General features: G+C 37.8%; 3 protein-coding genes across 3 annotated transcripts in view; 1 reads left to right on the top strand and 2 right to left on the bottom strand.

Moving 5' to 3' along the window:
- The window catches only part of LOC106092407 (FERM, ARHGEF and pleckstrin domain-containing protein 1), a 265,925-nt gene extending 264,670 nt beyond the window's left edge, over positions 1-1,255 (bottom strand). The window contains exon 1 of the mRNA XM_059363710.1: positions 918-1,255. The gene's annotated coding sequence lies outside the window, so the exon portion shown is untranslated. The remainder of the gene's footprint in view (positions 1-917) is intronic.
- Positions 1,256-17,268: 16,013 nt separating this feature from the next.
- LOC106081788 (serine/threonine-protein kinase PAK 2) lies at positions 17,269-55,461 on the bottom strand. Its single transcript, XM_013243993.2, has 2 exons — positions 52,513-55,461; positions 17,269-18,278 (listed from the first exon to the last, which is right to left on the bottom strand). Exon 1 carries the CDS (start codon positions 54,766-54,768, stop codon positions 53,053-53,055), a length of 1,716 nt encoding a protein of 571 aa, XP_013099447.1. The 5' UTR covers positions 54,769-55,461; the 3' UTR covers positions 17,269-18,278; positions 52,513-53,052.
- Positions 55,462-58,858: 3,397 nt separating this feature from the next.
- Positions 58,859-71,367, top strand: LOC106081770 (fibroleukin). Its single transcript, XM_013243964.2, has 4 exons — positions 58,859-59,243; positions 64,872-65,738; positions 70,346-70,934; positions 71,000-71,367. Exons 1-4 carry the CDS (start codon positions 58,967-58,969, stop codon positions 71,193-71,195), a joined length of 1,929 nt encoding a protein of 642 aa, XP_013099418.2. The 5' UTR covers positions 58,859-58,966; the 3' UTR covers positions 71,196-71,367.
- Positions 71,368-72,089: the final 722 nt, after the last annotated feature.

The following is a 72,089-nucleotide window of genomic DNA, read 5'->3' as shown; positions in this document are numbered from 1 at the left end:
AGAACCTGTAGGGAATTCAGGCTTGGAAAGAGGTGTTCACCCATTATCTTGTGTCTTCTCCCACGCAATTGCGGGGCAGTGACACAACAGGTGCTTGACCGTCTCCAAATCCTCCTTGTCATCGCATATCCTGCAGGGGTCTGCCGCTACATGTACCCAACGTCAAAGACCTGGTATTGGAATGCCAGTCTGGTCTTCTATTAGCAGTTCTAAGTCATGCTTTCTCAGCCCCAAGATAAGCGACGTCCTGCTTCGCGAAATACTCGACCACAGGGCCTTTGACAACCTACAGCACTAGCTTACTCCTTATTCGCGCAATCATCGTACAAGGAAGCTTGCACAGTGGAGGTCTCACTGACTCTTTAGCAAGATCTGCGGCAATCTGCCATTCTAGCCTGTCTGCCGCTTTGATCCCCGCCATACCTTGATGGCCTAGGGCCCAGCTGAGCCTGACAGTCTTTCCCAATGGTTCGTTATGGTTGTTGTTGTAACAGTGTGTTGTACATGGGTTTTATAACCTATTTTATTAAAATTTTCCGCAATTACTCCGAAATCTGAACAGAATATCCTGCTTAAAGTGGGGTGCGCCCATAGGTATCTGAATCTGAGTTGAGTGTGTCAGGCTGGACAGTTAAACTCGTGACGTGTGGTCCCAGGTCACAATCGAGACACACATCCTCTACGTTGGCATCAATCCTTGCTCTGTAGGAGTTAAGGCGGCTACATCTGCCGGATCGTAATTGAACCAGAACTATTCTGGTTTGGCGAGTGAAGTCATTTTCTTCAGGTACATTGGGTGGCAGTCTTTCTCCAAGGACAATATTCAACCGGTAGCTAATCACTGATTATGGTATTAGACGGTTGAGGCTCAACGCTTCTAAAATCTGTTGGTATTAGAGGGGGATTAAGGAGCTTACCTTGTTTATCCTTGGACTTTCTTTTTGTCTTCCCTTACTATCGTCAGGGGATGGTTGTGGGTCAGCAGAGGGTTCGGATGGTCCGGATTAGACATCATTGCATTCAGATCTTGCGATGAGCAACGAGGCCCCACAGGGAAAATTATTTGTAGCCACACTTAGTCACAATAAGCACACTATACTCAACGCGGGCGGTTGTCATCGAGCAGCAATTCAAACAAAACTCCAATTAAAAGGATAAATTTCCTTATTCTGCCCGATCAGGCCAAAAATATCTTTACTTTATTCATAAATACTCAGTCGAACGACGCACACACACACACACACATATTAGTTTAACTCTATGACGCAGAAAACATTCACAGTGCTCCGAAACGACACGAGATGCTTCAAGCACGGGAGTTAAAAGCCGAATGAAATTTACGATTCTACACAAATAAAAAAACACTCTGTTAACAAAAACGCTGCACCCACTTTACGTTTTGACCCTAGATGGTTATTTTAACACTTATTAATTTTTGCCTTAGTTGCTTTTTTACACTTGTTTCTTGTTAGCAAAGAGGAGAGATATAAAGCCTAGTACTGACTTCTTTCGCGGCGAATATGCCTATAAAATTATTGCGAAATCCGACGGACTGTACAGAACACAAACAAAAGTCAAACAACGATACACAACAAAGACAACATCAATGAAGCAGAGTTGATTGGTGCCCATTTCATGAGCACTTTATTACATTAATAAACTGTGTTCGGGAACTCGTTGACTGAAAGTCGTTCGCGTACTTTATTTGCCAGCAGAAGAGAGCGAGAGCAAATTTTGACGGTTTGAAAATAAATATCCTGCAAATTTCTACTGGGACTTTTTTGCCAGCAGAAATTTGCAAATTTGAACAGATGTTTTGTAAAGGTCAGCTGTTTTATAAAAAGCAGCCGTTACATGAAAATACAAAAGCTAACAAAAAATAACAAAACGCTGTAATTTTACCTTACAGTTGTTCTATATTAGAAGGTAACTGCAACAACGTTCCTATAAATTTGTAAGGAGGGAAAAATGCTGCCATGGGTTTGCGTGGTTTTGGCTGCGAAGTTAAACAAGTGACGCACAGTGAGATTCAATGATAACAGTGTCTGTTGCCGCCACATGACCAAAAAGAAAGCTTTTTTAGCCTCACACCAGTGGTCGCAGCAATTTGTCTAGCCACAATATCCAGAAGCATTAGATGTTTAGTCTAAGGTTCCTTTGTCAGCGCAACAAGTACTGCCGACAAGGGACGTTGAGAACGTTGTTTCTACTTTTATGTACGGTGATGGCAAGCAAAGCAATTGTAGTCCTAAGCAGCCTTCGAAATGCATGCTGATTCTTGGCGAACGGAAATTGTCCAACGAGAGGAGTAGTCCCTTATGCGTCTTGGCTACTGATAAGAAAAGGAAGATCGGTCTGTACGACTCCCCCTTACTCGTGTCCTTTTTGTTGTTTTAGTAGCGGGATCAGGCTGCCCATCTTCCAAACATCGGAACATCAGACAAATCCAGATTCTTCAGCATCTATGTAGAAATTCCGTCTGCGACCAGCGCCTTGGGCGACTTCGTGCTGCAGATGACATTCGTAGCTTCGTGCACTAGAAATTGTAATGGCTGTCTGCCGTCAAGGAGATCACGGATACTGTGAATGGCTCCCCCTTCTACCCTTGTCACTGACGTTTATCTAAGGAAACACCCTCACAAGTATCGCCAGCATTTTTTTTATAAAAACATTTGTTTTCCTAAGCTAGCAAATAAAAAACCAACAAAAACATATACATATGAGCTGTTTTTGTGCAAATTTTCACTGGAAGTCGTTCGCCTACTTTTGCTTAAAAATGTTTGAAAGGGAGAAAAATGATTCTTACTCTCCTGCAAGTCTTTACTGGCAAATTCTTACCGGAAAATTACGCGAACAGACCTTATAATACTCACACACAACCAAAACTTGTTGACAGCTAGTGCACTCGCGCACTAGTGCACTAACGAGCAACGCTTGCAAATCATTGAATTTTATTACCAAAATCAGTGTTCGGTTCGAAATGTTTTCATTCACCGTAACGTTGCGTCCAACAGCATCTTTGAAAAAATACGGTCCGATGATTCCACCAGCGTACAAACCACACCAAACAGTGCATTTTTCGGGATGCATGGGCAGTTCTTGAACGGCTTCTGGTTGCTCTTCACTCCAAATGCGGCAATTTTGCTTATTTACGTAGCCATTCAACCAGAAATGAGCCTCATCGCTGAACAAAATTTGTCAAAATTTGAACACATTTCGAACCGAACACTGATTTTGGTAATAAAATTCAATGATTTGCAAGCGTTGCTCGTTAGTAAGTCTATTCATGATGAAATGTCAAAGCATACTGAGCATCTTTCTCTTTGACACCATGTCTGAAATCCCACGTGATCTGTCAAATACTAATGCATGAAAATCCTAACCTCAAAAAAATCAGCCTTTACGTGCAACATACGCTCTTTTATATGAGCCAATTCTATGAACTTGTCTTCAAGAAGAGGGTTGAGATCTTCAAAGATGTTTATTCTGCCTTACAATATATTTAGACATTCTTATAGCAAACAAACCTTTTGTCTCAAAAACAACAAGCCTGTAGTATAAATATTACCTTTTCTATATATAAAATTAAAAAAAAAAAACTGAAAACAATTAATTAAAAATAACGAATATATTTAACAAAAAAGTAATGTGTGCTTACATTTTACAAACACATATATTATGTATGCAATATTTTTTTTAGAAATGTTTTGTTTTTTTTTTTGTAGATTATGTGTAAAATAAAAATGTATATAAAATAAAATCCTTAAAAATATAACTAGATAAAAAATTGTGTGTATACAAAAGTAATCAAATATCCATTGAAACATAGTAGGCGGCATGTATATCTATTTTCGATTACGATTTATTTTGAAAATTCCTATCGATTTTTTTGGGTTTTATTGTTTTTTTTTTGCTATATATAATTTAATATATAAATCGGAATATTGTTATTAATACAAAAGACATTTTCCATTTTAACAGGCGGCTTAAGTATTCCCCTCATTTCATCTATGACAGCCGAACTACTGAATTTAACAAAAAAAAAATAGACTCCTTAACTGGTGTGGAACACTTTAAGGTTACAAAATTTTTTGGGGGGGGGGGGGGGTTTCCATCATAATCGTTTGGATTGAAATGTCTGTAGGTTGCATATCATCAATCTATATATATTTGTGAATATCTTTATGGATGTTTGGTATGTAATTCTTATGGTTCTTTTTTTTTTGTTTTGTTGTTTGTCTATGATTTATTTTAAAAAAAGTCAGTAACAATACTGTAGTGTTTTTTTTTGTTTTATCTCTTTTTTAGAACTTCATTTCGTTGCTAATACATTTTAATGGGATTTCCTTTTAAGTAAGAATGTTTCACTTGTTTACTTTCTGGGGAAAAAATTTCGTTAAAAGTCTTCATTTTTATTTATTAATCCTTCTTCTTCTTCTTCTTACTTAGGCTCAATAGAAAAATTAACTATAATTATACGTATATATTTAGATATATGTATGTATATATATATATTACACAAATATATTTATATAATTAAAATTATATTATTGATGAATAACTACGTATTTCAATAAAGCCAAATATTTTTTTTATTAATTTATATGTATGTATAGATTTTTTTTAAATTATTTATACAGGGCACTTTAAAATTGTTTTCTTTTTCTTTTTTGTTTTAACTACTAATCTTGATTTAAATACATGAATTAAAAATGACTTTAAAAGCTACATCCATTTAGCAGTAGGCAGACAGTCAGCTAAGAGGGGTCTTTAAAGCTTCTACTAAACGATCAGACATGTCATATGTAATTTCAAAAATAGCAACACTGAAAGTTGTACTCACATTAATATTCAACCAAGGCTGATTTAACAAGGTGGTCTTACGCAAACAACTGTTAACAGCCGGCCAGGTTTGACGGTATTAAGATGTCAGATTTTTGTGTGCATTCTCTTTGTCGTTGTCTTCTTCCCACATATTAGCTGTGTTCGGGAACTTGCACAAATTTTTATTGGAAGTCGTTCGCGTACTTTATTTGCCAGCAAGAGAGAGAGAGAGAGAGAGAGAGAGAGAGCAAATATTGGCAGAAAATAGGGAACCTGCAAATTTCTACTGGGACTTTTTTTGCCAGCAGAAATTTGCAACTTTGAACAGGTTGTTTATAAAGGTCAGCTGTTTTATGAAAATCAGCCGTTACATGAAAATACACAAGCCAACGCCAAAATGGATCAGAAAGCCAGAGGTAAGGCAAAAAGAATAAATATTGTTAATTGGTAATTAATAAATTTGTTTCATTTTTTTCCAGGCAGCAGCCAGTGTTCAGGCACAGAAAACTAGCCAAATGAAGTTGTAATTTTACCTCAAGTCGGTTGTTGTACATTAGAAGGTATGTGCAAAATTTGCGGAATTAATTGGAAAATCTTGAAAAATTAAAACATTGTATCCTTCCAGATACTTAGTCGGAGAGCTACGATGAAACCAACACCGTTCCATTGAATTTGTTAAGGGGGGAAGATGCTGCCATGGGATTGAGTGGGTCTAGCTGGGCAGTTAAACAAGTGACACACCGTTCAAATTGGTCTGCCATTTGTGAACGGATACAGATAGCTTCAATGATAACAAAGTGTCCGTTGCCAACACATGACCAAATAGAAAGCTCCCTTGGCCTCACATTAGTGGTCGAAAACGAGAAGAGCGGGAGGAGTAGTCCCTCATGCGTCTTGGCTATTGATGAGAGAAGGGAGATTTGTCTGTACGGCTCCCCCTTGCTCGTGTCCTTTTCAGGTTTCACTAGCGGGATCAGAATGCCCATCTTCCAAACATCGTGTACTGTAATAGTGTTCAGATAGCCTGAGGACAGTTGTAAGGTAATCGACTCCAGGCAAATCCAGATTCTTCAGCATCAGTTTAGAGATTCTGTCTGGAACTAGCGTCTTGCGCGACTTGGGCCACGAATGACATTCGTAGCTTCGTGCACGGTTGTTCTTATTGTAGCAGTGTGTTGTACACTGAAAGACTCTATCGGGCCAATGCAGTACGTACAACGGGCTGCCATGAGATTGCACGGTAATTTCAGATGGCTGTCCAGCGGCACGGAGATCACGGCTCTCATTCTAGCCTTTTCAGTCTCGGGTCAATAAATTGACGTTTATCTAAGGAAAATACCTTAAAAGTATACCCAGCATTTTTTATTTAAAAAAAATTGTTTTCGAAGCAAGCAAATAAAAAACAAACCAAAACAAAAATCAGATATTTTTCTGCAAATTTTCACTGGAAGTTTGGAAGAAAAATACGCGAACAGACCTATTTACGGTATGTTTACGAGAGCATAACCAAGCCTTTAGGCAATTATGAGTTATAAGCTGCAATGCAACTGATGCCTTCTTAAGTATTGCATTGAAAAGCTATCCCATTTGAGCTCAAATCATATTTTTAATTTTTTTTTTTAGAACTACTCTACTCAAAATCCAAAATATATGCAAATTTTCGATAACACTCAAAATCGACCTACATAGAAGCGATAGTTTATTTTATAACAGTTGAGGCAATTTTTTTTTCGTTTTTTCGTAACCAACACTCAGGGGATGTCCCCTATATATGCAGTGCATTGCGTTGGCAATTAGGAAAGTTAAAGATTGGAGGGGAGAAAGCGGGAGTAGTGTTTATTGATATTAGTCCTAAATTTCTGAACGTCGATGTCGGTGGGAAAGATATTAGCCGGAAGTCGATTCCACATACGAATGGTCGGCCGAAAAATGAATTTTCTCGGTAATGCATGTTTCGGTCGACTGGCCAATCAATTACAAACGGGTGTGGCAAGTCTTGTATTCCTGGTATTACTGGTGTCGAGTTTACGTGCCGGGATCTACACAGTATATTTAGTGGCCAATGAGAGATCCGCTTTCGCAAATCTGAGGCTACAACAACAAAGGCTATCTGCTAGATTTTTAAATACAATTTTTCCTATGACTCAATTAATCGATTTTTATAATTTTTTTATAGTAACATGCGTTATGGCTGGTACTACGTTCGTTTTTCGCAACATTTTTTCGTGATTACTTTTTTTCGATAATAGATTTTGGAGCAAAAAAACTTGCTGATTTCATCAGTAGGACATTCCCTCATTACTTATGAAAACATTTTCTTACAAGTATTACGTTTTCATTGAGATTTTTGGAGTGTTTCGAAAAAGTAACCGCGAAAAAAAAGTGTTGTCAACTGTGAAAAACGAATATAGTACCAGCCTTTACATACAAATAAATGGATGTAGTTTTTTAAGCCACTTTGGTTGTTTTTTCTTTCTTTTTGTAATTTCGGAACATTTTAACTATAATATTTCGTATAAAAATGGTATTTTTGTATACTTTTTTTTTTTGTTTACCATGTATGTATATTTTTGTTTAAAGTTTATTTGTGCGTTGTTTCACGTATATTTCGTTTCAAGATGCAAGCTTTTATTTTTGTTTTTAACAAAGAAAAATAAACAAAACACAAAACTCATTACAACATTTATCATATGTATAAGAGAGGGATTATTTGTTTGCAAAAATTACAGTCTAATTTCAGTTGATATTTTTTTTTTGGGGGGGGGGGGGGGGGGGGCAGACAGGGGAGAATAATACACAAAACAACATGTTTTCAACTAAAATACCAGGAAATTTGTATAAAAAACGGATTTTCAGTTTACAAAATACTTGATTACTATAAAATATACATATAAATTTTGTATTACTTTCAAAAAGGCAACAAAACAAAAGATTTTTTAAGCTTTTCTTTTTTCAAATTGTGTAAAAGTGGAGGACTTTTTTTTAAGACCATTTTCCCTTATAGCAAAAACATTTGGCACCATTAGTGAATGCATTCGGAGTGCATGCATTTGTTTGGTCGCTTGAATGAAACATTCAAGAATTTTTGGTCTTTTGGAAAACAGTATACATATATGTAATTATTATATTTGACCACCAAGGAGGTGAAAGGTAAAGATGTATAAGAGATGTGTGTGCGTGTGTCAGTGCCATTAAAATTATATGCAGGACAAAATATGCATATAGTCAAAACGTAGTATCTATTTTTTTGGAAAATAATATTTTTCTTCATAATTTTTTTAATAAAAAGTTTGCTTGTGATGTTTTGAGATATGAAACAGAGAGAGTTATCCAAAACTAATGGCACTTTTGCATACTTTCTTTAACCAATTTAGTTTGTTTTTTTATCTAAGAAAGAGCATTGCAAGGAAAACTTTGTTTAAAAACAAAAAAAAAACACATCAATTGCCTGAATCACATTTTTAGTCACTAATAACACTGTGCTAGGGTAAAAACGTATTTTTTATAGAGGGGCCCCAAAGGACTGTTCAAGTTAATAAGAAAAAAAGTCACTAATGTTGAGAAAACATTAAAAACGAGCCGAACTTGGTGGATACCCACCACCTGGGGAATATATGTAAACCCCATTTCGTCACAATCCGGTGAAAATTGAATAACTTAAGCACCCAAATTCGGCACGGACATTGAGTGGTCTTATAATTATAAGTCATTGTTCAATTTTGTAGTACAAAATATTGGTCTTATTGGCAGATATATCCAATTATAAACCGCTCTGAACCATATTAAGGTCGGATATCGTGAGGCTCAGAAAAACTCACTGTTTTAAATTTCAGCGAAATTGGGTAATCAATAAAGCTTTTATGGGCTTCTGTTCCTTATCGGCAGATCGGTCTATATGGCAGCTACATCTGAATATAGTCCGATCAGAACCATATTTAGGTCGGATGTTGGGAGGTCTTAACCTACTCACTGTTTCAAATTTCAGCGAAATCGGGTAATAAATAAAGCTTTTAGGGGCTTCAGACCTTTTATCGGCAGATCGGTCTATATGGCAGCGATATCTAAATATAGTCCGATCTGTACCATATTTTGGTCGGATGATGGGAGGCTAAAAACTGCGCACTATTCCAAATTTCCGCGAAATCGGATAATAAATAAAGCTTTTATGGGCTTCAGACCCTTTATCGGCAGATCGGTCTATATGGCAGCGATATCTAAATATAGTCCGATCAGAACCATATTTAGGTCGGATGTTGGGAGGTCTTATCCTACTCACTATTTTAAATTTCAGCGAAATCGGGTAATAAATAAAGCTTTTATTAGCTTCAGACCCTTTATCGGCAGATCGTTCTATATGGCAGCTATATCTTAATATAGTTCGATCTGTACCATATTTTGGTCGGATGTTGGGAGGCTTAAAACTGCGCACTATTCCAAATTTCAGTAAAATCGGGTAATAAATAAAGCTTTTATGGGCTTTAGTGCCCTTATCGGCAGATCGGTCTATATGGCAGCTATATCTAAATATAGTCAAATCAGAACCATATTTAGGTCGGATGTTGGGAGGTCTTAACCTACTCACTGTTTTAAATTTCAGCGAAATCGCATAAAATATAAAGCTTTTATGGGCTTCAAACCCTTTTTAGGGAGATCGGTCTACAAGGCAGCTATATCTAAATATGGACCGATCTTATCCATATTTGGGTCAGATGTCGGGAGGCTTAAAAAACCCACTGTTTTAAATTTCAGCGAAATCGGATAATAAACTTTTTATGCTCTACAGACCCTTTATCGGGAGATCGGTCTATATGGTAGCTACATCCAAATATAGTCCGATCTGAACCATATTTGGGTCAGTTGTCGGAAAGCCGTAAACTACTCACTGTTTCAAATTTCAGCAAAATCGGATGAAAAATAAAGTTTTTATGGTCGGAAAATCGGTCCGATGGTCCGATTTTGCCCGTTCAACAACTTAAACAGCGTGCATCAAAAAGACGTATCTGTGCCAAATTTCGGCTCAATATCTTAATTTTTAAAGGCTCTAGAGTGATTACAACAGACGGACGGACAGATGGACAGACGCACGGACATCGTTAAATCGTCTTAGAATTTTACGACGATCCGAAATATATATACCTTGTAGGGTCGGAAATTGATATTTTGATGTGTTGCAAAGGATAAAAGAAAAGAATTGCTATGCTAATTGAATTGAATGTTGGAGACCACAGTAGAAGACTATGTGTAAAATTTCAGCCAAATCGAATAAGAATTGTGCCTTTTAGGGGCTCAAGAAGTAAAATAGGGAGATCAGTTCATAGGGGAGCTGTATCAGGCTAAAGACCGATTCAGACCATATTTGACACGTATGTTGGAGGAGAATGAATAGGAGAAGCCGTTTTACAAAATTTCAGCCAAATGGGAAAATAATTACGCCCTCATGAAGCTCAAGAAGTCAAGATCCCAGATCGGTTTATATGGCAGCCATATCTGGTTATGGACAGATTTGAACCACATTTGGCACAATTGTTGGAAGTTACAACAAAAGACCTCGTGCAAAATTTCAGCCAAATCGGATATTAATTGCGCCCTCTAGTGGTTCAAAAAGTCAAGATTCGGGATCGGTTTATATGGCAGCTATATCAGGTTTTGGAGCGATTTAAACCATACTTGGCACAGTTGTTGGAAGTCAAACACGAAATACGTCATGCGAAATTTCAGCCAAATCGGATAGGAATTGCGCCCTCTAGAGGTTCCAGAAATCAAGACCCCAGATCGATTTATATGACAGCTATATGGCAAAATTTCAGCCAAATCGGATAAGAATTGCGTCCTCTAGTGGCTCAAGAAGTCAAGATCCAGATCGGTTTATATGGCAGCTATATCGAAACATGGACCGATATGGCCCATTTACAATCCCAACCGACCTACACTAATAAGAAGTATTTGTGCAAAATTTCAAGCGGCTAGCTTTACTCCTTCGAAAGTTAGCGTGCTTTCGACAGACGAACGGACATGGCTAGATCGACTTAAAATGTCATTGCAACCATATGTTTTATGGGGCCTTAGACGAATATTTCAAGGAGTTACAAACAAAATGACCAATATATTTTATAGGGCCTTAGACGAATATTTCGAGGAGTTACAACAGAATGGCGAAATTAGTATACCCCCATCATATGGTGGAGGGTATAAAAACGATGCGTTGCTGGCTTAAAAACGATTTAAAAAAATTAGAATAGGTGTGTTCGCGCACTTTTCCAATAAAAATTTGCAGGAGAGTAAGAACAGCATTTAATCTATTTTTCTACAAGGTCTGTTTGCGTACTTTTTCAGTAAACATTTGCAGGAGAGTAAGAACAGCCTTTGCTCCCATGGCAGCCGGTTGCACGTACCGGATAGACGCGATGGAGTCCTTCATCGGCAACTGCCGACTCAGTGTACAACACACTGCTACAACAACAACATACTTTACTCTCTTCTGCTTTTCATTTGAAACAGCTGAATTTCATAAAACAGCTGCGCGATGCTGCAAATTTCTGCTGGGAAAAACCTCAATTACCAAACACTCAAAATTGTGCTCGCTCTCACGAGCGCTCTCGCTCTCTTCTGCTGGCAAATATAGTACGTGCACGACTTCCAGTAACAATTTGTGCAAATTTACTGGTTTCCATGAAACGGCTTTTCGCTGCTGCAAATTTATGCTGGGAAAAAAGCTCTAGTAGGAAATTCCAAGTTCTCAATCGCCAAACTCTCAAAACTATGATTGCTCTCACGCACACTATCGCTCTCTTCTGCTGCTGCAAAAAATTTTAGGTACACGAACACACTTAATAGGAATATGTGTGACTTGTCATTAACGCCACTGTAAAGGGCTGGACATCGCTGTTCAAGAGTCAGCATGAAATAGGGGAATTCTATCAAAGAATTAAAGATCAAGCCGATAGATTTGGCAAAGGCGCATCCTCTTGCAGAGAGAAAAAAGGAAATCTAAGAAGATACTGAAAGTGTGCTTGAGATATGGAAAGAACATTTTCATCAAATGTTGATACCTGAGAGTGGAGGCGAAGTGGATAACAGGCACGATCACTGATGATGGTATAGAATGTACATCGCCTAGTCAGAATTAGATCAACCTGGCCGCAAACCGGCTAACGAAAAACAAAACAGCAGAAAACGATGGGCTAAGAGAAAATGTTTTAAAGACCGGAAGCGATACGCTGATGGATTGTTCTTGTTGTAGCAGTGTGTTGAACACTGAGGCGGCAGCCCTTATCGTTGAAAGAATCCATCGGGCCAATCCGGTACGTACAACCGGCTGCCATGTGATTGCCGCTGATGGGTCGTATGCATCAGTTCATCAGCAAACTATGTCCCAAACATAAGAACGGTAAGTGACAGGGCAGTATATGCCAATACAGATTTTGAGCGTCTTGTGTGATAAATTATCAATGCTACTTTAGACCTGATAAATCAACCATAGACCATATATGCAAACTAATCCAAATCCTGGATAGGCCCAAGGAGACAGACAACTCCACACTTACCAACTTTTCTTCAACAACCTCCTAGCCAATTTCAATAGCTCTATGCGGTCAAAAATATTTCAATTCATGCCTACATTACAACTTCAGTTCTTTGACATTGCGCAGACAAATGGATAGGCGGACTTTTGCAGGATCTGTAATGACGAGGAGGAGTTGAGAGAGTCGACCATCTATTGTATCACTGTCTCGCAAGTAAAATCTTGTGTAAAAAAGCGTAAAAAGGCACTAACCTCGATTTTTGGAAAATTTTACAAAAAAATATTTAAGATCTTGGATTAAAATTTTAGCCCAAAAAATCCAAAAAATTACAACCCGGGTACGAATAGATGCACAAAAGTGGGGTTTCGCCCTTGAATGGTTTCGCTTTTACCTCCCTGCTATCGCTCTTGTTGACACATCAGCACGCCTGAATTCAAATACCGACTCGAACATCCAAAAAAGGTTCAGCGGGGGTTATTCTCTCACCAATGCTAAAGAATTTTGTAAGGTATTCAGCCATCTAAGAAATCGATACGAAGAGGTGACGCTAAGCGGCTCGCCATTCAATCTCGGCAAAGAATGGTTCTATCATTGAGCTAAAACTTTAATAGGGCTCAGTGAGCGAAATGCCTCCTGTCCCTTAAAGGATTGTTAGGGGGAAATTTTCAAAAATGATTTAAAACAAAAGGATCCCCGTGGTAAAAACGACAGCAAAATTGTGATTTCGGTAGAAATAAAAACGGTTACTTTTTTGAACCCTTACAAAAATCCCCACGAAAATATAATACTTTTAAGAAAGTTTTTTCATAAGTAATGTGGGAATGTCCTACTGAATGAAATCAGCATTCAGTTTTTTTGCTTCAAAATCTCTTGTCTCAACAAAATTAATCACGAAAAAATGTTGCGAAAAACGAACAAAGTACCAGCCATAAGATTGCAAAAAGTGTCCACTTGGTGCATTTTTTTCGTTTGGCACTTAGTGATACCTTTTCGGGTTTTGCGTTACTAAAAAGCTCCAAATATAGTGCGAAAAGCACTAAGTTGGCATCATTGATTGTGTTCATGATTATCAAGGGAAGACAGCCGAGAGCTAACGGGCGTGTTCACAGGTGGCGGATAGTGAAATACTCGTGGCATATAAAAACTATACTAGACAATCAGCGGTATAGAGTGGAAAGTCGCTTCCCACTGAGACTTTCCATGGCGGCAGGCACCAGCTTATGGTACTCTATATGACAAGGCATTTAAATAACCATTGATCATCAGATATCCATGGCAATCGGTACTATGGACCAAAATAAATTTAAGCACCTATAGGAGATGGACGAGGATAGCTACATCTACATTCAAATTTGTGATTACAACAACAACAAAAGGTGGGTACACGATACCAGACATGAACCAACTTAGGGTAGTGGTATGGAAAACAATTAGGGATTTTGTAAGTACCATGAAATTCCTAACTTAAACTTTTCTTTATCGAGGTTACTTTTTCGTTTTTAGAGCGCTCGGGTCAATCTGGTATGTACAAACGGCTGTCATGGGATTGACTGGCTTAGGTATATGTCCATAGTGGCATGGGACGGATTAAAATCTTCATCCTCTTTTCAACCTACCCTAACAACAACAATAATGACACCAGTGTTGAAATAAAACGAAGAATAATAATCGCAGACAGATGCTACCTTGGGTTAAGCAAGTAGTTTAGGTACAAGACCACCTCTCGACCGACAAAAAATACACTATACGGGATAACTATGAGCACCACACGGGCTGGAAATTTTGAGCTGCGATCTGTGTGGTGATCATCGCTATCACAAGAAGCTTAGTTGTTGTTGTAGCACTGTGTTTTACATTGAGACGGCAGCCCTTGCTGTTGAAGGTCTCCATCGGGTCAATTGAGTTTGAACAACCGGCTGCCATGGGAAGCTTAGTGGAGAGCCTCAGTGAGAGTCCATACTGCGCCGACTCTGGCTTAAATTCAGAGTGCCTGTAAAGATCGACATGATAAGGCGAGTTATTGGAACCCAATGGCCATCATGTTCCCGCGGAGAACAGTCTTAGGACCGGAACGCGCTTGCTCACCTATAGGAGCTTGACGAAGATAGCTACCTCCACATTCAAATGTGCCTACAATAACTACAACACTATACGAGACACGGATATGAAAGCAGACGAGGCAGAGCTTGTTTGAGAGATGTATGGATAATTCGGCTTCGTATTGTGCGCTAATACTTGGCGTGTTTAAAAAAAGTTTCTTTGTAAAATTTATGGGCGTATGAGCCACGAGCTGTATGGAGACGTTGGCATAGTCAAATGCATCAAAATACAATGGTTAATTTGGCTAGGCTACGTTGTCAGAATGAATGAAGAAGTCATTTAAAAATGAACCTAATGGAAAATGGAAAGACCAAAGCTCCGCTGGATAAACCAAGTGGAAAACCAGTAAGGAAGGGCAAAAGTCGGGCGGTGCCGACTGTATAATAGCCTACACCTACCCTATAAGTACAACATGGGAGCTATATCCAATTCTGAAACTATTGATAGACCTCGGCGGATGTTTTCAGATCGGTTATTAAACAATCCTTATCAAAGTTGGATCAAATATTTTTAAAATATCTAAACTTTATAGATATTATTATTAAAGTCATCAAGGAAAGCGTAGTACAAAATTTTGGAAAGATTGGTCAATAAATGCGCTTGCAGTGACTCTAGGAGTGAAAATCGGGCGATATATATATATTTGAGAGCTATATCTAAAACTTCACCGATTTCTAAGAACATCACCAGGAACGTCAAAAGCCAAGAGAAAATCCCTCCTACCAAATTTCAAGACAATCGGTTAACAAATGACCATTTTATTCCATTATTACTGCAAATCGGACGAAGATGTAGATGGGAGCTATATCTAAATCTGAACCTATTTTTTCCAATTTCAATAGGTTTCGTCTCTAGGCCGAAAACCATGCCAATACTCAACTTGAAGACGATCGGATGAAAATTGTTACCTGTCTTTGTTCACAAATTAACAAGGACAGACGGACGACAGACTTACAGAATCAGAAAGTGATTCTGAGTCGATCGGTATACTTATCAATGGGGCTATCTCTCTTCCTTTTGGGTGTTACAAACAAATGCACAAGTACCACAGAAGTGGTGTAGGGTATAAAGACATTTCAAAACTAGGTGTCAAAAATTCGAAAAGGAGCGCAGAAGATCGAAGCACTTGAAAATCTATTCTGAGTTTGGCTTTGGACCAAACGGTCTATGACATGCAAATATGTAAGTAAGGGTATGTTTATCTTTATTTTCAATGTTAGATTACTGCGTTAGGCCAATTCCATGGCAGCCGGTTATTATTAGCATTAAAGCTCATATGAAACCTGCAAGAAATCAATCAAAAAGCCTTCTCAAACAACTCTACTTCTCAAATCTACACTTCACTATGTTTGCTACATTTCTCTCTCAAACAAGTAAAAAGGCGTTAAGTTCGGCCGGGCCGATTATTGGATACCCACCAACTCGAGTATATATGTAGACCATCTTTCGTCAAAATCCGGTGAAAAATTTATACTTTATGCCCCATAGCAGCTATATCGAAATAAAGATACTCTATATGGCAGCTATATCCAAATCTGGACCGTTTTGGACCAAGTTGCTGAAAAATTTCGAAGAGCCTATCAAAACTCACTGTCCGAAATTTCGGCGAAATCGGACAATAAATGCGCCTTTTATGGCCCCAAAACCTTAAATCGAAAGATCGGTCTATATGGCAGCTATATTCAAATCTGGACCGATCTCGGCCAAATTGAAGAACAATGTCGAAGGGCCCAACACAACTCACTTTCCGAAATTTAAGCGACATCGGACAATAAATGCGCCTTTTATGGGCCCAAAAGGTTAATCTAGAGATCGGTCTATACGGCAGCTATATTCAAATCTGGACCGATATGAGCCAAATTAAGAGGAAGGATGTAGAAGGTCCTAGCACAACTCACTGTCCCAAATTTCGCCGAATTATGTCGAGGGGCTTTACTTAACTCACTGTCCCAAATTTCGACATCGGACCATAAATGCGACTTTTATGGGCCCAAGCCTTAAATCGACAGATCGGTCTATTATATGGCAGCTATATCCAGATCTGGGCCAAACTGAAAAAGGATGTCCAGGGACCTAACACAACCCACTGTCCCGAATTTTGGCAAAGTCGCACAATAAATGCGCCTTTTATAGGCCTAAGACCCTAAATCCACAATCGGTCTATATGACAGCTATATCCAAATCTGGACCGATCTGGGCCAAATTGAAAAACTATGTCGAGGGACCTAACACAACTCACTGCCCAAATTTTGGCAAAGTCGCACAATATATGAGCCTTTTATGGGCCTAAGACCCTAAATACAGAATCGGTCTATATGACAGCTATATCCAAATCTCGACCGATCATGGCCAAATTGAGGAAGGGTTTCGTGTGGCCTAACACAACTCACTACCCCAAATTTCAGCTAAATCGGATAATAAATGTGGCTTTTATGAGCCTAAGACCCTAAATCGGCGGATCGGTATATATGGCAGCTATATTGAAATCTGGACTGATCATGGCCAAATTGAGGAAGGATGTCGATGTCCCAAATTTCAGCAAAATCGGATAATAAATGTGGCTTTTATGGGCCTAAGACCCTAAATCGCCCATCTTCGAACTTTACCTGCTTATGGACAAAAAAAGAATCTGTGCAAAATTTCAGCTCAATATCTCTATTTTTAAAGACTTTAGCGTGATTTTAACAGAATATATATATACATTATCGGGCCGGAAATGGATATTTCGATGTGTTACAAACGGAATGACAAAATGAATTTACCCCCATCCTTTGGTGGTGGGTATAAAAATTAAAAGAAAATACTCGTACAACAAAACAAATATTTTAAACATAACTTTACTTTTCGAATATTTATAGAAATGTTCCAGAACAGTCCTGTGTCAGAGGCCCCAGCTATATTAAAATGTATCATTAGCTTTTTGGTAGCACAGTGTAACAATAATAATAACATTACATCTTATTATTACAAAAAAAAAATACAGAAATACATATCTAATATAAACTATGTATAGATCAAATTAGGAAAAAAAATTATAATTATATGTATAAAAAAAAATTATTAATTTACAAGGTTTGTTTTTTTTAAATAAAATTTTGGCAATAAGTTGTTTGTTTTAGTTATGCTATATCAAATATGTATGTATATATAAAGACAATAAGCAATTTATATATAATAATTTGTATTTAAAATAACTTAATTACATTATTACTTTTCTACATAAAATAGCACATTTTGTTAATGTAATTTTTTTTTTGTTTGTTTAGTTTTTTTTCATTTTTTTAATAATTCCAGTATAATGCACAATGTACGTTAAAAATTTAATAATGATATTTTTTTCTCCATAACTTGGTTCTTTCTCTACACTACGAAAATACTACAGAAGACAAATATGTTTGCATGTAAGTGTATGGTTCTTGGAGGGGGGAAAGGGGATTTCAATTTTTGTTTTTCTTTTTTTTTTTCGTGAGTCTAGTTTCTTTTTAGTTTAGAATGTTTTTTTCGTTTTGAATTGAAAATTGTATTGTATTAAAACTTAATTGAATATGTTACGCGGGGCCCAATCATCAACATCTAACGTAGAGCAGCTGGAACTGTGTGTGTGTGCGTGTGTCTGTGGGCCAATCAAACCAATTGTTTCATTGTTGTGTTGGTTGGTTGGTTGGTATTGTATTGCTTGGTGGTGATGGTAGTTGTAGTAGTAGTTAGTTCTCTAAGATCTTAGTAATTCTGAAGTTGAATAGGTTTCATTATTTTGCTATTTTCTATGAATAATTGCGGCAGACTTCTGTATAATTCCAACGCCTAAGTAATATTGCATTATATGTTAATCTGAAAACAAAACAAGACAATAACATTTATTAAATTTTTGTGGTTGATGTTTATCTTAAGGTAAGGTGGAAATTTTAAACATGTATGTGTAGGCGTTTAGGTTGCACAAGGCTAATTTTCTATGCACTCTACGAGAAATTGCGATGACCAACTTCTGTTTATCTATGAAGAGATTTAGACATACTGCATATGCACTTTATGCACTTCGGAAGTCAAAGCAGAAGTTCACATGTAAAAGTTCATTCAGCTCAAATACGATCTATGCTCCCCAGGTAGGTTAGATTGAAAAGAAGATGCGGATATTAATCCGCCCCATGCCACTGTGGACATACACCAAAGCCAGTGTAAATTGCAAATTTTGCCCATGAACATTCCATTAAGGAACAGGAGCAAACTTCTCACATATTAATGAGTGCAGTCCGATTGAAGTTTAAGCTCAATGATAAGGGGCCTCCCTTTTATAGCCAAGTCCAAAAGGCGTGCCGCAGTGTGACACCTCTTTGGAGAGAAGTTTTACATAGCATAGTATCTCACAAATATTGCCAGCATTAAGAGGGTAAAACCACCGCTCGCCAGGATTCGAACTCAGGCGTTCGGCGTCATAGGCGGACATGCTAACCTCTGCGCTACAGTGGCCTCCAAAGCCAGTGTACGTGTTCATCTTTTTTCGTCATGGAAGAGGCACATCCTAGAGTGCCTTCTCCGCACGCTTCTGGTCCGTGCCGGGATTGAAAAGAACGCCAGACCCTGATTCTGTTCGATTTTCCAGAACAGCATCCATTATTGGTCGGTGTCGGTGAGGTGTAACCGGTGCATGGAGTCGGTACATTTTCGATCTTGCTCTGGCCTTACTTCACTACGGGAGTATAGTCATACTGGATATGTCGCAAGGTGCTGTGTGAACATAGCCAGCAGTGGGTCACAAGCAACTGACTGTACGGCAATATACGCAACGGCAGCATCCCAGCCCAAATTTTGCCAGGCCAGTGCCGGGAAATGTATCCTTTTTACAACTAAACTGCAACGGACTCCGTGGCAAGATCGATGAGATTGTGGATTTCATGAGTCGGAAAGATACATTGGTCTCAGCGATTCAGGAGACAAAGCTGACCAAAACCTTGTCACGGACACAATGTGTTACGTAAGGATCGCTCAAGGAATGGAGGTGAGGGATTGGCCTTCGTGATACACCATTTCGTGCAATATAGGCCCCATCTCGCCTGCGCCTGGCGCTAGTGAACCCTACTTGGAGTGCATGGGGATAGCAGTCAGGTTCGGTACTGCCGAGATAGTGACTCCTACATGGAATGCATGGGGATAGTAGACAGATCCGGTTCTGCCGAGATCGAGCTATGCAACGTGTACATACCGCCGGTTGGTAGCTGTGTCCCGATTAATGACCAAGCTTACAACCCCGACATAAATGAGTATAAATCTGGCCATAATCGTCTTGTTCTGGGGGACTTTAATGCGCATCACACTTCATGGCATTCTCCCCTAGATAACGATCAGCGTGGAATAGCCTTGGCAGAGCAGATTGAAAGCTACACGTTTTGCACGGTGAATGAGGATGCTCCCACTAGGATTACGAGGAGATGCAGCTGCTCGCCAGATATTTCCATTGCATCCCCTGATCTCCTGAGTGACGTATCGTATCCAGACCACCTCCCCCTAATTCTCACCATCGACCGACCACCCGACTTCATCACCACTGAGCGCAGGGCGTTTATCAATCAAAAGAAGGCCGATTGGGATGGCTTCAGAGAGTACACCAATCGACCCTTCGGATGTGCTAGTTGCCTAGAGGAAATTCTGAGACATCATTAACGCAGCAGCCGCTTGCTTTATACCAGCCGGTCGAATACTCCAAGCGCGGCCCAATTTCCATCTCGAAACATGTTTTCATAGTAAGTAAGGTAGGTTATAGTCACAAAATGTTATTTGATTTGCTTAGAAAGTTTTGTGTATTTTAGAACCCCTTTTAGCGCAAAACCACAGCTCCAAGTGGGAATCGAACCCATTACCACAGCCCTAAGCATAAGTCAGCTACCAGAATACCTTGATTGCTCAAGTAAGTACACTATGGAGGCTGGTATAAAATAATAAAAACAAGTTATAGTCTGATTCGGACCATAAATGACTGCTGAACATTGTAGAAGTCGTTGTGTAATATTTCAATTCATTCGGATAAGAATTGGACCTTGTAGGAGCTCAAGAAACAAAATCGGGAGATCGGTTTATATGGCAGCTGTATCAAGCTATTGGTCGATTGAGACCATATTAGACACGTATGTTGAAGGTCATGAGAGAAGCCGTTGTACAAAATTTCTTCCAAATCGGATGAAAATTGCACCATCTAGAGGCTCAAGAAGTCAAGATTCCAGTTCGGTTTATATGACAGCTATATCAGGTTATGTACCGATTTTCGCACAATTATTGGAAGTCATAACAAAACACCTCATGCAAAATTTCGACCAAATCGGATAAGAATTGCGCGTTCTATTGGCTCAAGAAGTCAAGATCCAAGATCGGTTTATATGACAGCTATACCAGATTATGAACCGATTTAAATCATACTAAACACAGTTGTTGGAAGTGATTACGTCCAAAATTTCAGTCAAATCGGACGAGAATTGCGCCCTCTAGAGGCTCAAGAAGTCAAGACCCAAGATCGGTTTATATGGCAGCTATATCAAAGCATGGACTGATTTGAACCATACCTAGCGCAGTTGTTGGAAGTGATGCCAAAACACTAGGTGCAAAATTTCTGTCAAATCGGATGAGAATTGCGCCCTCTAGAGGCTCAAGAAGTCAAGACTCAAGATCGGTTTATATGACAGCTGTGTCAAAACATGGACCGATTTGGTCCATTTACAATCCCAACCGACCTACACTAATAAAAAGTATATGTGCAAAATTACAAGCGGCTAGCTTTACCCCTTCGAAAGTTAGCGTGCTTTCTACAGACGGACGGACATGGCTAGATCGACTTAAAATGACGATCAAGAATAGATATACGTTATGGGGTCTCAGACGCATATTTCGAGGTGTTACAAACATAATGACGAAATTAGTATACCCCCATCCTATGGTGGAGGGTATGAAAAATAAAATTACACTATGGTGGCTGATATAACAATTTTAAAAATTCCAAGGCCAAAAGCCTTGGGAAACATAGGAAATGCAATGCCCAACAGAACAAATTGTCCAAAAGCATAGGTGCGCCTTTTATTGCACACTTACTATTCTTATTCACTGCCTATATTCTTTTAATAAAGTTTTTATCCTTCACTAACCTGTAGAATGGGAAAATTAACATAATTGAGTAAAAATACAATGCTAAAAGGAAAAGAACTCATAATCACATCAACTGCGTGACTGTAATGGCGTTATGGCGTAAAATATGGTTTTAGTACACGCACAAGTATGAGTAGTGTGTACGTTACACTTGCAATCAGAAAGTGAGTCAATGTCGAGTGGCGAGAAGGCATTTTATCAGGCTACAAAGCAAATGTGTTGTGTCTTTGCGATATCAGCAAAAACTTTATTAGAAAAATAAGCATTTTGAAAAAATGCTTCAAAACGGAAATGGTCAAAGTAACCAATAAACCAGGAAGACAAGGCAAAAGTCGCAATACCCTATGCGACTGGGTGAAGCACCCCCCATGACTTTTATAGCAAAGTTTTGCTTTGAATTTTGTATAATTTTAAATGTTGACCAAACTATCTTATTTATAAAATATAAATTGTGTGTGTTTGTTCGGGCTAGGAACAAAAGCTTTCTCATGAAATTTTGACTGATTGTGCAGAATGGTAGTTAATTTTTTGTTATCTGAAGGGGAGGCGAACCCACCCCTTACCCTCATATTCAAAAACGTCAGATTTCGCATGTAAGTGCGGCCAATCCAACGAAATTTTGTTTGCTTTCTTATAGTAACCCAAAAACAAAAATTTATAGGGAAATTTGCGGAGGTCAACGTCGGCTCTCCATTCCCAAACCTTCAAAATGCATATATATTGGGTTGCCCAAAAAGTAATTGCGGATTTTTTAAAAGAAAGTAAATGCATTTTTAATAAAACTTAGAATGAACTTTAATCAAATATACTTTTTTTACACTTTTTTTCTAAAGCAAGCTAAAAGTAACAGTCACAAGCTGTGAAAAAATTTATCAACGCCGACTATATGAAAAATCCGCAATTACTTTTTGGGCAACCCAATATATATATATATAAATATATATACACCAATAGTGACAATATCGGATGGGAGTAGAGCAAGAAATTGATATCAATTGGTTCAACCTCCAAAACTCCCCCTCCCCCCCAAAAGAATAATGAATGAGAACTGTTAGACTATTGGACGTTTTATCAAGTTATAGTCCGATTCGGACCATAAATGAATAGAATGCAAAACATTGTAGAAGTCAGAAGCAAAATCGGGAGATCGGTTTATATGGAAGCTGTATTAAGCTATAGATCGACTAAGACCATATAAGACAGGTATGGTAAAGGTCAGGGGAGAAGACGTTGTACAAAATTTCTGCCAAATCGGGTGAGAATTGCGCCCTCTAAAGGCTCAAGAAGTCAAGATCTCAGATCGGTTTATATGACAGCTATATCAGGTTATGTACCGATTTGCGCCGTACTTAGCACAATTGTTGGAAATCATAGCAAAGCACATCATGCAAAATTTCAGCCAAATCAGATGAGAATTGCGTCCTCTAGCGGCTCAAGAGGTCAAGATCTAAGATCGGTTCATATGGCAGCTATACCAGGTTATGAAGCGATTTGGGCCATACTTCGCACAGTTATTCGAGGTCAAAACAAAATACTTCATGCTAAATTTCAGCCTAATAGGATAATAATTGCGACTTCTAGAGGCTCAAGAAGTGAACATACCAGATTGATTTATATCGTGGAGGTTGCGTGGCAATATATGCGAAGTATACTTTAAGAGCGAGATTTCGGGTAAAATCTAGTTGATCACCTGGTGATCAGATCGAACATGTTCTTGTTGAAATCATATCGAATTCTAAAAAAAATGTAATTGGTTGCTTTTATCGACTGAGTAATATAATTGATTTCCAATAGCTTCATGAAAATTTAGAGGGTGTGACCTTGGGTTATGACGATGTTGTTATTGCAGGGGATTTCAACTCCAATATCCTGCTTGATTCCTTATTAACTGAGGGCATGTTGACATTAGGTCTCTCTACTGCTAATCATACAAACCGCACACATACCTCGAATATCTTACTTTATGATCAAATTGTTTTTCAAAACACGACCTCATTTTTATTGCTTACGATCACCATACAAGGAAGACCTTTACCGAGTGTATAAGTGGGCTACTGCGAATGGACTTGTTTTAAATCCCCGGCAATCTAAATGCCTTATAATCCATAAAAATATGCACTTCTCCTTACAAGATCCGGGTATAGTCATAAATAATCAGAATAAACCGATCTTGGGTCTTGACTTACTGAGCAACTATAGGGCGCAATTCTTATCCGATTTGACTAAAATGCACGTGTTGTTTTGCTATCACTTCCAACAATTTTGCTAAGTATGGTTCAAATCCGTTAATTACCTGATATAGCTGCCACGACGTTCCTTGTCAGATATGAAAACAGAATAACCAGGTAGATCTACCAAGCCATCAGGAATGGCAGAGCTCAACCAGGTTTCTGAAAGACATATTATGTCCATACCAGACTTTTCAAAGATTAGTCTAAATTCATCAATTTATTTATTTATTTTTATTTATTTCTTATTAGTAATACATTAAAAAGTTAAATACATCACAGTTACAAAAAGATGTAAAATTCTGAGCCTTATTCATTTTAATTGGCTCCCCAGCCATAACAAGATTATGCAAACATTTAAACTATTGGATTTTTGAATAAGTACCATGTTAGCAATTCAAAAAGATTCAAGCAACAACACTAAATTTGATCTGTAGAATAGAAGTTAATAAGTTTTAAGCGAAAAACATTATTCGAGTGTGAAAAAGATTCTTAGCTCGGCGGGCAATACATTCCAACACCTGGTCACACGAATATAGAATGGTCTTTCGAAAACAGACATAAATATACGGGGCAAGTTTATCTGAGTACTCCTACTCGAGCGGGAAAAATTAAAGTATCTGCGCAGTGTTACCGGTGTTCAACTTTTCATAACTTTGTAAAAGAATAAAATATTTCGTAGATCAATAAAACGGTCAAAAGAAGTTTCCAAAGAGGTTTTGACATATTCTGAAATGTGGTCACGGACACGTACATTCTATACAAACATAGCTACTGCATTCATCATCCGTTTCAGTTTTAGAAGATTATAGTCAAACATTCCTGACGTTATCTCCAAACAATATAAAAGCTGAGGCATTAACAGAGCGTGAGCAAATAGAAGTTAATAAGAATAGAAGTTAATAAGTTTTAAGCGGAAAACATTATTCGTGTATGAAAAAGATTCTTAGCTCGGCGGGCAATACATTCCAACACCTGTTCACACGAATACAGAATGATCTTTCGAAAACAGACAAAAAATATACGGAGCAAGTTTATCTGAGTACTCCTACTCGAGCGAGAAAAATTAAAGTATCTACGCAGTGTTACCGGTGTTCAACTTTTCCTAACTTTGTAAAAGAATAAAATATTTCATAGATCAATAAAACAATCAAAAGAAGTTCCCAAAAGGTTTTGACATATTCTGAAATGTGGTCACGAGCACGTACATTCTATACAAACCTAGCTACTGCATTCATCACCGGTTCCAGTTTTAGAAGATTATAGTCAAACGTTCCTGACGTTATCTCCAAAGCATATAAAAGCTGAGGCATTAACAGAGCGTGAGCAAACCTGCCGAATACAACCGACGCAAAATACCATAAACACGAGAATGAAAAGAGTCAATATGACAACCAAAATTAAGGCCTTTATCAATCACTATACCCAAACATTTAATCCTATCAACAAAATTTACTCTAGAATTCCCCAAAAAAAGATATCAAATCCAGGCTGCGTCTGGGATCCGAACTGTAATGCCTTAGTTTTTGAAGGATTGATAGAAAGCGAGTTAAGGCTAGACCATAACAAGATTCGTCCTATAGAAGCGTTAATATTTGTCTCCAAAATATTGCTAAAACCACGATCCGCACTAAAAAGAAGATATATATCGTCTGCATAAAGAAAGGTTTCACAAGTTAGGTCCAAGGAATTCAGAAAAATCATTAATGTAGGGAAGAGGTCCAAAAACCGATCCCTGCGGCACACCAGAAGAGAGGGAAATAATGCTAGATCGCGCTCCATTGAAATCAACAAATTGTGATCTACCGCACATATACGATATAACAAGCCTGCAAGCAGATCAAGAGAAGTTAAAGTTATCCCTTAATTTCTCAACCATAGTACCAAAGCAAATAGAATTAAATGCCTTAGTCAAGTCAAGAGACAAAATTGTGTCCACAATCTTTCCCATTGTTTAAGCCATTCCGTATTGACTCATTAAGATGAAGCAGCATGGATGTCGTGCTGCGACCTGCATAATGGAAATCAACAATTTTATGCCCAGTACCCAACATTATCTGGTCTTTAAGAATATGTTCAAAAACTTTAGAAAGTACTGGAAGAATTGAAGTAGATCTTAGATCATTAGGACTACTAATAATAGAAGACTTAGGAATTGGTACTACATGCGAAATTTCCCATACATCTGGAAAAACGGAAGAAGTCAAAATAGAATTAAATAAATGTAAAATCAAATCAGAAGTATAGGGAAATGTTAATTTAAGAAACTTTTTAGGAATGCCATCAACACCAATGGACTAAGCCTTAATATTTCCTTAAGTTAACGCAACATCATCATTATTTACACAACGAAAGGAAACTGAATTTCCAATATCGGGAAATAATTCAAAATCAATATTAATAGTTCGGTTAGCTCGAACACCGGAACCAAAAAAATTGCTAACGGTATCAACATAACCATCATACACTAGACTGTCATCACCAAAGCAACCCTTAAGAAAGCGCCAAAAGCCCTTGGAATCTAAACTACCAAATCGTTCAGAATAAAATCTTTTTCTTTTCTTTCGTATAACGGATTTGACCTTGTTCCGATATTTACAAAAATATCGGAACAAGAAACTATAGGATAAATCTCAAAGATTCTGAACAGACAAAATCTTCCTGCACTTCATCCAATCACCGCCATTATCAAAAAGATAATCAAAAAGCAAAGTGATGCGAGCACCCAAGTCATCGACATCAAAAGTTTTAAAGAAGGATGCATGATCAAAGGCAGATAAGCACTGCATCAAACCGTCCCATTCAATATTTCCCTAGTCCAGGTTGACCAAGCTTTGTGCATTTATATGACATATTCTCAAACCATATTTTTGTCTGGCTAGTATATAAACTAAGGCCTTAGTTACGTCATTGGAATCTCTTCTTCCACATTACCCGTTAGTATCATTAAAAATGATAGACCTTAAGGCATCAGCAGCGTGTTTGGAAAATTTCCTAAATGGAAATTGAGAAACGAGTAAAAATAAATTTTTAAATATCATAAATAATAAAAATGTTATGAAGAAGGCAAAAATTGTTTTCTGAATTCTCTCTAAAAAGAGAATGTTTGTTTTAAAAAAATCATTGTATTGTACATTGCCTGGCATTATGTTACGTTGTTGAATTTCGCATAAATAAAAACAAAATTGCTAGCCTTTTTTGAATTGGGGAAAAAAACGAAAATTGAAAACAATACAACTACGTCGTAATTGTTTTTGCAATAGGAAATAATGTACGAAAAGAAAGCACAAATAAACATAGGAAACTAAAGTTTTGAAAAACTAATGATGACACCGTCGCGCAGTAACCTTCACTAATTGTGTTTCGTTTGTTTGTTAATGTTCAGATACAGGTGAGCGAACGATGATGATTACAGTAAAACAATACGAAATTCATTAGTTTTGGCGCTTCCACATTTTACACTGAGGCAAGTGAATGAATTACACCGAGAGAATTTGTTAGCAGAGATTTTAAGAAACAACTCGGCCGTGCCGAATCTTGGGAACCCACCACCATGGATTCTGCTGAATTTTTATACAAAATAGGTTTAGTTGAAGGGCATCATTTTATGGATTTTTGGACCGTACTTGGCACAATTGTTGGAAGTCATAACAGAACGAAGGTGCACTATTTTAAAGAAATCCGACGAAAATTGCGGTTTTCAAGGGCTAAAGATGTCAAAACGGGAGATCGGTTTATATGAGAGCTATATCAGGTTATAGACCGATTAACACCATACTTGGCACAGTTGTTGGAAGTAATAACACTACATGCTAAATTTCATCAAAATCAAATAAAAATTGCGGCTTGTAAGGGCTCAAGAAGTCAAATCGGGAGCTCGGTGTATATGAGAGCTATATCAGATTATAGACCGATTTACAACATACTTGGCACAGTTGTTGGAAGTAATAACAAAACACTACATGCTAAATTTCAGCCAAATCGAATAAAAATTGCGGCTTGTAATGGCTCAAGAAGTCAAATCGGGAGATCGGTGTATATGGGAGCTATTGGGTTGCCCAAAAAGTAATTGCGGATTTTTCATATAGTCAGCGTTGACAAATTTTTTCACAGCTTGTGACTCTGTAATTGCATTCTTTCTTCTGTCAGTTATCAGCTGTGACTTTTAGCTTGCTTTAGAAAAAAAAGTGTAAAAAAGCATATTTGATTAAAGTTCATTCTAAGTTTTATTAAAAATGCATTTACTTTCTTTTAAAAAATCCGCAATTACTTTATGGGCAACCCAATATGTTAGGTTATAAACCGATTTAGAGCGTACTTGACACAGTTGTTGAAAGTTATAACATAACACTATGCGCAAAATTTCAGCCAAATCGAACAAAAATTGCGACTTCCAGGGGCTCGGGAAGTCAAATCGGAAGATCGGTTTATATGAGAGCTGTATCAGGTTATACGCCGATTCGGATCGTACTTGAGCATGCTCAATTTCAGCTAAATCGGACAAAAATTGCGGCTTCCAGGGGCTCAAGAAGTCAAATCGGGAGATCGGTTTATATGGGAGCTACATCTAAATCCGAACCTATATGGCCCATTTGCAATCCCCAACGACCTACATCAATATTAAGTATCTGTGCAACATTTCAAGCCGCTAGCTTAACGCGTTCGACCGCTATCGTGATTTCGACATACAAACGGACGGACATGGCGAGAACGTCGAGACGATCAAGAATATACATACTTTATGGGACCTTAGACGAATATTTCGAGGACTTACAAACGGAATGACTAGATTAGTATAATCCCTTCCTATGGTGGTGGGTAAAAAATTGAAAACCATTGCTGTGTTTTATACTAGTACTGAAGAGATTGAAAAATTCTACGGTGAAATCGAGAAATTGTTTAAAATGTCAAGCCTGATGAATGAACGGTTATACAAGGAGACTCTAATGCGAAAGTGGGCGAAAATGAATAGAGTGGTGCAATTCTACCAACAGCACAAAATGAAAAAACACAAAGAGGAAAATATAATGAGGAATCAGATTGGTTATATTTTAGTGAACAGGAAATACTGTACATGTGTCACAAAATATTCTACATTCCCAGGAGCAGATGTTCCATCAGACCGCAACCTCTTGCCGTCAATTATACGTACAACACTAGCTGTTATCCGAAAGAAACCCAAACAATTCACTATTAACATGAAAAAATCCATTGGTGAAAATGGAAATAAAAGAGCGTATAAAAGCTTAGCTTGGAAATATCAACAGAGAGCTTGAAAATATCAACAGTTCTATAGCAATATTAAAAACACACCCTAGGAAATCAAGGATCTTCGAATTGAACGCAGTAGACACAAGTAAACAGAGAGATTCGAAGCGTAACTAGATCTAAAAAAAATGAACACTTACAGCGGAAATGCAAAAAAATTGAGGCACTGCCAAGCTTACATGATGACTAGGTTAATTTAGGTTAGGTTGAAAAGAAGGTGCAGATATTAATCCGCCCCATGCCACTATGGACATACATCTCAGCCAGTGATCGGCTTGTTGTGCACTCTAGAAACTATAAAGAAGCGCAGAGGTTAGCATGTCCGCCTATGACGCTGAACGCCTGGGTTCGAATCCTGGCGAGACCATCAGAAAAAATTTTCAGCGGTGGTTTTCCCCTCCTAATGCTGGCGACATTTGTGAGGTACTTTGCCATGTAAAACTTCTCTGCAAAGAGGTGTCGCACTGCGGCTCGCCGTTCGGACTCGGCGATAAAAAGGAGGCCCCCTATCATTGAGCTTAAACTTCAATCGGACTGCACTCATTGATATGTGATAAGTTTGCCCTTGTTCCTTAGTGGAATGTTCATGGGCAAAATTAGCAATTTGCAACCTCTAAAAAGAAAATGTTAAGTTAGGAATTCCGTACTACTTACAAAATCCTCAATTGTTTTCAATACCACTCCCCTAAGTTGGTTCGTGTCTGGTATTGTGTCTCCATCTTAGTGCCGGTATCTGTTAGACCCGAAAGCCGGGCAATGAAATAGGAAATGCTCCAACGTTCTATCATCTTCCCCGCATGCCCTACACATGCCATCACTTGCCGCACCGATTTTACATAAGTGAGCTCGTAGTCCTATGTGTCCCGTTATGATACCAATAGCTATACTGACCTCCTTCTTGCTTCCTTTCAGTAAAAGCCTCGTCTTCTCACAATCTGGATCGCCCATAGGATTTTTGCCGTCCTACCGACCGTTTCGAAAGGCTTTGGGTTAACCAAGTTTATTGTCGTCAGCCATTTCATTTCCCCTTACTCCGTTATGGCCCGGCACCAAAACGATGCTTATTTTGCCATCCTCAGAGAAGGCGTTAATCGTTACCTTACGTTACCACGACGGTAAGGTAACTGGTCGTTACCTTACCGTCGTGGTGGTTATTGCCCTTATGGTAATTTTACTGTCGCCAAAGATGTTCACACTCGACATACTCGCGTTAGCACTACACCACTTCACGCATTCCGTGATCGCCCGGATCTCCGCCTGCAGGACCGGATTATGGTCAGGCAGTCTAAAACAGATCTCAGTCCCTGGGTTCTCAATGTAAACCCCCAGGCCCACTCTGCCCTCTAGCTTTGATCTATCCGTGTAACACGATCTTCCAGATGACAGTACTAGGGTTCCTTCAATCCAAGTCTGTGCCGATAACAGCAATGCCTCGCACTCGACTTCAAGGTTCATCTCAGGTATCCGATCGGAAACCTCTTCCCTTCCTTCCAAGTTTCAGCAAATAATAAACTTTTATACAAAACTGTTCGCTCCTCAGATCAAGTAAGCTTCTATACGCTGGATGATTGCCTTCCATTACCTCAATCACAATATGATATCGATTTCTTGTTGTTTCATGTTGTTTGCCTTGTGGGTTTTAGAATGTTTCTACAAGGTGCTGCTACCTTCCATAATCGGGCGTATCTTGAAGGAGGCTACATTTTCCAATCGTTGACCCAAAATCATTCTTCATTCCATTTTTTGCATAAAAATCTATCCTAGGGCAATTTTGCCATTGTCAGAGCCAAGTGCTTGAGAATATATCCTTAGACTGTTCATTCAAGCCTTCAGTCAAAACATGGGTACATTTTAAATTGTTGAACAAAAAATGGGCTTGAAAAATTAACCCACCGGTTTTACTACACTTGAGTATAACGACCGTTCTTTGTCCTTCACTTTTTTAAGTGTATAGGTATATACGTACAGTGATCTAAGGCACATTTATCAATTGTTATAATCAAAAAATGTCTTTGAGTTGAAAACAGAAAAAAACAGAAGTTAACTAACTACTCTGTGATAGGTATTAGCAATTGTTATCAGAAAATGATAAGTTTTTTGATTAAAAAGTATTTAATAGAAGATATGTAAGTACGCGTGTATTGAAATGTTTAAAGGTTTGTAGTTATTTGGTTGGAGCAAATAGCTAGCGAAACATAGCCAAAGAAATGTATTTATTTTTCCGACCGCACTTTGTCTTTTTCCGTTTATTTCTTTACCCCTTTGACTACCTACATTGACAATTAACATCTCTCATTGTAATTAACAGAAAAAATTAACATGCCACGACGACTCTCCCTTAAGCTACATACATGCATACACACACATACACATATCATGTATTCGACAACATAGTCATCATGTTTGAACAATTTATATGCTGACTTTACAACGTCAAGAGAACAGAAGAGAGAGAGAGAGAGAACACGCCACAGAAATGTGTAAATGCATATCTCTCAGTGTCATCGAACAGCACTCAAGGGAATAAATTAAGTAAATCTCACATGCTTGTATAAAGAAGAATATGGGACAAAAAATAGCAATATGCAGCAAATATGTTATAAAAGATAAGTGGCAACATAGGGTGCATTGGTGCATGCTTACCCGATGATACTTCACATCACTTGAAAGTGTATGTGTTTGTTGTGTTCGTAGATAGCAAATTCAAATGCAACTCACAGGCACAAGTGTGAGCGTGTGTGCAGCAGAATTGTAAACACATCTAAATATATCAACAAAGTCACTTAACTTTTCTTTTTTTTTGCTTTTTTTCCTATAAAGTTTTTTTTTTCTACAATATCGATGTCTAAAATTAGCTATAGGCAACGCAAGGCATGAACAATGAGAAGAGGGCAAACGCATTGATAGACCGTCTCAAGATTATGGGAAATTCGCATATTACTAAGGAAAGAGCATTAATAAATTATCGCAGTTTTGTATTGCAGTATGTATATATGTATATGGGTTTCCATAAGACGTGGAAGTAATAACAAATCAAAAATCATTCAACCATTAAGGTTTAAGAATATACAGCGCAATTTATCATAAAATAACGACATAATACTTTTTATACATTCTTACTATTCAAGATAGAATTTAAAATTTTATTTAAATATAGGTAAGAATTATTAAAAAAAAAATACGAACTTGCAAAATTTATTTTTATTATTTTTAGTTATTAGAAGAAAAAAAACACATTTATTCCTAAAAGAATATTAAACTTTTACAAAAAAAATATAAATTCTTTGTCCAAAAACTTGATTAGTTTTTTTAATTAATTTTGTGAAATTTTTCCCAACGTGCTTCTCTGTTCAAACAAATTTTAATAACGCATCGTTTTTTTAACATCCTTTTGGTCAAATTCTTTTTGTTAATTTTTTTACACATTTATCGACTTAACAGCAAGGAACATAAATATTTCATTAATGTCCAAGTCCGGTTGAAGATACATTGTTGATGCAGGGATACATATTATAGTGGTACAACAAAGGAAACACATTACAAACAGACATTAGGCTAGATCGAAAAATGAATAGTACACAAAAGGCTCTAAACGAAAATGTTGAGAACTTAGTTAAAATATTTCAAATATACTTTCTATGTAAGTCTCTCTTCGTCTTTTTCATGTGAGTCGGTTCGTTTCTCTCCTTTTTTCGTTCTACTGCTCTGCATCATACCATGGTGAATTTCTCTGTACGCTTTCTCTTCTTTTAAACTCTCTTTTAGGGCGAACACAATGGACTTCAGGTCTAGGTGGTAGTGGCTAGCAACCGAGATTGCTAGACAGGTGCCCTTCAACCTAATCTTACTTAAGACGGTACAGACGCACCGAATCGACTATGTACATACGATATGTATAATATCCTATACCATCGAGGCACGCCGGCATATCCAATTAAAATATGTGTGGATAGAAATGGGCGATGGGTATATACCCAAAAGGTATTTACCCGGTAAATTGGGTAAATACCCGGGTATTTACCCATTTATAAACAAAAGCTGGGAATTCTGTGAAGTGCAGTTCTGGTCGGACTATATTTGTATATAGCTGCCCAAGACCGACCACCCGATCTCCCGATATAGGGTATTGAGGCCATACAAGATCCATTTATTACCCGAATTCGATAAAATTTGGCACAGTGTGTTCTGGTAGACCCCTGCCGATTCCTATCAATTGTGGTACAGGTCGGTCCATATTTGGATATAGCTGGCATATATACCGATCTCCAGATATTGTGTAATGAGCCTATAAAAGAAACATTTTTCATCCTATTTCAATGAAATTAGGCACAGCGAGTTCCGATACCACTCTAAATAATTTTGTTGAATATTGTCCATATCCGACTATATCTGGATATAGCTGCTATTATAGAAAGATTTCCCGATATAGAGTATTGAACCCATAAAATGTGCGATTTAATAAACCTCCACACTTGTCTCATATTCGACCTCTTTTGGCGATCTTTTTGGGCTAATATCTCACATGACTGGATAGAGCATCTCGAAACCTGTCTGCTTACCAAATTTGGAAGCGCCATCTTTTTCCTTGTGGCCATGTTGGCCTCATATCTCTCCAGGATTTTTTTTTTTTAACAAATGACCATATTCGACCTCTTTAGGAGCTCTTTTTTGACTACTATCTTACATGAGTGGATAGAGCATCCCGAGAACTGTCTGCCGACCAAATTTGGGGAATACTTTTTTAAAAAAAATTTGCTTTTACCTGAAGAAAATTAGTTCATAATTTCACATGTGCGAGAATTCGAATTTATTTTTATATACATAAAAAATTCTTTTGTAGTGTAGAAGGGTGTTTTTATGATTTAAGTGGTAGTTTTATATTTTTTCCCAAAATAAACTCCTCTTATTGAAAGGCCCCGTCCCATAAACAGATTTTTTTTGTCATATTACTGCTATATGCAAATTATACCCTACATCACTACTGTGGTACACGGTATTATAATTTAGTGCATTTGTTTGTAACACCCAAAAGGAAGAGAGATAGACCCACTGATAAGTATACCGATCGACTCAGAATCACTTTCTGATTCGATTTAGTTGTGTCCGTCTGTCTGTCCGTCAGTCCATGTTAATTTGTGTACAAACTACAGGTCGCAGTTTACATTCGATCGTCTTCAAATTTGGTACAGTCATGTTTTTCGGCCTAGAGACCAAGCCTATTGAAATTGGAGAAAAATCGGTTCAGATTTTGATAAAGCTTCCATATATATGTTCATCCGATTTGCTGTTATAATGCAATAAAATGACCATTTGTTAACAGATTCTCTCGGAATTTGGCAGGAAGGATTTTCTAATGACTCTTGACATTACTGGTGAATTTCATAGAACTCGGTTCAGATTTAGATATAGCTCTCATAGATATATATCTTCCGATTTTCACTGCTAGAGCCACTGCAATCGTATGTATTGACCAATCTTCCCCAAATTTTGTACAGCGTTTTCCTCGTCGACTTCCACAATATCTATGTATAAAGTTTGCTCGTAGGCGGTTCAGATTTAGATATAGCTCCCATGTATATGTTCGTCCGATTTTGAGAAATATTGCAATAAAGTGCTCACTTGTTAACCGATTCTCTAGAAATTCGGCAGGAAAGATTTTCTAACGATTCTCGATATAACTGGTGAATTTCATAGAAATCAGTTCAGATTTAGCTTTAGCTGCCACAAACTATTATTGCAATAAAGTGATCATTTGTTAACCGATTCTCTCAAAATTTGGCAGGAAGGATTTTCTTATGTCTTTCAATATGACTGGTGAATTTCACAGAAATCGGTTCAGATTTATGTATAGCTGTCATATACGTATTTCAAACGATTTTTGCTTCTTTGGTCACTCCAAGCGCATTATTGGCCAAAATTGTGCACAACTCATTCCTCGATGCCTTGTGGTAGGCATCTAAGAAGTTTGGTCAAAATCGGTTCAGATTTAGATATAGCTCCCATACATGAGTTCGTCAGATTTTGTGAAATTTGCAATAATGTTGTCATTTGTCCAACGTATTTATTACAGTTTGGACATATTTGCTCGAAATTTGATACGGATTGTTGAACAATCCATCTGAAAATATCCGCCAAGGTCCATCAAAATTGGTTCAGAATTAGATATAGCTCCCACTTTGTCCTTTTAGTGTTGGTGTAGGGTATTTTAAAGTCGTCACTTTTGCCTTTCCTTACTGGTTTCCGTTTAATTTCAGTTATTAGCGGGGTATGCAAAAAAAAACGTCCGTCTGCCTGTCGAAAGCACGCTAACTTTTGAATGAGTAAAGCTCGGCGCTTGAAATTTTGCACAAATACTTTTCATTAGTGTAGGTCGGTTGGGATTGTAAATGGGCCATATCGGTCTACGTTTCGATATAGCTGCCATATAAACCGATCTTGGGTCTTGACTTTATAAGCCTCTAGAGGGCGCAATTCTCGTCCTATTTGACTGAAATTTTGCACGTGTTGTTTTGGTATCACTTTCGACAACTGTGTTAAGTATGGTTCAATCGGTTCATAACCTGATATAGCTGCCACATAAGCCGATCTTGGCTCTTGACTTCTTGAGCTTTTAGAGGGAGCAATTCTTATCCGATTTGGCTGTAATTTTTCACGTTGTGTTTTGATATCACTTCCAACAACTGTGTTAAGTATGATTCAAATCGTTTTATAACCTGCTTCTCGAAAGCACGCTAACTTTCGAATGGGTAAAGCTAGGCGCTTGAAATTTTGCACAAATACTTTTTATTAGTGTAGGTCGGTTAGGATTGTAAATGGGTCGGTCCATATTTTGATATAGCTGCCATATAAACCGATATTGAGTTTTGACTTCTTGAGCCTCTAGAGGGGGTAATTATCGTCTGATTTGGCAGAAAATTTGTACGTGGTGTTTTGGTACCACTTCCGAACAACTGTGCAACCTTGGTAAAACTGCCATTGAGCCTCTAGAGGGCGTAATCCTCATCCGACTTGGCAGAAATGTTATACCACGGCTTCTCCCATGACCTTCAATATACGTCTCCAATATGGTTTGAATCGATCTATAGCTTGATACAGCTCCCATATAAACCTATTTCCAGATTTTGCTGATTTTGAGCCCCTACAAGGCCCAATTTTTATCCGATTGGACTGAAATATTACACAATGACCCGGCCCAAATTAGCACGCTCTTACTTGTTTATTGCTAACAAATTCCCTTAGATTTGAACATAAACGCACCACCCCAATGTATACATGATGTATCATGGACAAATGCTTGCACATATGTATGCATATTGTAACTTTTTAATGCGTCATTAAACTCAGCAACGTAAACGAAACTGAGTTTCTTTTGTTGTCACAGAGTAAAGCCTCGAGCTGCAGCGCCAACACCAAATCCATCTCCATTCCCATTGAAAGAAGAACGTGTTATAACTACCAGTATGTAAAAATGCAAATCACGAAACCAATATAGCGCCTTGTCTTCCATGCATGCTACAATATGAAAAAAAAAGCGAATGTCATTCAGCTGTTTACAAATATGCATTTATTGCTCCAAGTTCATTGCGCTATAACACTTAAATTTTGAAAGGGTATGACCCTAAGTCAGCATACATATGTAAATAGTAAATAATTTACGAGTCCCTACCATGTCAAATAAAACATATATCTACCTGTTTTGATTAAGAAAGACTCAATAATATAATGCCAATATGGTCTAACCAATTAGATAAAGTTGACGGGGAAAAAAAAACAAACTTAATTTATTAGAGCGAACGAAATCGAATTGTCAAACCTTATGACACCTATACATCTATACCCATGATATTTCTCTTTATTTTGTATTTGTATTTTTGTTTTTGCATTTGTTTGTCACCTCTTTTGGAAGCTTTGTGTGGTATACATATGAATTTATTAGCTTTATAATGCAGCCTAAACGTGTTTCGAATATTTAAATATCAGTTGGTATAAAAATGAAATTAAATTTTTCTATAATTGGTTTGTATGCAGCTACGTACTTTGAATATCATTAAATAACAATGCCAAAAGAAATTTACTCGTTACCAAGACACTGTTTGGCGTGTGCTGATATGCGTTGTTTTTTATCTTTCAAAAAATAAAGCAAAAATTATCTATCAAAATCATTTTTTAATGTTATTTACATATGATAACACAACATGGATCAAATCAAATATAGACTGTGCTCGTAATTATGAAAGTACAATATATCGTATTTTTATATCACATAATGAAGTCGATGACTTAAATTGTTATTATCAATTACTCATAATCTGGAAAAAGACACTTTGCTAACCGATTTAAATGTTATGAAGAGCAACACGAAGTGTAAAGGCCGTCATCTTCATTTAAAGCAGCATACATCATATATATTAGAGAAAGTATAGTGGATTTTCCACAAACAGGTCAACAACATGAGCTAGAAAGACGTTTCCCTCTTATCCTAATAGTGACTGGTGGATGATTTTGAAAGTAGACGACAGAGAAAAATTAAACAGAAAATGTCACATCCTAACAACTATGGTAGAATCAAATTATGGGTAGCGTCACTCGTCCAGGTGATTTAATATTGAGGAATTTCAGAGTTGTATGGTCCATGTTAAAACGATTTACGATTTATTTTATTTGTGATACCAACACAATAATATATGCTCTTATATATGACAGTGTTGGTTTCATATATGTTTAGACAATAATTAAGTCTAGTTTGCAAAAAAAAAATTATAAAAATTAAAGCTTGTAATTGTAATTAAAATTAAAAAAAAAAGAATAGATTCAAAATTTTAATAATACTATAATTTAATATTTAAAAAAAAAAATTTAATATTAACATTATTGGAAAAATGAGAAAAGCTCTTTTCTGAAAGTTGTAAAATTACTTATGCATTGAATGTTCGAAGGAAGGTTTTTCCAGAGACGTATTGTAACAATGAAGAATTGTCTCTCTGAGTTCCGGCAGTTTATTCTCGGTGGTATAATTTGCAGTCCTCTATTAGATCGTGCAAATTTTAGATAGGCAAGAAGATACCCAAAATAATCTTTCGTTTGGATAATTTTGTGAAGAAGAATTAGACTTTTAATATTAAGATCATTTGTAGCGCAAATTGCAAAATACTTTCATGGCGTTTTCTATTAAAGATGAATCTGGTAATGTCATTGAAGGCAACAGTAAGTCTGCCTTCAATGACAAATTACAGTTGTAGTAAACTTCGCAGCCATATAGGAAAGAGGGAATCAGATATGATTTCGCAAGCAGCATGAGGATTTGAAATGGTGTAGAGAGGCTTACTGCCACACAGATTATGCAGCATTCCATACACTTTGCCAAGAGTTTTACTGATGTCATTAGTCCAGGTTAAATTACAATTAAAAGTTAAACCCAAGTTACAAGCAGTTTCAACTCGTGATATTGAAGTGTTATTAAGATGTATAATTAAATTATCCAGAATAGTTAGTTTACGTCTATGAATTACCAGTAGTTTCGACTTGGGTTCATGCAAAGTTTATTATTTTTTGCCCAGTTATAAACTTGATTCAAATCATTGTTTATATCAGATACACATTTTTGAATATCGCTTATTTTGGCGAAGGTTTTAACTAACATCTAACAGAGCGGTGCAGCAGCTCCTTTTCTTCCGGTATCCAGATTGTCTGTCAGATAGTAAGTTATTCTCAGTTAGAAAATTACTTATTTGATCAGACATAATGCGTTCTAAAGCTTTAGACAGGAAAGGTAGTATAGCTATGGGGCGGTACACTCTATTTGCTTTGGGAATAGGTAAAATCTTTGCGATTTTCCACTTAGCAGGACAAATCGTTTTAGTCAATATGGAGTTGAAAATGTAAGCTATATGGGGTATTAAGCCAGGTAGTAATAGCCTCAGAAAGCGTGGATCAATTACATCTAATCCCATAGTATTGAATTTAATTTTGTGAATCCTTGCGAAAATCTCATTCCCATATACACAGCGGAAAGTAAATGGATTCTCAAAGGATGGAGTGCATAGCTGTTCATATATGTCCGAAATTGGTTCCACAGTTTCCATGTTAACGAAACGTTCGTTAAGCTCATTTAAGTCAACATGCGAATTGTTTAGATGTTCAGTTCTATCTCCGATTCCAATGTTACGAATTTCCCTCCATTTGTATTTGGTGTCTACAGCAGTTTGAAATTTATTTTGAAAATAGGTCGATTTTGCTGTGTTGATTTGTTTTGAATCAGTCTTCCTGGCAGATTTGAATTGACTATGTAAGAAGGGAGTTTTAAAATGTGTCCAACGTTCATATGCAGCATTTTTTTTTTTTCAATCAGGTTTTTAATGGTTTCGTTGAACCAAGGAGGTTGGCAGTATTTTACTTTTATTGATTTTATAGGAATACAACAGTTATATTGGGTTGCCCAAAAAGTAATTACGGATTTTTTAAAAGAAAGTAAATGCATTTTTAATAAAACTTATACTTTTTTACACTTTTTTCTACAGCAAGCTAAAAGTAACAGCTGATAACTGACAGAAGAAAGAATGCAATTACAGAGTCACAAGCTGTGAACAAATTTGTCAACGCCGACTATATGAAAAATCCGCAATTACTTTTTGGGCAACCCAATATATTGATTTTATCCCATTTTGAAGAAAATGTAATTGTTCATCGACCTTCGTTGGTTGATAAATAAAGTCCCAATGTATTCCAGAAAAGTGTCGGTTAAGTGCAATTAGGTCAATATTTGTAAAATCACGATAGGTTTTAGTTTGATTTAGTTTTTTAACATTTCAGTCATATGTTAGAAAAATTAAATCGTGTTTAGAAAATCCAGAAGCAGATAGCTGATTATATAACAATACCTTAAGACTTTTGACTCACGAAAAAAACAATTGATAAATATCATGTAGATTCTGAATTATTACTAAAAGGAAAACCAGAAAACCCTATAACTGTATTTTAGGATTGTAATATCTATTGAGTTCTAAATGTCTTTATTTTATTTTTTAATAACTTCACTTATGTTATCATTAGCTTGGGACAATTTACGTTTCACACCCCTTATATAAGGCAACAATTAAAATGGTTAGAAAATTAAAAAACCCCAAAATCCACACTTCAATGAAAAACCAAAAGACGCATGATGAAAGCCTACCAAATAACTTTGGGTTAACATTGTCACGAACAAATTAATCGATTTTCCATCCGTATGTATGTAAATAAATGCTTATTCATATGGTGTGTGTATGTGCGTGTGTGTCTGCGAGTATAGAAGAGCGCACTAAAATACACTCATTAAAATTAAAAACAACAACAACAACAGCAGCAACACAACAAACAATGACATCGATACGCTTTAAATTTCATAGTCGGGGGACAGTCGTGCTGCATTAAGTGCGACTTGCATATGGGTGCTTGTTCCAAGTACATGTATACATACGAATGACGTAGTAGCCAACGTAGTCAGCCACAAAGCAAAATTCATGTACTTCTTCAATATACATAATTACATTTTCGTAAAGAAACAAAAACACAAAATAAAAACAAAAACATTTAATAAGTTCATCCGTATGTCGACAGAAAAAAAATCCCCACTACACAGTGGGTTAGGTTAGGTTAAAGTGGCAATATGAAATTGGACTCATTTTATATAACAGACAGTGTTGCCACTCAAGAAAATTATTTCTAAGCAAAATTTAAGAAAAATCCTACCAAGCCCAACCAAAACCTACCAAATATTTTAAAAGCCAAAAATAAGGTATATGTTTTATACTCACCACCGAAGAGTTGGCCATTTTGCCATTCCATCAAATTGTATATCTTGAATGCTACAAAGTACTAGATCGTCGTTATTCATATAGGATCTAGACGTGTACGTCCGCCTTTTGCCGAAATTACTCTAAAGCTTAACGTTTAAAGAAGGCCACTATCTTGATATAGCACCCTTTATACCGATCTCCCGATGAGAAATCTTGAATTCATAAAGTCGTAGTTTTGTCCCGATTTCAATGAACAACCACACTGAGTTTGAATAAAGCTATCTTTAGAGCCCAGATATGCGCTTATACTACCCACATTCGCTGTTACAGCAAGTTGCATGGATTATGGACCACATCTGATTATGGACCAAATCATAGCCCTAATTTCCGATTGAAGGCATTGAATGCACAAAAGCCTCATTTCCTACCCACAATTTGAAAAGTTTGGAAGAGATCCTTTAACATTCGTACCAGTTACAGTCAATATTGGAACTTATTGCCTTTTTACTGAAATTTGAAGTAGTGAGACCCCTTTGTTACAGTATTTGATCCCTTGACATCCATGGTTTTGTTCTGCACTCTTAACGAATACACAGAAATGAATTTTGAGTTATTATCGGCGTTTTTTTCAGTAATTTACCAAGTATTTATATATTAGAAGAAACTCCATAAATTAAGGTCAACCTACCAAGAAAATAAAAACCTACTAATTTTGGTAGGAACCTACTAAAAACGGTACCACTGATCACAGTAGTGACAGACCAAACGTCATTAACGCAGCAGCCTCTAGCTTTATCCATGCCAGTCGATTATCCCAAGTGCGTCCTAATTTTCCGGTGCAGGCAGATTCGTTGCACGGACCCCACTTACCTCAGGAAGGGTAGACAACGAACATAAGCTGAATTTTTAGCTGGAACACTTTGATCAACGTAACTTGGCTACCGGTTTAGGCATTTTGGCTGGAACACTTTGAGCGATGTAACTTAGGTACCGGTTTAGGCAAGAAGTGGTCTGTTAAGTCACTCTCGAACACCGGTAGACAGGATGACAGGACCACAATCACTTTTGGCGACGAAACTGTGACTGATCCGAAGAGATGCGCCAACTTGTTCAACCGTCAATTTATTGTGCATCCCGAGAGTTGCAAGGCTAGGAGGAGAGCTATTTGTTGTATCGGTGATCTCCCCAGCCGATGAACAGCCATTACAATTTATCATAGACGAAGTTACGAATGTCAACCGTGGCGCCAAATCATCCAAGGCGTTGGGTCCCAACGGAATCTCTTAACTGATGTTGAAAAATCTGGATCTACTTGGAGTCGAGTACCTTACTACTGTCCTCAACCTGTCTTTGAACACTCTTATAGTACCCGATGTCTAGAAGATGGACAAAGTGATGCCGCTACTGAAGCCAAAAAGGACCCGATTAAGGGGGAGTCGAAGAGACCGAGCTCCCTTCTCTCTAGGCTCGTTGGCGTATTTTCATTCACCAGGCTTTAGCGGATGTGGATGATAGCGATTATTCACATAAGTTTTCAGCAACCACTGCTGAGACGGCTACTGAGTCTCCAAAACCACTACTTCTATACACCTTTAGTCTCACCTTGCTAGACCAGGTAGACTTTATTTTATTATTTCTTTCTTAATTACAGCTACTGTGCATGGTGGTCATTGTCATCGTTGGTATTTTTAATGCAATTCGCCACAGCCAAATCGATTTGTGAACTTTAAATATTCAAAAAAACAAAAACTACCACCAATCGTTGTCAACTTTTGATTTTGTTAACCCTGCGTGACAAGCACAAACATGTAGGTAAGAGACGAGTCGCGAGCCTATAACTAAGCAACAATAAGCTATTATTCAGCAGCGTACGGCACCACAACTCAACGTTTAGTGTTGGAGCGTATAAAGTATTATCTTATGTGTGTGATTCATCTTTTATTCCAAGTAAATGTGTTACGTTAAATTGAAATACCGAATATAAAATGGAAAGAAAACGTAATAAATTACAAACATCATACCCACATACAACACCCAGGGAGTGCTGGGGGCGAGACGTTGACGCCGCACGCCGACGAAGGCAAAAGCCAAGTGGTGGAAGTGGAATGGAAATGAAAGAAAATGTGGCAGTGTAAGGAATAGGTGAAAAAAGTATGAGAAATAAATACACACATCGGTTTGGATCGGATCGGATCTGAGCGGAGCTTTTTACTTTTTTGCTGCTGTTAATAATATATGCACACACAAGATGAAATGTTCAAAACAAAGCCATATTGTGATGGCAGATGAAATACAACGGAATAAATGAGTTTGAAGTGTTTGTTGGTGTTGTCTATCTCGTTGTCTATTTGAAAGGCCGGCCATTGGGTAGTCGTCAGCCAGCCAGTCAACCAAAGTCTATCTCTGTTGGGATTTTCGAAATTAATTTCCTTTTATTTGGGAGTGAGAGAAAACAATACTCCCTATAATATTTTATTACCATTACTATGTATGTATTTAGTATGGGGTTATGAAATTATTTCTTCCTCGCTTTAATGTTATATTACGTGTGACTTATTTCATTTTCATTGCAATAAAATTTAAATGTGGCAATAACCAAATGTTATCAATCTCCATATAACATGCGTACATATATACATTTGTATATATGCATACACATATATACAGTTTCTCTCTCTCTCACTCTTCAGCAAACTACACAGAAAAAAAATCGATTTCGTTCAAGAAATTTATTGATCCAATCGATTTTTTAATTGAAACTGGTTCAATCACGTAAATGAGAAATTTCAGTCACAATTTTTGTAATTAGTAGTAAATAATTAAAATAAACAAGTAAAAGCGTGCTAAGTTCGGCCGGGCTTAAAAAGTCAAGTCCCAGATCGGTTTATATGGCAGCTATACCAGGTTATGGACCGATTTGAAAGATTCTTGACACAGTTGTTGAAAGTCATAACAAAGCACCTCATGCAAAATTTCAGCAGAATCGGATAATAATTGCGCCCTCTAGTGGCTCAAGAAGTCAAGACCCCAGATCGGTTCATATGGCAGCCATATCAGGTTATGGGCTGATTTCATCCATAATTGGAACAGTTGTTGGAAGTCCTGACGAAACACCTCATGCAAAATTTCAGCCAAATTGGTTAAGAATTGCGCCCACCAGAGGCTCAAGAATCAAGACCCCTGATCGGTTTATATGGCAGCTACGCCAGGTTATGGACAGATTTGAACCATAATTAGCACAGATGTTGGAAGTCATAACAAAGCACCTCATGCAAAATTTCAGCAGAATCGGATAATAATTGCGCCCTCTAGTGGCTCAAGAAGTCAAGACCCCAGATCGGTTCATATGGCAGCCATATCAGGTTATGGGCTGATTTCATCCATAATTGGAACAGTTGTTGGAAGTCCTGACGAAACACCTCATGCAAAATTTTAGCTGAATCGGATAACAATTGCGCCCTCTAGTGGCTCAAGAAGTCAAGACCCAAGATCGGTTTATATGGCAGCTATATCAGGTTATGAACTGATTTCCACCATACTAAGCACAGATGTTGGAAGTCATAACAAAACACGTCATGCAATATTTCAGCCAAATCGGATAAGAATTGCGTCTTCTAGTGGCTCAAGAAGTCAAGATCCAAGATCGGTTTATATGGCAGCTATATCAAAACATGGACCAATATGACCCATTTACAATCCCTTCCGACCTACACTAATAAGAAATATTTGTGCAAAATTTCAAGCGGATATCTCTACTTCTTCGAAAGTTAGCGTGGTTTCGACTTACAGACGGACGGACATGGCTAGATCGACTTAAAATGTCAAGACGATCAAGAACATATATTGGGTTGCCCAAAAAGTAATTGCGGATTTTTTAAAAGAAAGTAAATGCATTTTTAATAAAACTTAGAATGAACTTTACACTTTTTTTCTAAAGCAAGCTAAAAGTAACAGCTGATAACTGACAGAAGAAAGTGCAATTACAGTCACAAGCTGTGAAAAAATTTGTCAACGCCGACTATATGAAAAATCCGCAATTACTTTTTGGGCAACCCAATATATACTTTATGGGGTCTTTGACGAATATTTCGAGGAGTTACAAACAGAATGACGAAATTAGTATACCCCCATTCTATGGTGGAGGGTATAAAAATCAATTAAAGTTGCATATTAAAAAATTATTGGAAATTTTGGAATTTTGATTTAATTTTTTAATTGATCCAATTAAACAAATTATAAAAAATTTTCGAATTTTTCAATTAATTGAACCTATTAAAAATCTGATTGAAATTTTTTTAAACTTATTTTTGAAATCCATTTCGTATAATCAGCTGCCATGGGGTTGCTTTAACGGACATGTGGCGCGTATGGACCTTCGAAATTTCCTTCCAGTTAGGGGACGATATGTAATATGGAGCATTAATAAAATCAATTGAAGGCTACATTGCAGATATTACAAAATAAAGGGGTTTGGGGAATAACAACAATTTGTAAATCAGACATTTTTCGATTCAATTAAATAAATGGTTGATTCAATCAATAATAATTAAAAAATTTTATTGAATTGTGATTGAAAATTGCTTCAGATTCAATTGAAAAATTAATTGCATCAATTACAAAATTTATTGAATCGATTAATTTTTTAATATAAAATTGCAAAAATTTCAATCACGACTATAATGAAAAAAAAAAAATATTCAAATAAAAAAGTGATTGAATCAGTTAATTTTTTAATATCAACCTGTCTTAATTTCAATTACCATTTTAATTGAAAAAAATTCAGATTTAATTAAAAAATTATTGATTCAAATAATTGAAATTGAATAATTGAAAAAGTTTTTTTAATTAAATTTTTAATTCAAAAAATTTCTGAAATTTTTTATTGTGTACATCGAAGATATTATAATAGAAGGGTCATGGGGTCTAACAATAATTTGCAATTCAAATATTTTGCGATTCAATTAAAAATATGTTTGAAGTTTTGCTTATGTCGTTTTGGTATGACTTCCAATAACTGTTCTAAGTATGGTTTAAATCAGTATACAACCTGATGGAGCTGCCGATCTCCCAGTTTGACTTGTTGAGCCTCTGGAGGGCGCAATTATTATTGGATTTGCCTGAAATTTTGGAGGTAGTGTTTTTCTATGTCTGTTGTTTTTCTATTCGAAAAAGTCATTTAAAGAACTTGGCAAATGCGATCCATGGTGGAGGGTATAAAAGATTCGTTCCGCCCGAACTTAATATGCTTTTACTTGTTTGACAGTTGCAAAAATGGCAATCACGTCTGTAATTGAAAAAAATCATATTCAATTAAAAAAAATGATTGAAACAATTAATTTTTTAATTGAAAATTGAAAAAATTTCAATCATCAATCATGATCGTAATTAAAAAAATTGTAGATTCAATTAAAAAAATATTGAATCAATAAATTTTTTAATAGAAAACTGTCCATAATTTCAACCACGATCGCAATTTAAAAAAATTTAGATTTTAAGAAAAAATAATTGATTCAATTAATTTTTTAATTCAAAACCTTTCTATTTTCAATTAAATATTTAATTGAAAAATATTTCGTGTTATTTTTTTCTGTGTGGCATAGTATATATGCACATTCTATTATATTGAGAGCTCATTAGTTTTTTTTTTTTGGCTAGTGAAGAAAGATTTTCCTATCTCAATTCGTTTTCATTCATCGTTAATGTATTATAATGATGATGCATTACCCCCTTCCCCCTATACGCCTCTTCCTTCTCCTCTTAGTTTTTTCATTTCATTATTTCTCATTGTTGTTGTTCTTGTTGTGCCTTCATTCATTAGAAATTGATTTAACATTGGGGAAAATTTGAAATGCCACAAACATTTTCAGACCATTGCCGTTGAGAGCAGTGTGTAGTAGTAGTACATCTGCTGCAGATAATTTGACAAAACCAGAAGAAGAAGCAGAACCTAAAAGTATTAGGTCAACGACATCATTTATACGACGAAGACTATTTGAAACATTAATGATGAATGACGACAAGATGAAGACGACGACGGCGGCGTTTACCACGGCGACAAAGAAATGATTTGAATGACCCATTTGGAAATTTGAATGGGGATTTAAAAATTAGACGCTCAAAATACCTACGTAGTAAATGAAAATGACAAAGACTTCATTTATACGTTTCTAGAGGATCCAAAAAAAATGTACTAAATGTAATTTGTAAAAACTTAAGCCTAATTATGCTGTTTATAGCAATTGTATTAAACTACTGGCAACAAATCCCCAACATATTTGATGCAATCGACATATTAATCAATGTGCAACCGATTTATTTATTATGTCATTGTATAGTTCCAGTACTGACCTTACCAAATATTCCCGGCTTGAACAGATTTAAGTTTGGTCGAACTTGGGATGATCACCATCCCAATCAGAATGAAATATTATCTAAGATTAGGTCAGCTTATAGTGGCACTCAATTAGCCACTTCAGGCCATTTTAATACCAAAGTAACAAGAGAAGCAAGACCACAGGAACATGAGAGGCAAGATGCATTCTAGACAGAGCCAGGGCTGTGGAGACGACCAGAGTTGTCCGAAATGGGATAAATATGAGCATCAAACAAGCTGGAACTTTGAGCTCCAATCTGTGTGGTGTTCTGGGTTGTCACGTGAACCTTAGCTGGGAGCTACCGGGCGCGTCCACAGGTTGCGGATAGTGGAATGCTCCATACGAAGTAGCTGCAACTGCAGTCGCGGACAACTGCGGTATCGAGTGGAGAGTCTCAGTGAGAGGCCGGGTGGCACCAACTCTTGCTTAATGATGACTATGATGCTCGATACAAAAAGGAGAGTTATTGGCGCCCGGTCGTATGGACGGCAACGAGCTTGCTCGCCTATAAGAACTTGACGGGGATCGCCAGCTTCACGTGCAGGTATGGCTATAAAAACCAGAGTTGACGTTATGAATTCAAAATCAGAGTATTCGGGCTCCGACTTCGATCCGAGGTAAGACTTTCCAGCCCTGAAGAGAACAGCAGATTTCCTATAGCTTTAGGTCTTAACGTTTCCTGGCAAGTCATCATTTCTTTGGGATCGAACCACCTCTAATAATTTTTACCATTAACCGAACATCGGATTTCATAATCTCTAAACGCCGGACATATGTCAATCAAAAAAAAATACGATTAGGACGGCTTCAGAGAGTACACAAATCGCCGCTTCAGTGAGCTGCCATCTCCGTCATATATATTGGGTTGCCCAAAAAGTAATTGCGGATTTTTTAAAAGAAAGTAACTGCATTTTTAATAAAACTTAGAATGAACTTTAATCAAATATACTTTTTTTACACTTTTTTCTAAAGCAAGCTAAAAGTAACAGCTGATAACTGACAGAAGAAAGAATGCAATTACAGAGTCGCAAGCTGTGAAAAAATTTGTCAACGCCGACTATATGAAAAATCCGCAATTACTTTTTGGGCAACCTTATATATGTATTGCTGAGAAGAAATTCAGCAGCCGCTCGCTTTATACCAATCGGGTGAATACCCCAACTTTCCGACGCAGGAAGGTATACTCGCAGACGAGCGTGACGTGATTCGCTGTTCCGATCTACAGACCCTTCTGGAGTTATGGCACAGTCGCAGAGTTCCTGGATTTGGATATTCAACAGAACCAAGCAGACGAAAGATACAACACACAGCTACAACAGACCCACAATCTGGAAGGACCCGATGGATTCCTACATCGGCAAGGGATGTGTACAACACACTGCTACAACAACAACATACCACATAATCTGGAAACTAAATCTAAAAATCAATACCCGGCACGGGTTAGCTATGACCAACTGCAACTTCAATATGTGTGATGTTAATCGTTTTCACGGAAGTTTAGCTGCGAGCTAACGGGCGTGTCCACAGGTTGCGGGTAATGGAATGCTTCATACAGCGGTATCGAGCGAAGAATCTCAGTGAGAGCGGTATCGAGCGGATAGTTTTAGTGTGAGACAAGACAGCATGGGACTCCACATGCAAATGTGACTACAAAAGCAATCAATGGGGTGGTCAATGGACATAAATGGAATCTATAGATATAGCAATCGAAGCAAAGTAGCTTGGGAGCCCGCATAGGCATGGTGTGGTCTACTGTTAGTTTCGAACCTGCAAGAGGGGTGATAGGTGGGGCAACAGTGACGGATCCGAAGAGATGCGCAGGGTTATACGACCTCTTGGCAACGTAACAAGTGGAGAGTCTCATGCCATCTGCAACAACAACGTCTAAGTGGCCCAATTGCTGTCATGATAAACTTGGACAGTCAGACGGCGCTGAAGTAGAGATGGCAAAATATCGATGGTATTATCGGTACATTATTTCTTTCTTAAAATCGATAGATATTTTTCCTATCGAAACTATCAAAAAAGTTCAATTAATTGCAAAAGGGAAGAAAAATAGGAGGTAATCCGATACTGAATATATCCCTTTTTTCATCCGATTTGGCTGACATTTTGCACAATGATTTCTCTCATGACTTCCAAATGACTTTATTAAATTTGGTTTTATTCGGTCTTTAATTTGACATTGATTCTGCTGATTTTTACTTCTCTTTTTAGTTTCAAATATATGTAGGTGAGGGGAAATTAACGATAGTATGGATACTTTCGATATTTATAATTAGAAATATCGAATGTTTCGATTATCGATAATTTGCCAGCTCTACGCTAAAGGATGTAGCGTCAGGCAAGGTGAGGTCGGGACTGTATAGAAGATGCAAAAAGCTTTTTGGACCGGTTCCAAGCCATCAAGGGTTGAGGGGGAAAGAGGCGGCCGAAGAACTGCCCAGGAATGGTTTATCGGCATCAGCGAGCCCTTCCCGGGGCTTCTTATCTGATTAGGAGCTTTGCACAAATACTGCGCTAATGATTCATGGGATGGTTCTGTGTGTTGCAGGGTGGCGAATACATTCAGTGTTAAGGGTATTCACCACACCCGCCTCAGCGACGTTCCTGCCTGTTGTCGTTGTTGTAGCAATGTGTTGTACACTGAGGCGCAGCCTTCGACGATGAAGAACTCCATCGGATCAATCCGGAACGTACAATCTGCTGCCATGGGACTGACTGACTGAAAGCAGACTTTACTGGTTATTGCTATATCAGGTCTTTGACATCGCGATCGAAGGCGGACTTTTGCACGTCATCTGTCGAAATCATTCTAAGAGTAAAGCTCTTTCCGCTCATTGATGTAGGTCAGATTGCAAATGAGCCAAATTCATCCATGTTTAGATATACAATAGCTCCCATAAAAAAGCATCTCCCGATTTGTCTTCGTAAGCCTCTAGAGGTCGACTTTAGCTGAAATTTTGCACAGTGACTTCTTTGTTGACCGCCTACATCTGACCAAGTTTGACCCATATCGATCCATAACCTGACATAGCACCCATATAAACCTATCTTCCAAGTATACGTCGTGACTCCCTAAAGGCTCCAATTCTGATCAGATTTGTCTGATGTTTGCAAGATGACATCTCTTATGACCTCCAAGATCTATTTCAAGTATGATCCCAAAAAACTAATCTCACAATTTGTGATCTTAAGCACCTACAGAAAGTAATTCTTATTTAAATATATAACCAGTAAGGAAAAGCAAAAGTCGGGCTGAACCGACTATATAATACCCTAGAATTATAAATCCGGGCAAAATATAAATATATATGTATATGAGAGCTATATTCAAATCTGAACCGACTTTCAAACAGATCTTTTGAAAATTTTTGTTACTACGGCCATATAAGTGCAAATCCGGCGATAAATATGTATGGGTGCTACATCCAAATTTGAAACGATTTTGATGAAATCTCGCAAACAGTAACAAAGCTGTCCGTGCCAAATTTTGTACAGATCGGTTGAAAATTGTATCTAGTACGGCCATTTAAGTGCAAATCGGGGGATACATATATATGAGAGCTATACCTAAATCTAAACCAATTTCGATGAAACTTTGCAGATATGTGAAAATCAGTAACAAAACAATCCATGCCAAATTTTGTGCAGATGGGTTGAAAACTGTAGCTGCTATGGCCATTAAAGTGTAAATCGAGCGATACATATATATGGGAGCTATATCTAAATCTGAACCGATTTAGATAGAATTTTGCAGATATGTCAAAATCAGTAATAAAACAATACATGCCAAATTTGTGCAGATCGGTTGAAAATTACAGCTACTACGACCATTAAAGTGCACATCGGGCGACTCATATATATGGGAGCTATATCTAAATCTGAACCGATTTTGATAAAACTTTGCAGATATTTTAAGATCAGTAGCAAAACAATCAATGGCAATTAATGTGCAGATCGTTTGAAAATTGTAGTTACTACGGCGATTTGAGTACAAATCGGATGGGAGCTATCTATATCCGAACCGATTTTTAGCAAAATCAATAGCGTTCATCCTTGGGCCAAAAAAATAATATGTGCAAAATTTCGTGATGATTGATTGATGAATACATGGACTCACAGACGGACAGACGGACATGACTAAATCGAATCAGAAAGTGATTCTGGGTCGATCGGTATACCTATCAATGGGTTTAGGTCCTCTTCTTCTAAGCGTTGCAAACAAATGAAAAAACTTATAATATCTAGTACCTCAGTGCTGGTGTAGGGTATAAAAATCAATGGGAATTTCACTTGTTTTTCCTCCTACCGTTTCTGCTCTTCTTTTGTACATTACCACGGAGTATCTCTATCTGCTCTTCTTGTCTTCTTTTATCGTCTACCTTCTTCTAAGGCAAACACAATAAACTTAAGATATCCGAGCGAAGCCCTCTTCCAACCTAACCTAAGCATGTCGAGTCCAGCAAATAGGTATGCAATTTTAACATTTAAAAGTAAACCCCCTTGGACGGAAAAGTAATGGCGCTCGGCTAATATAGGACAAGAACTTGACAAGTAAAATTTACCGGTTTTATATCCCACCTTTTCCTGGAAATTGAAAAACTACAAATTGGTAATTATTCAATGATTAATTTGAACTCGCAAAGTATTGTTGCTAAACACATCAAAGCACTCATATACTTTGGCCAATGGAAAAAGATATCCAAAACAACAAGTGCACACACACACACACACGGTACAATATAATTTTAAACAAATCTGTTTGCGTATTCAAATAATGAATCACCACCAACCGACCCGATGGCAAGTCAAATTTGTTGGTTTGTGGTATTTTCAATTCTAACTAGGCTATATATATATATTTACGCATTGCATGTCTCAGAATTATTATACTATTATATGTAATAATAATCATAATGAGTAAACAACACACGCATTCAGGAATGACTTAGAAGATAGAGATCATACGACGTGTGTATGTTCCATGTTCTTACATTCTTCATGCGTCCGAAAAATACATAAACAAATATTACAGAGCACCACCATCTGGGCCATAGAGGAGAGAATCAAAGAAAACGAATGGTAATTTTTAATGAAATGCATTTGGAAAATGATGTAAACATCATTGTGGTGTGTATTTCCGATTTGATGAAAACATCCACCCACCCACCCACCCACCCACCAACTTCCATAGACATCTATCCAGTGTTTATTACGATTTTTAAAATGTGCAGAAGTGTGAAATTCTTTTAAACAATTAATGTGAGGGGAAGAATATGGTTCTTACCTTTCAAGTAGAAGATTGAGGAAATGCCTTGGTATGTTAATATCGCCCAGCGACTGCAAATGGAATTCCTTTTGGCATTGTAAGTGTGATGACCATCATGGATGTGGATGATGATTGCAACTGCTCCAAAGTTCGTTCGTTCGGGATTTTGTATGGTAATACAAATATCATAAGTTTGGGCCACCGCCACCACCGATACCACATCTCAAGATGTGATTGATATTGTAATGTATATAATTTTAGTATAACTCATCTTCCCTCTCGCTCGCTCTCGTTCTTTCCTTTGTAGTCTTTCACTGATCACTTATTATTTACTTTTGACCTTATACATACATGCATTGCATTGGGTTTTTGCGTTTGTTGTGTGTGTGTGTGTGTTTTTTATTTTTTTTTTTTTTTGTATAAAAATGTATTTACAGCAGTTTGGAATCATCGCAGCCGCAAAGGATTCAAAGTTCAAATTGCATTCGTTTTTAAATCTATGATGATGACGTTTGGTTTTTACTAGGCACGCACAAAGATACCTATGCACGGCCTTTTCTATGTACCCTTTCGAAGTACCTTTTTGGCCGCCTTAATGTTGGGCACCAGAGCCTTCAGTTCACTGCAATCGCCTAGGAACGGATGCGTTAATAGCTCATCGGCTGTGGCTCGTTTATCCACCTCCACCTGGAGACAGCAGTCTAGGAAATCTTGTAGGTGTGGACTGAGTTTGTCCCAACTCTTTACATCGGGTCTACCATTTGCTGCTATTAGATATAAAGCCCTCAGAGGTGTCTCGTACAGATATGGCGGCTGGCCTTCAATCATTTCTATGGCCATAATACCTATGGACCATATGTCCACCTTTTTGCCATACTTTTTACGTGTGACCACTTCGGGGGCCATCCAATATGGAGTGCCTACCATTGTCTGGCGCTTTTCGTCGCCCTCAATGTTGGCACAAAAGCCAAAGTCTGTCACCTTCACTGAGCCATCCATGCCCAATAGCACGTTATCCGATTTGATGTCTCTGTGTATAATGCCCTTGGAATGCAAGAAACTTATGGCATATAATACTTCACGGCATACACAAGCAATTTGTCGCTCCTTCATAACAGTCTCGGTGACCACATCGGTGAGGGGGCCACCATCCATGTATTCCATTATCACCCATAAATGATCCTCGGGTTCCAAAAGATATGCATCCAGGAAATTTACTAGATTCTTGTGATTGAAATCCTTCAGTACTCTAATCTCGGTTAAAATGAGATCCTTGGAAGACTGATTCTTTAAATCGATGGTTTTGACGGCTACCTGATTTTCTGTTTGTTTATCGGCCGCTATAAATACAATGCCCGAAGCACCTTTGCCCACCTCTTGGGTGGTCTTATAACGTTCTCGGGGATCATCTAAATTGCAAATGGTCCTCAACTCTTCATAGATCTCTGAATCGGTTTTTTGCGTGCGTTTATCTTTGGAGCGGCGTAGTATAGTCTCATCGCCCTCACCCTCACCACCATCTTGTGCAGCGGGCTTGATGATAATAGTGTCTGTGTTAATTGTGCGATCATCTTGAGTCGAGAGGTTGCTCAAGTCTGCTAAACCTTTGGAATGTTTGTGTGTTATGCCCTTGGGTTTAGGCTTTGTTTGGGGCTTAGGCGGTAAAGTCTGTGTTTTTTTGGCAGGCAATGGTGGTGGCTGTTCGCCTATACCATCCATTTGAGGCTTTAGCGTTTCCCGCTGATGCTCCAGGTTGGACTCCAATTCCTTGATGACTTCATTCAAGCCGGTCAACCGCACATTGTTTTGGTGTTGCTTATCATTAAAACTATTATTACTGCTACTGCCGCAGGTGCTGGAGCCACTTGTGGTGCCACCACCACTGCCATCACTACTCCGATCATCTTCGGACTTGTCTAGATCTTGGGATTTGTGTTTATACTTGTAATTGACATAGTTATCGATTTCCTTGGACTCTTCGTGGATGGCTTCTTCAGTGATAAATGGTTTAAAGATGGCATCGTTTTCTTTCTTTTTTATGGAATAATTGTAGAATTTGACCGCTTGATATGCTGCGTCCGGATTCTTATCCTGTTCATCCCTTGTAATCTGGGCATTCATTAAACGCACCCAAGGGGCGGGCAAGCCTTCCAAAACACCTGTCTCTTCATTGCGTGAGACATGGAAGTGTCTTTGAAAGTTCGTGGGATTGCCGATTTCCGAGATGGGCTCTTTCTTGCGAAACCAGCCCTTTAAGCTAGTAAAACCGGACATTTTGTTGGTCTGTGACTTTTTTGGGGATTTTCTCAGCGAAGATGGCCGACAACGACCTTGTATGTACGTTTACACCCACAGAGTTGATGTCTCTGCCCAGAGAATAGATCTTCGTTGCTTTACTTCATGAGGAGACTCATTTGGTGTTTTGTTTCCCTTGCTGCTGCTGCTGGTGCATGTGTAGTAGCGTGAGTCATGCAAGTTCGTCGTATGCCGCTTATTCCAGCAGCGACACCACAATTCACTATCTATGTTTCTTTATTAATATTTTATTTTTAAGGAACTACTAAGGAAATACTCCGTAAAACGATAACACCACGAATATGAACACTAACACACAAAGAGCGGGCCCAATGGCTAAATGCACTACACTATGGCAGTCACCAATCTACTAATTTTCAATTTTCTTCACCGCCGACGACTTTTGAACTCCCCTTTTACGAACCGAATGAATTTTGCCTTTGTTATCACGTCGTTGCTTCTTTCTTCTTCGGATACAAAATACTTTACGAGCAAGAAATACTTTCATTCACTTGGCTAATTATTCGTTTGCGGATTAAACCCGTGGACCGTTTTTCACTTTATCCTTAATTTTTTCTACCTGGTACGATGTTTGGTTTCTCCTTGGGATTATAATATTACAATATTTTTGTGGAATTTTTTACACTTTACACTTACACATACATAAAAGGAGTGGCATGTAGCCATCGTCCAGGCTACGAAGTCGATATAACAAAAAAGCGGCGGCGTACTGCTGTTGAAAACATTGTTATCCCAGTAAGAACTTAAACCGACGTCGTCAAATGTCATCTCTAAAGAAATTTCACTGTTTAGCGACATGATAGAATAGAACGTTGACACATAAAAATATGATTAAAATTTTTCCAGCATTTAACTTGTAACTTGTTTCCAATAGCCTCAAGGCTGAATAATTGAAATGTATTCAGTTCAACTTTTGGAGGGGAATGCTGTCGAACTCCACATAAAAAAAGTCGGCGAAACGTTGACGAAAAATAGGCATAAAAGTAATAATCTGCTTTTAAGCCGAGTATTTTGTTCAGCATTTCGAGCGGAATGCTGCCAAACTCCATACAAAATTTCGCCGAAACGTTGGCTGAAAATCGGCGGAAAAATAGTAATCTGTTTATAGTGAGGAAAATGGCAAAAAACTATTAAAGTGGCAACACTTGAAACTATTGCCGGTACCACTTCGTTTTTCCGTTAAATTTAGTAAGTAAAATAAAATTTGCTTTTGGTGTAGAATTAAGTTGTCGGATTTTTATTTGCATTCTCTTTGTTGTTATCGTTTCTCGCATATTTTGTGCTCATGTACTCACACTTTCTGCACACATACATGTGTGCGTGTATACACAACTACATGCCGTGTAATAGAGCCTTAAACTGTGTAAATTTTATTAGGATATTGAAAGTCAAGCTACTATGGGTGAACAATCTCTTTCCTGACCATAGGGTCGCTAGCCGAGGGAGTGTGATGACCATTGGTTATTTCAAGGCGCCTATAACTCGCAGTAGCCCTTAAACATTGAACTACCGAAATTGTCTCCGTGCTGACAGACTAGTTATCATTTTTTACAGTGATTCCATTTCAGTGAATACAATGCCATCTATGCGTTCAAAATTATTACTAATAAACCTTCAAACTTTTACTGTAGCGTAGACAACAACCTCAAACATGGTAAGCAATTACAAGAACAAGCAATTGATTTCTACTTCGTAATGTTGACTCCAGGGGGTCGTTTAATGCATGCATTTGGGCCGGATTCGTATGTCATATGAAAATGTGTTATAATGCATACAACATACAATCTTACGTTGATGATGAGGGAAACAAAGTAAGCATTCTAAGGCAGTTATTTCAATTTAAACTCTGACTTCTCCATGATGGCACCTGGGGCAAAGGTAGTAAGCAAAAATGTGTCGTGAAATCTACATGCTCGTTCCGGACCATAGGATCGATAGCCAAGGGAGTGTGATGGCCATTGGTTATTTCAAGGCGCCAATAACTCGTCATATCGAGCATTATAAGCACTTAGTATTTAACCAACAACCGGTGTTTTTTATACCCACCACCGTAGTATAGGGGGTATATTCATATAGTCATTCCGTTTGCAACACATTGAAATATGAATTTCCGACCCTACAAAATACATATATATTTCGAATCTTCGTAAAATTCTAAGACGATTTAACGATGTCCGTGCGTTTGACGGTCCGTATGTTGTAATCACTCTAAAGCCTTCAAAATTGCTGGTTAAGTTCTTGAACGGGCAAAATTGGACCATGTTTGGATATAGCTGCTATATAGACCGATCTGCCAATTAGGGGTCTAATGCGCATAAATGCTTTATTTTTTATCAGATTTCGCAGTGAAACAGTGAGTAGTTTTAGACTTCCCAACATCCGGCCTAAATATGGTACAGATCGGACTATATTTAGATATAGCTGCCATATAGACCAGTCTGCCGATAAGGAGTCTGAAGCCCATAAAATATTTATTTATTACCTAATTTCGCTGAAATTTGTAACAGTGTAAATATGGTTCAGATCGGGCTATATTTCGATATAGCTGTCATATAGACCGATCTGCCGATAAGGGGTCTCTGAAGCCCATAAAAGCTTTATTTTTTAACCGATTTCGCTCAAGTTAGAAACAGAGAGTTGGCTAGAGCCTTTCGATATCCGGTCTTAATACGGTTCAGATCGGACTATATTTAGACAACGCTGCCATATAGACCGATCTGCTGATAAGGGGTCCAAAGCCCATAAAAGCTTTATTTATTACCTGATTTCGCTGAAATTTAAAACAGTGGTTTTTTAAGCCTTCCGAAATCTGACGTAAATATGGTTCAGATCGGACTATATTTATATATATTTGTCATACAGACCGATCTCCCAATAAGGGGTCTGAAGCCCATAAAACCTTTATTTATTACCCGATTTCGCTAAAATTTGAAACAGTGAGCAGTTCCAGGCCTCCCAACATTCGACCTAAATATGGTACTGATCAGACTATATTTAAATATAGCTGCTATATAGACCGATCCGCCGATAAAGGGTCTGAAGCCCATTAATACTTTACTTTTTATCCGATTTCACTGAAATTTGAAACAGTAAGTTGTTTTAAGCCTCCCGACATCCGACCAACAAATGAGTCAGATCAGACTATATCGATATAGCTGTCATACAGACCGATCTTCCAATTTAAGGTCTAAATCCCATAAAAGTAGATGTATTGTCTGAAAATGTTACTTGTATATGAGTTCTCGGGACCTGAATTAAATATGATCGAGACCAGCCACTACAACGATATAACTACGGATATAGTAGTGGAGTTATAATAAAATAGGATGATTATAATATCCTTGTTTAATTTGGTCCAGATCGGTTCAGATTTGGTTATAGGTGCCATAAAGAACCATCTCTCGATTTAAAGACTTGGCCCTATAAAAAGAGCATTTATTTTCCGATTTCGTTGAAATTTGACGCAGTGACTTATGTTAGGCTTTTCAACATCCGTGGCCTCTTTGGTTCAGATCGGTTTATAATTGAATTTAGCTGCCAAAAAGACCAAATTGAACAGTGTCTCATATATTTATTAGACCACTTAATATCCATGCCGAATTTGGGTGCTGAAGTTATTCAATTTTCACCGGATTGTGACGAACATATATACCCGAGGTGGTGGGTATCCAAAGTTCGGCTCGGCCGAACTTAATGCTTTTTTTTCTATACTACAGACTATCGGCAAAAAGAACAATTGCCGGCTTATTCAAACTCTCTTGGCTCCCCTCTGATTTTCAAATCACATACTCTATGCCACATTATTTCAAAAATTTCTCCAAGTTACTAGGCATGTGTGTTGTAGTGGCATCTTGTTCGTTTATTCCTTCATCCAGACACATAGTCCCCAAACCATTTTTGCACGCTTCAAATTGATTATTTATTGTATTGACAATGAAATATTCAATATTGCCAACATCTGGAATTAGTTTTTATGCTATTGGGGATTCGCGCTCGCTCCGCAAGACAACGAGCACTCCGGATATTTTAGTTGGTTTTGAGCATTACGAGTGCCAGCAGCTTCTCTCGACCGTCTTTTCGTCGTCCATCGGAAAGAAGTTTTGAATTAAGTTTCCACTTCAATTGGATCATAATCAGGAAGAATTTATTCTTCAAAATGATGGTGTCTTCTGTGGTTATGTTGCTTCTGGTGACAGTTTTATATAATCAAGCTAATAGTGCTGGAATACCCACACCTCCTACCAAAATGTCTACGTCAAGTTCACAAGTTCAAAATGGAAACCCCATCAAGAGGGATGCAACTAACAATTTGGACCACAAAATCCAATCTTTGATAGAGTCAATAGTGCGCATGGAGAATTCCATACAAAATTTACAAGAAAAATCCCACACCTGGTCTATTTTCCAACATCACATTGAATCATGGAATGATGGTAAAAAGAAACAACACCTTTAATATTGTGTATGTGCTATAAGAAAAAATAATTTTGCAAAGCATAATCCGATGAGTTTTGAATCATCCCAAAGAATAGTCACGTTCGTTTTTTATAAAGATTTCGATTGAAAAACTATGACGAATTTCCAAGAATTCTCGTTCATCTAATGCAGATACTTGTATTAGTGATCACACATATTGAGATTTTATGCATGCTATTTACTGCCTTCAAAGTCCATATCAGATAAAATATTGGGTTGCCCAAAAAGTAATTGCGGATTTTTCATATAGTCGGCGTTGACAAATTTTTTCACAGCTTGTGACTCTGTAATTGCATTCTTTCTTCTGTCAGTTATCAGATGGTTACTTTTAGCTTGCTTTAGAAAAAAGTGTAAAAAAAGTATATTTGATTAAAGTTCATTCTAAGTTTTATTAAAAATGCATTTACTTTCTTTTAAAAAATCCGCAATTACTTTTTGGGCAACCCAATATATACATTGGAGCTATATCTAAATCAGGACCGATTTTAATGAAATTTTGCGCACGTATTGGAACGTCAAATAAAACGTCTCATGCAAAATCGGACGAAAATATTGGTTTCTACAGGCTAAAGTCTATTTCGGATGAAAGACATATCGGGGACCAACATCTAAATCTAAACCGAATTTTATGAAATTTTGCACACGTATTAAGACGTCAAATAAAACACCTCGTGCTACATGTTGTTAAGATCGGACTAAAATAGTGACTTCTACAGCCTTTAAAGACCATATCGGACAAAAGATATATTTGGGAGCTATGTCTTAATCCAGACTGATTTATATGAAATTTTGCACTCGCATTGCACCTTCAATAAAACAACTCGCGCTAAATTTTGTAGAAATCGGTCAAAAATTGTGTCTACTACAGCCTTTAAAGTTAAAATCGGATGAAAGATCTATATGGGAGGTACATTTAAATCTGAACCGATGAAATTTTGCACACATATGAAGACGGCAAATAAAGCACCCCGTGCCAAATTTGGTCAAGATCGGACTAAAATTGTGGCTTCTACAGCCTTAAAATGCCATATTGAAACTTTAAAGAAAACACTTCGTGCAAAATGTTTTAAAGATCCGACTAAAATTGTGGCTGCTATAGCCAAAAATGTCATATCGGATGAAAGTTATATATGGGAGCTATATCTAAATTTTGACCGATTTTGGCGAAATTTTGCACACTTATGAGGACGTTTAATAAAACACCCCATGCCACATTTTGTAAAGATCGGACAAAAATTCTGGCTTCTACAGCCTTAAAAGGCCATATCGGATGAAAGATATATATGGGAGCTATATCTAAATTTGAACCGATTTTTATGAAATTTCGCAGTCGTATTGAAACTTTAAAGAAAACACTTCGTGCAAAATGTTTTAAAGATCCGACCAAAATTGTGGCTGCTAAAGCCAAAAATTCCATATCGGATGAAAGTTATATGTGGGAGCTAGATCTAAATTTAGGCCGACTTTGGTGAAATTTTACACACATATGAGGACGTTTAATAAAACACCCCATGCCACATTTTGTAAAGATCGGACAAAAATTCTGGCTTCTACAGCCTTAAAAGGCCATATCGGATGAAAGATATATATGGGAGCTATATCTAAATTTGAACCGATTTTTATGAAATTTTGCAATCGTATTGAAACTTTAAAGAAAACACTTCGTGCAAAATGTTATAAAGATCCGACCAAAATTGTGGCTGCTAAAGCCAAAAATTCCATATCGGATGAAAGTTATATGTGGGAGCTAGATCTAAATTTAGGCCGACTTTGGTGAAATTCTACACACATATGAGGACGTTTAATAAAACACCCCATGCTAAATGTTGTAAAGATCGGACAAAAATTCTGGCTTCCACAGCCTTAAAAGACCATATCGGATGAAAGATATATATGGGAGCTATATCTAAATTTGAACCGATTTTTATGAAATTTTGCAGTCGTATTGAAACTTTAAAGAAAACACTTCGTGCAAAATGTTTTAAAGATCCGACCAAAATTGTGGCTGCTAAAGCCAAAAATTCCATATCGGATGAAAGTTATATGTGGGAGCTAGATCTAAATTTAGGCCGACTTTGGTGAAATTTTACACACATATGAGGACGTTTAATAAAACACCCCATGCCAAATGTTGTAAAGATCGTACAAAAATTCTGGCTTCCACAGCCTTAAAAGACCATATCGGATGAAAGATATATATGGGAGCTATATCTAAATTTGAACCGATTTTTATGAAATTTTGCAGTCGTATTGAAACACTTCGTGCAAAGAAAACACTTCGTGCAAAATTTTGTAAAGATCCGACCAAAATTATGGCTGCTAAAGCCAAAAATTCCATATCGGATGAAAGTTATATGTGGGAGCTAGATCTAAATTTAGGCCGACTTCGGCGAAGTTTTACACACATATGAGGACGTTTAATAAAACACCCCATACCAAATTTTGTAAAGATCGGACCAAAATTGTGGCTACTACAGCCTTAAAAGACCATATCGGATGAAATATATATAAGGGAGCTATATCTAAATCTGAACCGATTTTTATGAAATTTTGCACACATATGAAGTCGTCAAATAAAGCACTCCGTGCCATATTTGGTAAAGATCGGACTAAAATTGTGGCTTCTACAGCCTTAAAATGCCATATCGGATGTAAGATATAAATGGGAGCTATATCTAAATCTGAACCGATTTCATTCAAAATCAATAGCGTTCGTCCTTGGGCCAAAAAAGAAACATGTGTTAAATTTCATGACAATCGGACAATAAATGCGATCTGTAACTTGATCACAAGAATACATGGACAGACAGACGGACATAGCTAAATCGAATAAGGAAGTGATTCTAAGCCGATCGGTATACTTATCAATGGGTCTAACTCTTCTCCTTCTAAGCGTTGCAAACAAATTCATAAAGTTATAATAACCTGTACCACAGTGGTGGTGTAGGGTATAAAAAGTAAAAGCGTTCTTAGTTCGGCCGGGCCGAATCTTGGGAACCCACCACCATGTATTCCGCTAAAATATGGGAGCTATATCTATTTATAGACCGATTTGGACCGTACTTGACGCAGTTGTTGAGAGTCATAACAGAACGCTATATGCAAAATTTCTGCTACATCGGATGAAAATTAAGGCTTCTAGGGGCTCAAGAAGTCAAATCCGGAAATCGGTTTATATGGGAGCTATATCAGGTTCTCGACCAATTTGGACCGTTCTTGGCATAGTTATTGGAAGTCATAACAAAACACTACGTGCAAAATTTTTAGCCAAATCGGATGAAAATTGTGGCTTCCAGGGGCTCAAGAAGTCATATCCGGCGATCGGTTTATATGGGAGCTATATCAGGTTATAGACTGACTTGAACCATACTTGGCTCCGTTATTGGAAGTCATAACAGAACACTATGTGCAAAATTTCAGCTAAATCGGATAAAAATTGCAGCTTCCAGGGGCTGAAGAAGTCAAATCCGGAGATCGGTTTATATGTTATCTATATCAGGTTCTCGATCAATTTGGACCGCACTTGGCTCCGTTGTTGGGAGTCATAACAGAACACTATATGCAAAATTTCTGCCAAGAAGTCAAATCGAGAGATCGGTTTATATGGGATCTATATCAGGTTATACACAGGAAGTCATAACAGAACACTACATGCAAAATTTCAGCCAAATCGGACAAAAATTATGGTTTCAATGGGCTCAAGAAGTCAAATCGGGAGATCGGTTTATTACGGCTTCCAGGGGCTCACGAAGTCAAATCGGAAGATCTGTTTATATGGGGGCTATATCCAAATCTGAACTGATATAGCCCATTTGCAATCCCCAACGACCTACATCAATATTAAGTATCTGTGCAAAATTTCAAGCGGCTAGGTCTACGCGTTCGACCGCTATCGTGATTTCGACAGATGGACGCACGAACGGTCATAGCTAGTTTGAATCAGAATTTCGTGGCGATTAAGAATATATATACTTTATGGGGTCCTAGATCAATATTCTATTATGGAGGAATTCTTCAACTCAACTAATGCTGCCAGTACACGACAAGTGCGTTACATATGTGCCGAACTTTGTGCCGCAGTGTGACACCTCTTTGGGGAGAAGTTTTTACATGGCTGCCATACAATTTTTATACCCTCCACCATAGGATGGGGATACACTTATTGCGTCATTTTTTCTGCAGCTCCTCGAAATATTCATCCAAGACCCCATAAAGGGTATATATATTCTTGATCGTCATGACATTATCAGTCGATCTAGCCATGTCCGTCCGTCAATCCCTCCGTCCCTCTGTCTGTCGAAAGCTAACTTTCGAAAGAGTTAAGCTATCCGCTTGAAATTTTGCACAAATACTTCTTATTAGTGTATGTCGGTTGGAATTGTAAATGGGCCATATCGGTCCATGTTTTCATATAGCTGCCATATAAACCGATCTTGGATCTTGAATTCTTGAGCCACTAGAGGGCGTAATTCTCATCCGGTTTGACTGAAATTCGGCATGACGTGTTTCGATATGACTTCCAACAACTGTGCTAAGTATGGTTCAAATCGGTTCATAACCTGATATAGCTGCCATATAACCCGTTCTTGGTTCTTGATTTCTTGAGCCACTAGAGGGCGTAATTCTAAACCGTTTTGGCTGAAATTTTGCATGAGGTGTTTCGTTATGATTTCAAAGAAATGTACCGAGTATGGTTGAAATCGGTTATTAACATGATATAGCTGACATATGAACCGATCTTGGGTCTTTCTTTCTTGAGGGCGCAATTCCTATCCAAATTTGATGAAATTTGGTATGACGTGTTTCGTTATAACTTCCAATAAATCCATATAAGCCGGCCTGGGATCTTGACTTCTTGAGCCTCTAGAGGCATCAAATAGCATAGTTCCTCACAAATGTCGCCAGCATTATGCAAATTCCTGGCTTAAAATTGGACCCGCGAAGGACCTACGTAGTCTTGAGAATTTAGAATCCCCCTTAACCCTAGGCAATATGGGTATCAAATGAAAGGTATTAGCGAGTAGATCACGAATATGGAAAAACATGGCGAAAAAGTGGACCCGGGAAAGACCAACGGTGTCTTGGGAATTTTGAATCCTGGTAACATAGGCAATATGGGTATCAAACAAAAGGTATTAGTGAGTATATTACTAATATGCTAATGGTTTTGCCCCCTAGTGTGGTCCAGGGGCCTTTGCCTCAAAAACTGACTTCAGATTCGTATTCCTGGGGTCAAACCTAAAGGTGGTGCAAAAAATAAGAAAAATCGTGGATGCGCCCTATAAATGGCATTTTCCCCCGTTCTAATGCTTTGCAACGTACTATGGTGGACCTCCATCTTTATTCCCACATTTAGGAAGAACACAATGGACCTAATGGGTCTGAGGGAAGGGGCCAAGACTGCTAGGCTCGTGCCCTCATTTTTTATTTATAAGCAATCCTTTTTATATATACAAAAAAAATTTAAAATTTGTATATGATTTTTCGAAATTTAATTTTTCTAATTTTCTAAAATTTTTTTATTTCCCTAAAAATTTTTTTGTTGAAATTTCTTTCAAAACTCTTTAATCCTTGTATAATCTTAGGTTTGAGAACTGTGGAAAATAAATTGGATATACTAAAGCGTTCCCATGACGATCAACAGGATGTGCTTAATAAACTCGATCTTTCGCTCATCACGGCTCAAGAAAATGCAGCACTCATGGATGAAATAAGGGATACCCTCCAGAAGGATCAAAGTCTTCAAGTCGAGTCTTCATCCAAAGTCAATATGATATGGCGTCATTTGCAAACAATGCAAAACAATGGTGGTGGCAAACAAAAAGGTGGAAGTTCTTCCTCATCATCGTCTACGCCATCGAATAAGAAAAAGGGAAATTTGATGGTATCCGAATCATCTTCATCCTGCAATGGAACTGGGAAATTACTGCACACCATTATCCATCAAATGGCTCAACAGAAGGATCTTAAACAATTACATTCTGTGGATAAGCGTATTGGTAAAAATTTGGAAACTTTAACGCAATCTCTGCCCCATGTCTTGGATAAACAAGACGAAATGGTTATGCGTCTACAACGATCCAATGAATGTTGTTACTCCTTATCCAGCGAATTGACCACATTCACCGAGAGTTCCGATATACTTTTGAAGCGTATCGAACGACTTATAAATAATGTCAGCGAAAAGTTAAATAGAATAGAACAACTTCAAAGTAGCAGCAGCGAAGAGTTGGAGGAGGACAATACCAAAGAAAATGCAGAGGAAGAAAGTCATGTTGGCGACATGAGTGGGATATTTGTTGATGTCAGTGAAGCTATGGATCATAGTAATGAATCGTCAATGGAAAGCGTTGAGGTGGAATCTATGGATGAACAGGAGGAGGAAACAGTTACTGCAGTCAATTCTTTCGATTCAAATGAGTCACAAACTGAATTGTACGGACAGGATGTTGGTAAGTGGCGATATTGTGTTAAATTCTTGTAAACCCATATGCAGCCCCCGTCATAGCTTAGTTGCCATCGTAGCTTGGAGGTTAGCATGTCCTGCTTTAGCACTAAACGTCTAGGTACAAATCCCGGCGAGAACATTAGAAAAAAAAGTTCAGCGGTGGTTATCTCCTCCCCGTGCTGGCAACACTTATGAGTTATTTACCTTAGGCAATTCGCGGTGTAAACTTCTATGCTAAATTGATGATGCATTGGCGACGCTCTGTGGTAAGCCTTCCGACTACGGAAGTCCCCCAGGAGATCCCTTATCATAGAGCTTAAATTTGTATAGGACAGCACTCATTGACAACACGCTGCTATTCCACAATAGATTTTCCATGGGCAAGTTTGCATTTGCTAAGGCTTTCAACCTCCTTCTACTGTTCGCTTGGGTAGTCGATGTTTCTTCCCCATAACTTGTCTCAATTTTGAGAAACTTCTTTTTGTCGAAGCTTACACCAAAAATTACAAATTTTCTCCAAGAACATTCCACTAAGGAACAGGGGCAAACTTCTCACGTATCAATGATTGCAGTCCGATCCAAGTTTATAGCCGAGTCCGAACGGCGTGCCGCAGTGCGACACCTCTTTGAAGAGAAGTTTAACATTTCATAGTACCTCACAAATGTTTGCCAGCATTAGGAGAGAAAAACCAACGCTGAAATTTTTTTCTGATGGTCTCGCCAGGATTCGAACCCTGGCGTTCAGCGTCATAGGAGGACGAAGCTTAAACCATAACAAGAAAAAATTTGGTAAATCATTAGCATGAAGCCACCGTGGTACAGGGGTTAGCATGTCCGTCTATTAGGCTAAACACCTGGGTTCGAATCCTGACGAGAACAACAGAAAAAGTTTGCAGTGTTGGGTTTTTAACAATGTTAGGACCAAGAAATTCCATACTGTTGGACCGGGTTCCAAGAAACCGGAAACCTATAAGCCAAGAAACGCAAGGATCAATTATGGGTTTCATGGCATGATAATGAGGGGCAAAGTAGCAGGGTGCCCAAAAGGAGGGCATTTTATCACCACTCCTATGTGTGACCATCATGCATGGCCTACTACGGATCCTGTTTGTAAATCGATTTAAAACTGGTTTTAATACTTCAAAGGGACAGGAGTCCAAATCAGCTATGTAGAAAGGCTGAAAGGGTTTTGGGGATAGCACACGACTGGACCAGACTAGGGGTTCAGAGAAAAATGAAAGCTGATTGTTTGCAAGGTAGACAAAGGTTGACAGATTCGAAGAGCCTCGTTTCCTTAACAAACCCATTTCGATAGGTAATTTAACAGGAAATAACACATCCAGGAGCATATATAGAAGGCTCGCAGATGTGGAGCAGTATATAGGTGGGCCATAGTCTCGAAATGAAGGCTAACTCCGGAAATAGTTCGCTGGCTTTACAGGAGCGTCATTAGACCAATACTAACTTACGCCTCGGTTGTTGTTGGACGGCGATGGAGAAGAAGTGGAAGCTAGGGAAATAGCAACAGGTTCAGAGATCATGGTTTTCTGGCAATGAACCACGCCTACAATTCTAACATAGATGTACGACCCATAGACATACAGATTAAATACGAGTGGATAGTGGATTCTAGCGGGTATGGAAGAGCTTTCCGATTGAGTACCGGTTTGACGGAACACTGGTAATACTATAAGGTGGCTCATGATATGCCAAAGCTCCAAGACGAAAGTGGCGGACAGGCCTAGGTGCTTCATTGAGGACCCAGAGGACGAGTTCTGCTTACGGCTATAGTGTCAAGATCGCATGTCAACATCTTTAACAACATGGACGATAATTTTGGGAACGGTCTTGGAGTACAGGAGAAGATTAATGCCTTCTCTGGGTATTGCACAATCTGCATCATCTGGCTGACGGGACATAGGGAGTAAGGGGGAATGAAAGGCCAGACAACTTGGCTGTAAGAGGCAGAACACTGCCGTCGATAAACTTGGAAGAGGTTTCGGATTTAGTACCGGTTTGACGGAACTCTGGTAATACCATTAGGTGTTCCTGCTACGCCGAAGACTCGAGACGAGAGGGGCGAGGTTTCGGATTGAGTACCGGTTTGACGGAGTTTTGGTAACACCATTAGATGGTTCATGCTACGCCGAATCCCCAAGACGAGAGTGGCGAACAGGTGCTTCGTTGAGGACCCAGAGGACGAGTTCTTTTTACAGCTACAGTGTCAAGGTCGCATGTTAATATCTTTAGCAACATGGACGATAATTTTTGGAACGGTCTTGGAGTACAGAAGAAAATTAACGCCTTCTCTGAGTATGGCAAAATCCGCATCACCAGGCTGACGGGACATAGGGAGTAAGGGGGAATGAAAGGCAAGACAACTTGGCTGTAAGAGACAGAACACTGCCGTCAACAAACTTGTTGAATGCGAAGCTCTTTAAGGCAACGAAGATTCGAGTTTATTGCGTGGGCGAAGGACTCGTATGAGACATTGGAAGGGTGGAAAAGACGACGAAAATCCTATGCCCCCAATCGTGACAAGACTAGGCTTATACTCAGCTGTAGTAAGAAGAAGATTAATATGGCTTTCGGTATCATTAGGGGACATAAAAGACTTTATGCAGATGCAGTGAGTGTGGGGAAGACGAAAAGATCCTTCTTAATTCGGTGTAACTGAGACCTCTTTTATGCTCTTCTCAAGCGTCCCATAACGCACCAGATCTTCATAGCCCCACCAGACGCAGACTATTATCTTTTTGGCTGCAGCTCTTGCTTGTCCCTTGGCTTTGGCGACTCTCTGGGGCCAATAACTTCTTCTTCTTAAGCTTTCAATTAACGTAGCGGGAGTATTTGGATTTATCCCCGAAAGAAAGATTTGAAATTATAATCAAACTTCGGTTTTTTATACCCACCACCGAAGGATGGGGGCATATTCATTTTGTCATTCCGTTTGCAACACAAAAAAATATCTATTTCCGTAAAAATTTCAGCGTAAAAATCTAAGACGATCTAGCCATGTCCTGCCGTCTGTCCGTCTGTCTATTGAAATCACGCTACAGCCTTTAAAAATAGAAATATTGAGCTGAAACTTTGCACAGATTCTTTTTTATCTATAAGCAGATTAAGTTCGAAGATGGGCTATATCGGACTATATCTTGATATAGCCCCCATATAGACCGATTCGCCGATTTAGGGTCTTAGGCCCATAAAAGCCACATTTATTATCTGATTTTGCTAAAATTTGGGACACTGAGTTGTGTTAAGCCACTCGATATCTATCTTCAATTTGGCCCAGATCGGTCCAGATTTGGATATAGCTGCCATATAGACCGATCTCTCGATTTAAGGTTTTGGGCCAAAAAAGGCGGATTTATTGTCCGATGTCGCCGAAATTTGGGACAGAGAGTTGAGTTAGGCCTTTCGACATTCATCTGAAATTTGGACTACATCGATCCAAATTTGGATATAGCGGCCATATAGACCGATCTCTAGATTTAAGGTTTTGGGCCCATAAAAGCCGCATTTATTGTCCGATGTAGTCGAAATTTGGGACAGTGAGTTATGTCGGGCCCTTCGACATTGTTCTTCAATTTGGCCCAGATCGGTCCAGATTTGAATATAGCTGCCATATAGACCGATCTCTCGATTTAAGGTTTTGGGCCCATAAAAGGAGCATTTATTATCCGATTTCGCCGATATTTGGGACAGTGAATTGTGTTAGGCTCTTCGACATTTTCCTGCGACTTGGCCCAAATCGGTCCAGATTTGTATATAGCCCCATAAAAGGCGCATTTATAATCCGATTTCACTGAAATTTGACACAGTGACTTATGGTAGGCTTTTCGACATCCGTATCGTATATGGCTCAGATCGGTTTATTTTTAGATATGACTACCATAAATAATAACTTGTACTAATTAGTATTTGGTCCAAATCGGAAGATATTTTGATATAGCTGTTATTTAGCATAAGGTATGAATTTTTTATCGGATTTTGACGAAAGTGGGGTTACATATATACCCGAGGTGGTGGGTATCCAAAGTTCGGCCCGGCCGATCTTAACGCCTTTTTACTTGTTTGTATTTGTCCTTAAGTTTGTGTTGCACCCAATCTGGATGCTGGTAAATATCCAGTTCTAGGAACCTTGCAACTTGGATGATGTACTCCTAGATTCAACTGGACAGATCCACGGTATAAGCGACCAATAGGATTTGCGGCGTTTTGTTTTCCCCGATTTTGCCGGATCAACTTTGGTCTGGCGTCAGAGGTTAACTTCGTTTGGCGCTATGGGCAATGGATGCTCTCCAAGAACGACATGCTCTCAGTTGCTGTTTTCCGCTTCCACTACCATATTCTAGGGAATGCAGTTTAAGTCTGCCAGATATATCGCTTAATACACTGAGCCTGTCGCTTCAGTTAATGAAGATCCAACTGACGTCTCTGAGCGGTAGTTTCTAGCAGAAGGAGTTGCACATAAGATTTCTCTGAATTATCTTGAAAGATTTATCTGAATTATCTGATATTTATCTATATGGGGAAAGGCAAAAGCATTGATTTAAAAACCTAGTCAACTTACTAAACTTTCGAATTTTTATTTTTATTTTATTGAAGAATTCATAAGACCTGAACTTGGCGGCTGTCATGAATTGAATATAGACTATGATGAAACAGATGATGATGCATCCACACGCTTAGATGGAATCTATAAATTTGCTAGTCCCGAAATAAACGAACTGGAAAGGGATTTTAACGAACGACTTTGTGTATTCCCAACGGAGAATAGTACTGGCGGTTTGCCTTGGACTGTCATCCAGCAGCGTGTGCCATCATTGCTGCAGGAAAGTTTTAATCGTTCTTGGCTGGAATATCGCAATGGTTTTGGTCATTTGCATAAGGATTTCTGGTTTGGCAATGAATTTATTCATCGCCTAGTGTATCCCGAAGACTATGAATTACGCATCGAATTGGAAGATTTTGAAGGCAAACAAGTTTGGGCTGAATATGGCATTTTTCGCATAGATACGGAGAAGTATAACTATAACCTATTGATTGGCGATTATCGATCTACCAGCACGGTGGCTGATGCTATGAAATATCACAATGATCATGATTTTAGTACATACGATAAACGCAACGATAACACTGTGGATGCATGTTGTTCCTGTGCAGTGGGCTATGGTTCTGGTTGGTGGTTTGATAAGTAAGAAAGAATACCTAGTACCCCAGAATCAAAATTCTAGTTTATTAACCTTACTTAATTTTCAGTTGTTCCGAGGCAAATCTAAATGGTATCTATCATTTCACACCCATGGGTCATAATTACAATGGCGTTATGTGGGAGTTATGGCATGGCGATTATTCGTTGAAAAAAACACGCATGATGGTGCGTCCCAGGAGTAATAACAACGAAAGCATTGATTCACCTCAAAATCATGAGAGCAAAGGCAATGAGGATCCTTAAATACTTTAAGTTATAACATTTTAATTTTTAATCATTTTTATCATTTTAATTTTTTCAAAACAATATTATTATTAACCAGTTAGATTGAAATGCAAAAGGGCATAAAAGAAAAAACTTACCTCGTAAAATGCTAAGTGGTAAAATATACTCGAACTAAGTGGTAAAATATACTCGAATCTCGAAAAATAAACAGAACGAGAATTAAGTTTGGTCAACAAGTTTAAATCTTAATGTACTTTTGCACTGCTCACTAAAGTACGTTTGCACTGCTCACTAAAAAGTGTCTTATGGCTCTTTCGGATTTATTTTTAAATCCCAAATTAATCCGTTTTTATTGCCGAATAATCATTAAAAGTACCAAAAAAGCAACTGTGGCCTAAAATTCTATATGAGTGTGTGTGATATATATGCATGTACGCTTGCAAAGCGGATTTAAAAAGGTAGTCTCACTCGAACAGCTGCCTGCTAACAGCCCGCCAGGTATGACGATATTAAGTTAACAGATTTTTGTTTGAAATTTCTTTGTTGATATCTTCTTTCCCGCATATTCTCTGCTCATGTACGCACACGTATACACACACTCACACAAATTTCTTTGTGTGTGTTGGCAAAACGTCGATCAGCTTGATGACAACATGACGGATTGCACCATATGATTTGTAGTTGTTGTACAAATGAGGCCACCTTTAATTGTTTCGCCATGGTACGCTTTTGTATTTCACTTAACTTATTTAAAACACAAGTCAACGGTCTGAATTTGTTATCGTATTTAATTAATAGCACGTTTACCTTAAAATTTTTATGATCCCGATTTAACTTAATCCAAAAAAATCCTGTCCGTTTACACTGATTTTTTTATGCGCCTCCATGAATGTGCATATCACACACAGCCAT

This window comes from Stomoxys calcitrans, chromosome 2 (genome assembly GCF_963082655.1).
Source record: "Stomoxys calcitrans chromosome 2, idStoCalc2.1, whole genome shotgun sequence".
Taxonomy (NCBI): Eukaryota; Metazoa; Arthropoda; class Insecta; order Diptera; family Muscidae; genus Stomoxys; species Stomoxys calcitrans.
This window is presented reverse-complemented; position numbering and strand designations above follow the sequence as displayed.

What these genes read in the sequence shown, in the direction of transcription:
- LOC106081788 (XM_013243993.2), bottom strand. Translation starts at nt 54,768, where the DNA reads ATGTCCGGTTTTACTAGCTTAAAGGGCTGGTTTCGCAAGAAAGAGCCC.
- LOC106081770 (XM_013243964.2), top strand. Translation starts at nt 58,967, where the DNA reads ATGATGGTGTCTTCTGTGGTTATGTTGCTTCTGGTGACAGTTTTATAT. An exon ending in CATTGAATCATGGAATGATG is followed by an intron (nt 59,244 to 64,871) that starts GTAAAAAGAAAC and finishes GTATAATCTTAG; the next exon opens with GTTTGAGAACTGTGGAAAAT. An exon ending in ATTGTACGGACAGGATGTTG is followed by an intron (nt 65,739 to 70,345) that starts GTAAGTGGCGAT and finishes ATTTTATTGAAG; the next exon opens with AATTCATAAGACCTGAACTT.